The sequence below is a fragment of the Balaenoptera musculus genome, chromosome 1 (genome assembly GCF_009873245.2).
Source record: "Balaenoptera musculus isolate JJ_BM4_2016_0621 chromosome 1, mBalMus1.pri.v3, whole genome shotgun sequence".
In the NCBI taxonomy this organism is placed as follows: Eukaryota; Metazoa; Chordata; class Mammalia; order Artiodactyla; family Balaenopteridae; genus Balaenoptera; species Balaenoptera musculus.
This window is the reverse complement of record NC_045785.1, coordinates 115,686,818-115,758,906: the sequence shown is the minus strand read 5'-3', so window position 1 is coordinate 115,758,906 and position 72,089 is coordinate 115,686,818. Positions and strand designations below refer to the sequence as shown.

Below are 72,089 nucleotides of genomic sequence, written 5' to 3'. Positions count from 1 at the left end.
GTATATGTGTTGCCAAAATGAGTATCTCTTGTACTGATATTATGTTTCAAACCCCATAGCAGCTGCTTTCTTGTAAGTCTCATGTTGTCTCACCCACATCCATACAACCAAGGACTCAGACAATGAATGCATCACCTCTGTATACCTTCCTTCTCTCCAGAACCTCAGAGAAGTGGAGCTCTGGGTATGTTGGCTCCATTTATTCCTCTCTAGCCTCATTTTTCTGCACACTTCTCTACCTACCAAAATTTAATTTGTACAGAGCTCATTAGGCTGTTTCACACTTTTGAGTATTTACATGTGATATTTCCTCTTTGTAGAGTCTCTCAATTTCTTTATTTTGCTAAGAATAATACTGTCTACCATAGATTGACTTCTCAAAATGTTCCAGAACTGTAATAAGTAATGTATATGCATTATCTCATTTAACTCTCAAATAATCTCTATGAAGTAGACAGTTCCCCTATTTTAGAGAGATCCTTTTAAACTATTTCCTCAATATCATGTGACTAGTGAGCAAAAGCCGAGAATCAAACCAGGTCTGATTTACTCCATGTCCTCACTTTTGAACACTAGGTGACATCACTTCCTTGTCATGCTAATTTCTACAAATCTTTTCTCATTTAACAAAGGTTTAATATCCTTTAAAGCTTATATGAATGTGATTTTCTTAATTTATTTTAAAAAAATCTCCCACTGGGACTTCCTTAGTGGTCCAGTGGTTAAGACTCTGTGCAGGGTACATGGGTTCAATCCCTGGTCAGGGAACTAAGATCCCACATGCTATGCTGCATGGCCAAAATTTTTTTAAAAATCCCACTTAAAACATGAGTACTATAGAATTGTTTAAATTCTTATGCTTCCTGGTGTATGATGTATGTGTAAAACAGGAATCTAGTTTCCCAATGTCTAAACCAAATTATTTGCCTTTCTGAAAAGCTAACCTATCTAAAGTAAACTGTCTATCCATTTTCTACCTCAGTGAAATTATAAAATTTCAGGTATCAGCTTTGACCTCTGGTCTGTTGTTCTCAGTTGAACCAGGGAAACAAAATTCATCTCCTTCCACACTATATTTATGTTTTGTATATTATCCTTAATGATATGATATTGTGTCATTTTCCATTCCACACTAGATTTATGTTTTGTATATTATCCTTAATTTCAGAGATTGTGGCCTTCCTATTCATTGTTTCTGCAACAGAAGACCCACATACATTTTTACATATTTTGAGAAAATAATAACTACCTCTTATAAGGAAAGATGCTTGTTAAAGTATAAATAGAAGATATAGGACAACAATTACAGGTACAGATATACATGTATCTTAGGCTAACTCTTCTTACAGAGCCCTCCTTTCAGGAAACCATATTTAAGCTTCTCTTGTACTAGGTAGTTCTTTGCTTGACATTTCTGGAGCAATGAGATATGTTCCTGTTTCCTCCTGCTTCCACCCCCAGGGCAGCTGAGCTTGTTAGAGTACTTGGATACAAAGATATCAAATGTCTTGGAAGGGATTTATGTCAGAAAGAGTTGATATCTGCTACAACTATTCATTCAATAAACTATGAAAAATCTGTGTAACATGCATGCTTCTAGTAACCAACTAATTTTTCATTCTATCTCAATGTATGGAGTCTTCCCCAATATCTGTTTCTTTCCTGGACTCTGGTTTGCCAGCTAAAATTCTTCAGTTTTCTTTGCAAAGCAAGGCTATCTCTCATCAGTTCTACAATTGAATTTGTAAATAAAGCTTCTCAAAGAGAGTGTAGGAACGTAATAGAGATAAAATTAAGGGGCTATCCTAGAAGACAAATATAATGGAGTTACAAAGTTTTGGTCATATAAGAAGTTACTTGAGTTCATAGCAACATGTAGATGGTGTAATGGAGTTAAAAACCTTGTTCTAACTAACAAAAGTAGATAGAAATAATGTTTAAACCATATGCATAACTTTTGAATGTATTTCTATCCCAGCAAATAGCAACCAATCAATTTCTTACTCTGATGATGTCCTAACCATAACCCAAGCATGGATGGGAATTCATTATTCAAATGAGAATAAAGTAATTGGGATTTTATGCTTCTGCTTCTGCATGTAAGGAGCTTGAAAGTCACCACTCCATCCTAACAACAAGTAAAAGGCTGAACAGACTGAAAATCAACAACTCTTCTAGGATCCCTAAGAGATGAGGATACAGGGCAAACTATTGCCCCCAAGACTGGAGAGACAGAAATACAAAATACAGGGAGTCACAGCTTGCTGCATGGCAAGTAAGGCTCCCAGGGGTGGCAACTGTTATAAGAACCAGTGCTTGGGTAGAAAAGCCTGAACTATAATTGACCAATTTCTGGATGCTCAGTGTGGACAAATCTGAGAGTTAAAATATCCAGGGGGACCTGGAGGTATTATGTGCCCTGACTTCAGATTATACTGCAAAGCTACACTAATCAAAACAGTATGGTACTGGCACAAACAGAGACACATAGATCAACGAAACAGAATAGAGAGCCAAGAAATAAATCCACACTTATATGGTCATTTAATCTGTGACAAAGGAGGCAAGAATGTACAATGGTGAAAAGATAGCCACTTTAACAAGTGGTGTTGGGAAAACTGGACAGCTACATGCAAAAGAATCAAACTGGACTATTTTCTCACACTATATACAAAAATCAACTCAATATGGATTAAAGACTTAAGTGTAAGATCTGAAACCATAAAAATCCTAGAAGAAAACATAGGAAGTAACCTCATTGACATTGGTCTTAGCAATGTTTTTATGCATCTGACTGGAAAGGCAAGGGAAATAAAAGCAAAAATAAACAAATGGGACAACACAACACTAAAATGTTTCTGCACAGTGAAAGAAATCATCATCACAAAAAAAAGGCCACATACTGAGTGGGAGAAGATATTTATAAATCATATAACCAATAAGCAGTTAATATCCCAAATATTTAATGAACTCATACAGCTCAACAACAAAAAAGCAAACAACTTGATTAAAGAACAGGCAAAGAATCTGAATGGACATTTTTCAAAAGAAGACATACAGATGGCCATCAGGCATGTGAAAAGATGTTCCACATTGCTAATTATAAGAGAAATGCAAATCAAAACCACAATAACCTATCACTTGACAGTTATTTGTTAGAATAACTATTATCAAAAAGATGAGTTAAATAATATTGGAGAGTGTGGGGAGAAAAGAGAATCCTAATACACTGTTGTTGGGTCTGTAAATGGTGCATATACTATGGAAAACATTGTGAAAATTCCTCAAAATATAAGAACAGAGCAACCACATGACCCAGGTATTCCACTTCTTGGTATAATCCAAAGGACAATCAAAAAGCTAATTTGAAAAGATATATGCAATCCTATGTTCACTGCAGCATTATTTACAAAAGCCAAGATATGAAACAATTTAGGTTTCTAATGATGTGTGGATAAAAATAAAAAGATGTGTTATATATACACAGTGGAATTCTACTCAGCCATAAAAACAATAGAATCTTGCCATTTGCAACAACAAGGATGAATCTTGAAGGTATTATTCTAAGTGAATTACATCAGACTGAAAAAGAAAAATATTGTATGATTTCACTCATATGTGAAATTTAAACAAACAAACAAACAAAAAAAACAAACATATAAATAAGGAGAAGAGTTTAGTGGTTACCAGAGGGAAAATGGATTGTGGGGTGGGTAAAATTGGGAGTCAACTGTATTGTGATGACGGTAAGTAGATCTGTGGCTGTGATTACTTTGTGGTGGATATAAATTTTGAATTACAATCTGTACAACTGAAACATATAATAAAAAAGTCAACGACAAAGAGAATCTTGATAGCAGCAAGCAAAAAGCAACTTATCACTTACAGAGAGCTTAAATAAAATTATCAGCAGATTTCTCAGCACAAGCCTTGCAGGCCAGATGGTAGTGGGATGATATATTTAAAGTGCTGAAGGAAAAATCTGTCACTCAAGAATACTATGTCTTACAAGTTGGTCCTTCATAAATGATGGAGAAATTAAGGCATATCCAGATAAATGTAAGCTGAAGGAATTCATTACCACTAGATCTGCCTCACAAAAATATGCAAAAGGGAGTTCTTCAAATTGAAACATAGGGTGCTACACAGTTACTCAAACCCATACAAAAATATAAAGTTCTCTGCTGAAGGTAACTATATGGACAAATATAAAAACTTGTGTTATAACAATTTAAGTCTATAACTCTATATTTTATTATTTTTAGGATTTAAAAGATAGAAGCATAAAAATTGCAAATTTGTATTAATATGTATATGGTAGATAAAGATGTAATTTGTGACATCAATTACATAAATATATGAGTGAGGTGGAGCTCTAAAAGTGCAGAGATTTTGTATGTGATTGAAGGTAAGATGTTATCAGTTAAAAATATATTGTTATAACTTTGGGGTTGTTTTATGTAATCCACATGATGACCATAAAGAAGATAACTATTGAATATACACAAAAGGAAATGAGAAAGAATCAAAATATGTCACTATGAAAAATCATCTAAACACAAAGGAAAGTGACAAAAGAGTACTAAATGAGGTTCAAAGAAATTTTAAGACATACAGAAAGCAAATAACAAAATGACAATTTTAAGTCCTTCTTTATAAATGATTACTTTAAATATAAATAGATTAAACTAATGGATTAAATTAAATTCTTTAAATAATTAAAACGCATTATTGGCAGAATTAATTTTTATAAATGAGGATTCAACTATGCAGTCTACAAGAGATCCAATTTAGATCTGAGGGCATGCATAGGTCAAAATTGAAAGGATGGAAAAAGATATTCCATGCAATAATAAGCAAAAAAGAGAAGAGCTATATTAATATCAGAAAAGATAAAGTTTAAGAAAAAAACTGTTACAAGAGATAAAAAGACATTGTATAGTGATAAATGGGTCAATTCACCAAGAAGATGTAACAATTATAAAATGTATGCTCCAAACATCAGAATTCTTAAACATAGGGAGCAAACATTGACAGAATGGAAGAGAGCAATAGACTGCTCTACAATAATAGTACCAGATTTTAATACCCCACTTTCAATAATTAATTACACCACCAGACAGAAGATAATTAAGGAAATAGAGATCTTGAACAACACTATAGACAAATTAGACCTAAGAAATATACACAAAACACTCCTCCCAACAACAGCAGAATAAACATTTTTCTCAAGTATACATAGAACACTGTCCAGAATATACCATATATTAGACCACAAAATAAGTATTAATAAACTTGAAAAGTTTGAAGTCATATAAAGTATAGTTTCCAATCAAAAGGGAATAAAACTAGAATTCAGTAGCAGAAAGAAAACTGGAAGATCCATGACTATGTAGAATTAAAGAGCATGCTTTCAAACAAGCAATCGGTCAGAAAAGAAATCACCAGAAAAATTATAAAATATTTAGAGAAATGAAATGAAAGCACAAAATATAATTTCACTGGATGCAATGAAAGCAGTTCTAAGAGAAAAATTTATATCTGTAAACCCTTACCATTTAGAAATAAGAAACCTCTCAAATCAACAACCTAACTTTACACCTCAAGGAACTAGAAAAAGAAGAATAAACTATCCAAAATCCAAAGCTAACAGAAGGGAAAAAAAATGATTAAGATAAATAAAATAGATATTAGAAAACAATAGACAAAATTAATGAAAATAAGTTATATTTCTGAAAAGATAAAATCTACAAAACTTTAGCTAGACTAAGAAAAAATGAGAGAAGACACAAATAAATAAAACTATTAATGAAAAAGGGACATTACAACCAATGTCACAGAAATAAAAAGGATTATGAGACTAATATAAACAATTGTACACCAACAAATTGGATAACATAGGTGAAAGGATAAATTCCTAGAAGTATATAACCATCCTAGACTGAATCATGAAAAATTAGAAAATCTGAACAGATCAATGACAGATAAGGAGATTGAATCAAAAATAAAAATCTCTTAATAAAGAAAGCCCAGGGCCAGTTGTTTTTACTAGTGAAATCCACCAGACATTTAAAGAATTAACAACAATCCATTTCCAAAGAATTGAAGAGGAGAGAATACTTCCAAATTCTTTAGGAATTTGGAGGCCAGTATTACCCTGATACAAAAGCCAGACAGAGACACTACCAGAAAAGAAAACAACACATCAATATCTCTGATAAATATTGATGCAAAAATCCTCAATAATATAGTAAACAGAATACAATAGCACATTGAAAGTATCATACACCATGACTAAGTGGGATTTATGCCAAGAGTGCAAGGAAGTTTTACCATATGAAAATCAATAAATGTGATAACCTGCATTAACAGAAAAAAGGACAAAAATCATATCATCATCTCAATAGATGCAGAAAAGCATTTGATAAAATTAAACACCCTTCATGAACTCTCAACAAATTGGGTATGGAAGAAAACTACTTCAATATAATAAAGGCATATATTACCATCCCACAGCTAATGTCATACTCAATGTTCAAAAGCTGAAAGCATGTCTATAAGTTCAGGAACAAGAGAAGGCTGACCATTCTTACCATTTCCCTTCAATATATTTTTGGAAGTCCTAGCCAGAAAGAGAAATAGAAGAAATGCATATCGAAAAGGAAGACAGAAAATTACTTGTGTTTTCAGATGACATGATCCTATACATAGGAAACTTAAAGACTCCACCAAAACTTAGCACTAATAAACAAATTCAGTAAAGTTGAAGGATACAAAATTGACATACAAATATTAGTTGCTTTTTTATACACTAACAATGAACCATCCCAAAAGGAAATTAAGAAAACAATCTCAGTACAATAGCATCAAAAAGAATAAAATACTTAGGAATAAACTTAATCAAGTATACAAAAGACTTGTACACGAAAAACTGCAAAACATTGAAGAAAGAAATTAAAGGAGAAACAGTGGGAAAGATATACTGTGTTCATGGATTGAAATATTTAATACTGTTAAAATGTCCATACTACTCAAAATTACCTACAGATTCAATGACATCTACATCAAAATCTCAATGGCATCTTTTACAAAAATTGAAAAAAAAATCCTAAAATGTATATGAATCTCAAAAGACCCAGAGATAGTTTTGAAAAAACAAACAAACAAACAAACAAAAAAAAACCTATAGTTTTTAAAAAAATATTTTGAAAAAGAAGAATAAAGCTGGAAGCATCACTCTGTCAGATTTCAAAATATATTACAAAGTTATACTAATTAAAACAGTATGGTACTGGCATAAAACAGACATAAAGAACAATGGAACAGAATAGAGAACACAGAAATAAACCCATGAATATACAGTCAACTGACTTTTGACAAGAGTGCCAAGAATAAGCACTGGGCAAAGCATAGACTCTTTAACAAATTGTGTTGGGGATTCTACACACCCACATGCAAAAAAATGAAAGTGGACACTACCTTACACCATACACAAAAATCAACTCAAAGCAATATGATCTTATATGCAGAAAACCCTAAAGATATTCCTGTTAGAATTAATCAATGAATTCAGCAAATTTGCAGGACAAAAAGTCAACACACATGACTCAGTTATGTTTTATACACTAACAATCTGAAAAGTAAATTCAGAAACAATTCAATTTATGATGGCTTAAAAAATAACGACATACTTAGAAATAAACTTAGCCTAGAAGGCAAAAGACTTATATAATGATAGCTACAAAATATTTCTGAAAGGAATCAAAGACACAAATACATGGAAAGACATCATGTATTCATTGATTGGAAGACTTCATATTGTTAACATGTCAATACTACCCAAAGTGATCTACAGAGTCAGTGTAATCCCTATCAAAATCCCAATGCCATTTTTTTTTTTTTTTGCAGATACAGAAATATTCGTCCTAAGATTTATATGAAATATCAACAGACTCCAAGTAGCCAAGACAATTTTGGAAAGGAATAACAAATTTGGAGGTCTCAAACTTCCTGATTTCAATCAAAACAGTGTGGTACTGGCATAAAGACAGACAGGGAATAGGCCAATGGAATAGAATAGAGGGCACAAAAATAAAATCCTCACATATATGGTCAAATTATTTTTGACACAGGTATCAAGACCATTGAATTAAGAAAGGATAGTTTTTTAAAATGGTGTTGAGTAATAAGGATATTCACATGCAAAAGAATTAAATTGAACCCTGACCTGCATCATATACAAAAATTAACTCAAACTGATCAAAGATCTAAACATATGAGCTAAATCTATAAAACTCTCAGAAGAAAACATCAGGGGAAACTTCATGACATTGGATTTGGCAATGGTTTCTTTGATGTGACATCCAATGTATAGTCAACAACAACAAAATAGATAAATCGGAGGACAACAAAATTAATAACTTCTATGTTTCAAAGTAAGCAATCAACAGAGTGAAAAGGAAACATATGGATGAAGAAATCATTTGCAAATTATATATCTGCAAAGGGATTAATATCCATGATATGTAAAAATTTCTACAACCCAATGAAAAACAAAATCAAACAACTTGATTAGAAAATGTATGAAAAATTTGAAGTAGACATTTCTCCAAAGTTGATATATGAATGATCAATAAGCACATGAGAAAGTATTTAATATCCATAATCATTATGGAAATGCAAATAAAACACAATGAAATACCACATTACATCCATTAGGTTGGCTATTATATATATATAAATAAATGAAACAGAAGATAACAAGTTTGGTGAGGATGTGGAAAGATTGGAACACTTGTGCACTGTCAGTGGGAATGTAGAAATGTACAGTTGTTATGGAAAACAATATAGGGATTCCTCAAAAAAATTAAAAATAATATTATGATCCAGTAATTCCACTTCTAGGTATATATCCCAAAAAGTAAAAACAGGGTCTTAAAGAAATATTTACACACCCACATTCATTGATGTATTATTCACAATAACCAAAAGATTAAAGCAATAAAGTGTCCATCGATAGATGAATTAATAAACAAAATGTGGTATACACATACAATGGAAAATTATTTTACTTTAAAAAGAAAGGAAATTCTGACACACGCTACAGCATGGATGAACTTTGAAAGCATTATGTTAAGTGATATGTCAGTCACAAAAAGACAAATACTGTATGATTATACTTATATGAGGTACTTAGAGTATTCAAATTCATAGAGACAGAAAGTAGTGTTTCTGGTGTTTGCCAGAAGATGGGGGGAGGGAGAATGGCGAAATTGTTGTTTAATGGGTATAGTATTTAATGGGTATTAATTTCAGTTTTGCAAGATGAAAAGAGTTCTGGAGATTGGCTGTACAACATTGTAAATGTACTTAACACTGTTGAATTATGTACAGGCGTACCCCAAAGATATTGTGTGTTTGGTTTCAGACCACTGCGAGCAAATATTGCAATAAAGCAAGTCACATGATTTTTTTTGGTTTCCCAGTGCATATAAGAGTTATGTTTACTATACTGTAGTCTATTGTATACAATAGCATTATATCTTAAAAAAAAACAGTGTACATACATTAATTTAAATATAATGTTATTGAGAAATGGTGCTGATTAGACTTGCTGGATACGGGGTCACCACAAACCTGCAATTTGTAAAAACACAATATCTTCCAAGTGCAATAAAGTGAAACACAATAAAATGAGATATGCCTGTATTTAAAAATGGTTAAAATGGTAAATTTTATAGTATATGTATTTTAACACAATTAAACAAAGCAAAACTGTTCTCATATTCAAAGCTTCACAAGTTTTGCAACACAAAGACCCTCATCAACAACTCTTTGGGAAGAACTATTCAATAAGAAAAGAAATGTTGGCGGCCAAAAGAAAAGTAAGGATAAGCAAATGTCTTCATTAGATGTCTTACAAATAAGTAAAGCCAGAACAAAAGAGAAGAAAACAGGAAGTATGTCAACATGGTAGGTTTGGAGGTTGGGGGACCAGAAGATATGAGAATTCTCTAAGACACTTGTCCTTAAAAAGAAGATAAACACTTTTAAAGAAACTTGACAAGAAAGGAGAAGAAAAAAGCATAGAATAAGTGTTACAAATTTTAATAAACTCTGATGGAAGAATTAAGATAAAATATATACATAAAGTAGATACAGAAATGGACAAGAGACAAATTTTTTCAATTTGGATTAAAAATAAATCTAGCTATATGTTGTTGACAAAATAAACATAAAGCACAGTCACTTAAAAGTTGAATAACTAGATATAATAGTGTAGCTTTAAATAGATTTTTAGAAAAAAATATCAGTACAGATAGAATTTCACTACATAATGACAACATATTCAACCCCTGAGAAAATATAATTTATGTATTTACATTATATATATATGTGTATATATATATATATACACACATATACAAAACTTGTTATTACTTTACATTGCTCAATATGGCAACATATAGTAATTTTTCTTTCCCTTTATTTACATAGTATATATACTTGTATTTACAGGTATCCTCTGCTTTCCAAAAGTTCACATTATGCCACTTCACTTTTACCAAAGACCTACATTAGTGTGGTAACGGCTTTTTTTGTAAAAGTGAAAATCCTCTTTGGATTTTTTTCAGTTAGCAAAAAGGTACTAATATAGGTCTTTGGTAAAAGTGCAGTGGTGAAAGGCAAACTTTTGGAAAGTGGGGGACGGTCTTTGCTTTACGCCATTTTGGCTTATGAAAGGTTTCATAGCAATACTCTCAGAGAGTGGGGGAAACCTGTATATATGTAAACTATATAAAAATATATGGAAGAATTCAAAAGAACTACAATGAGAAATTGACAAAACTACCATTACAGCTGGAGATTTCATCATATCTCTCTCAATTGTTGAAACAACAAGGCTAAAAAAAATAGTTATGATTAAGATTCAGAAGATTGACTAACACAGTTAACAACTTAAGAAACTTTATTTGACTTATGATGTTTTGAATCCAACATTTATAAACTCTTCTCAAGCGCAACTTAAATAATTAGAAAATATTTATCATGTAAAAATTGTCAGTTTTACTAGTACCTACACATAGTCAGTAAGTGTCTAGCACATAGTAGGTGCTCAATAAATACTGGATGAATGAACTAATGAATGAATCAGTGATCTCCTGTTATTCAGGAGTAGGAAATACTGGGAAATAATTTGAAAGGGAGAGAGGCAACTTGTATATGGTGCAGGGATTCTGGTATCCAGCAGACAACTTCTAATCAAATTCATCCTAAACAATTCTACTTATTCATAGAAAGATTCCTTTTCCATCTCTCCCGCCATCATGTTTACAACCACATTCTGGTCTGCTTGCCCTTTATTAGAAGAAGAGTTCAAATCCTCAAAGATAACTAAGTCTGAGTAAGTGTCTGAAGTGGTTCTGACCACTTTTAAGCAGCTTGGTCTATGAGTGGTTGCAGGGCTTTTGAAGGGACACTGTGACTACAGAACTAAGACTGAGATTTCAGCTCTTTGTTGAATTCCTCTTGTGGATTTAGGAGTCATGTCCTTGGTTCTATTAGGTATTAGACATGTAACTATAATGCTAATAATAATAGCAATCAACAAAGTTAGATTTTATTCTTGTAGCACTTAACTGGTGCCTCATTTCTGCTCCTTCCAGGGGGGTGTTGAAAGTCAGCAGCTGAAGCAGCACATGGTTTAATCCTTACAGAGGTAGGTGGCAAGTGCCAATGGCAAGTGTCAATTTGTAGTTGACAATTCCAACATAAATTATCTTAATTCTCCAACAACCTAAAAGATAGGTGCTATTAACAATTTCAGTTTTGCAAATGAGGCAAAAAGGGGTTATCTAAATTGCACTACATTTTACAACCACCGATTTGTGATTGTGATTTTACAACTGCTGATTCAAACCCAGGGATTTCTTACTGCATGTTCTTTATATTATTACCAACACTGAAAATTGCACTTGTGGTTCTGATTTTCTGGTACTGTCTGAGAGTCATAGTGCCGTATATGTGTCTATAGGTATGTAGACAAGCAGAGAAGTGCAGACAGGAAGATGGTTAGAACTGCTTTATTTTTTTCTAAAAGAAAATGATAGGATTTTTTTTTCCCAAAAAGGAAATGAGAGTTTAAAAAATATTCTGAAAGTGCAAGGAAGTGTGGTAACACCTTCCTTTGTCTGAACCTAGACGGTATACACCCCTCTTTTGTTGGGGCGTGGTGTCTCTTGGGGCATATATTTATCTTACTCTCATATTCCTTACTTCTCCCTTTACCTCCTTTACACCCAATAAACTTTTTTTTTTTAGCAGAAGTGAGGCTACTACACTCTTGTTTCTTGATGCTGTTACCGGGGCTATCAGAACGAAACCCACATCACAGCTCAAAGAAACCATGTTTCTTTAATTCATGAAGTCCAATCTCCATATTTTATATATTAAAAGTAGTACAGAAAAAAAAAAAAAAAGTAGTACAGATCAAAAAAAAAATAGTATATAGGTCAGGGAAGGTGTGTGACCCACTTTGAGTCAGAAGTAGTTTGTGGCAGAGCCTCGGTTAAAACTCAGGCCTCCTGACTTCCACTCTACCTCCACAGTGCCTCGTATGAATGTAGGGAACAGATGCCCTTCTGCATGGTTCAGGCAAAGCTGGGAGGCTGGTGTCTCCCGCAGGCCTGGGGAAAGGGCTCCTAGGAGGACCATATCTTAGAGCTGCTTTTTTTGACATCCTGCTCTGCATTCTCACGTTCCCAATTAGTAGTCATTGAGGGAGGCAAGAGGAGACAACTGAGGCCTCCCCAAAGCTCCCTGCTCCTTAACTCAGGCAGGGAGAGGCCTCTGCAGAGAAACTGCTGATTATCACTAAAGTTGAGGCTCTGCTTCATTAAGCAGGCGCATCCCCTCCTGGGAATAGTTCCCTGGCCTCACCCTCTGGCCTTCCCAGCTCCACTAAACAGCTTGTTTGCCTTCTCATTAGCAAACTTGTTAGCACGTGCTCTGTTCCCGAGTTGCTCAGAAGAAAAGTTTTGTGGGAAGATTTCCTTAGCTGGATAGCCTGCCTCTCATGTTTCCCTATGGGATACCTCCGTAACCAGGTCCTTCAAACAAGCTGTGTGTGGCAGTGATAATTCAGCGGTGCCCCCAAGGCTCCTCTGCTTGACCAAAGGGAAGTAGAAGGAAAAGCCTAGGCTGGCTAAGGGTATGGAAGTTCACTACAACCGCCTGAGATCTAACTGAGAAGGAAGGGAATAGCTGACTTGTGTTGGACACGCTGCTCAAAGATTTCCAGTCTCATCTTGTGTTGTTGGTCCTCTGAGCAGAGGTGCCCTGCTGTCTGGACTCCTCCGCACATACAGAATTCCTACAGACCCCACACATTGGTACAGCTCTTTCATATTCACCAAGCACTCTCACACTGCAGCAGTGCCTCCCCACTGAGGCAAGGAAGGACAGGATAAATGTTATTATTCTCCATTTTTTAAATAGGGGCCTGAGGCCTACCTTGTACAGAGACTGACCTCACTGTTTTGGTGGATTTCTAGCCCTTATTAGTTAAGATCAGGTGAAATGACATTCGAAATTGCTTAACATTTCAGCCCATTTAGACTAACCATCAGTAATTTAATTTGATACCTATATATTTACCACCAACAAATTAGTAGTAATAGCAGTAATACTATCTATTGAGTGTCCACAATAATGGGTATATAAACGTATACTGCATGAGGAAACTGAGGCTCAGAAAGGCTATGTGACTAGTTTAGGATCATAGCAAAAATGATGCATCTAGTGATCATGCCTAGGTGAGGGGAGGGGGAGGAGAAAATTTTATATAAACACTAGTATAGGACAGGTAGGGAGATGGGTTCAATAATTAGTAACAGATGGAAAGGAAGGCATACAAGGGGAATAAATTGGAGGTGCAATTAGAGATAGTAGATTCAGAAAATGTTACAGATCACCATTACCCTGATTTTACCTTCCCTGACCTGTGGCATCTGGATCTACCAAAAGACTCGTCCTTAGTCTCTTAAAGTACAGTACCCAGTTTCTGTCTGCAACAGCAGAAAGAGAAGATTCATTAGTATGTCAGGGATCTCAGATCCTCTTCCAATTTCCCCATTTGCTCTGCCCCTCACCATTGGTAGGAGTTTTTAGTTAAGTTATGCCATCATCCAGCCCTGGGTTCCTGGACCTTAATCTGTATGCTGAGGCGCTAGTGTTGTTGACTCTTTTGTTGAGTGCACAGATTTATACTACCTGTTCAGAATGCACCCTTGTCTATGTCTGCCACAGGTAGGCAAGTGTCCTGGAATGAGGAATACTCTTTCCTTCTTTACGTTAGTTCAGCAATTGCTGTGTAACCCTAGCATGAAGCAGATGCAGCATTCTTGAAATATCAAAGAAGACACCAGGAAATCATCTGATCTCATATTTTCAAACAAACATACAGCATTAGAACCATAATACATAAAATAGATGAGTACAAAGAAGAAAACAGATTGAAATAGAAAGTAGAAATGGGAACCCAAAGCCCTGGCCACTCCCTGTGCCCTCTTTTCTACCCTGGCTCCTCAACCAATTCCTCTACTGAGATGATTCAGTTTCGCCTTCTCACTTTTTCAGATGAGAGAACTGAGGGCCAAGGAGGTGACATGAACTACCAAAGATGCACAGCTTATTAGGGACTAAGACAAGACCAGAGTTTGGCAGAGACAGGTCACTGTATGGATCATGAATATTCTTTATGAGAATGTTTTTAATTGTTCTTATGCAAAAATGAAATTAGAAATGTTCCTGGACGTGGATTCAACCCCAGATCCACTCCAGTGGGCTGGGTGACCTTGGCAAGGCTTCCTCAGCCTCATTCTCTCTCTTTGCCAAATGAGAGTAAGAAGTGGGTGACTGAGCACATTCCTTTCTGCTTAGGGAGTTATTATTCCACAATTGCAACACTTGTAAAGAAAGCAAGATCCAAACTCCACCTGGAGGAGTAAGATATGAATAAACAGAATATAGAGGAAATAGTGTTGGTCCAAATCCCAGTTTTGTTGCTGTTTGGCTATATGATTCCAAATAAAAAAAAACTTAACCTCTGTCTGAGCAACCTCATATTTAAAAGTTTCCTCATATTTAAAAGCAAACTATTTATAATGATCTCTACCACACAGTCCTATAAAGATTAAAGGAAATGAAACATGTAAAGTGATCAATACTTAAATGTTCCTGAAGCTTGAGGTACTCCATAAATAATAAAATCTTTACTATTCTAGAGGAAGGGCTGTGTATTGGCCAGAGAAGGGATTTTGAAGACTGGTACCTGGATTCAATCATCATCTCTACCACTTTCTTTCTGCACAACCTTGAACAATTCACTTAATCTTCCTGTTTTCCATCTGTAAGATGTTCCTTCATCTGTAAAATGGGGACAGCAGTAAAACCTCATTCAAAGAATTCTTTTGAGGATTAAATTATTTTATACACATAAAACATATAGAATAATTAACACTACATATGAGATAGTCATTATTACTTCAAATTTGTCACATAAATTTTTTCAAGGAGAATTTCTTCCCTTAGGTATGCCTGATTTTACACATATCTCACACTTTTGTCACATCTGTGGGCCAGTAGAATTGATAATACTCCAAACTGAACATCTTCCTTGGGCTTAGGTGTTCAAAATCACCCTAGACATCCTGTGTGCTTCTCCTTGCCCTTGTGAAATTTATACTATCCCTTAATGCATGGCTTTGGGGCCCTTATCCTCTTCTTACTCTTTCTGTTCTCCTACACTGTGGTTATCTCAGCTTGTCTTTATTGGGGTGGTCATGGGGTTAGCAAATTACTATTCAGTCAGCACATTCCCAGGTGGCCGTCCAAAAGAATCACTGACAATTTCTTGGGTCACATTAATCAATACTGCGTAGTGAGCTTGAGGACTTACAATCCTATTGTGGAGACATCTTACAACTCAAGGTAGCATATATTTCACCAGTGATTTCTGGTATGGAGCCTGGTGTATTCTTTCATTTATGAATAAGTGAACAAAATAGTGAATGAAAGAATGGACTTCTAAGGATCAAATGAGATGACAGAGATTGTGTCCTTTCTATAACCCCACCAGGAGTCACTACTCTTTTTTAGATCAACTCAGTGCTTCAAACTCATCTTACTCTTTACTTCACAATCTTTTGTTCTCTAAACCTTCTGAGGTCCTTCCCTTCAGACCTTCCTTAGGGCAGAGCTTCCCAACAAACATGGGTATTAGGTGAGCTGAGTTGCCCATCTCCCTCTACCTTACCCTTTGAGTGATAAGATAGAGCCTGAGGAAATTACAGACTCTGGACAGTTTGCATTTAAGCAGACTTTATTAACACTTTTTAAAATTTGCTAAGATGTGAAAAGAAGTTGGAAGCAATGTATGAATGTGACACGCTGGGGTGGATCCCTCAGGGTCACCTTTTCCTTTTTCCATGTTGACAGCAGTTTATCACTCTAGAAGAAGTTATATATATAATATCAACTCTGATTGCAAATTCTGCAGTAGTATCAAAGTTAACATTCTATCACATAGGATGCATATTCAGTTTATCATCGAAGTAAAGCCCAAATGTTTTTAAGAATAAAGCAGGGCACTATTAATAATTATCCTGGGACAACAGGTATTAACTAGAACTCACTTGAGCAAACCAGGATGTATGATTACACTATGCCACTGTATTGACATATATTTTAAGAATAAACACATTGGTTTCAATAGATAATATACCTACATTATTAAAAAATCAAAATAATTCATAAAAAAGTATATGTAAAAAGTATTTCTCCAACCCAGGCCCACTGGTCCCGTGCCAGCCCTACTCTCCACAATAGGAAACAACTTTCATCAGTGTTTCCTACAACAGTGTGGTGTTTCTTTATGTAAAAACAAGTAGATATGAGTATTCTTATAAGCCCCATGGAGACCATTTCCTATCACTGTAGAAAGTGCTTTCTCATTTTGATAAACAGTTCCATGGTGTTCCATTGTCTGTTTAATTTAACCAGTCCCCTACTGAAAGTCTCATGTGTTGTTCCAGTCTCACTATTACAAACAGAACTATAATGAATAACCCTGTGTATACATCATTTCATATACATATCTTCAAGATGAATTCCTAGAAGTAGGATTGCTGGGCACAAGGGAATGTGTAGCTTGCATAAAGATTGCTCAACCTTCCTCCAAATTTATTTTGCTATTTTGTACTCCTATGAGCAATGTATGAAATTGTCTGTTTCCCTGCAGTTTTCCCAATAAAGCGTGTTTTTAAACTTCTGGATCTCTGTAAGTCTGAAGGCAATAAAAGTATTTCAATGCAGTTTAAAGTTGCATGTATCATTATTAGTTAAGATGAATATCTTTTCATGTATTTAAGTGCCCTTATTGTTTTATAAATGCCTATTTGGGAATTGATCACCCACACTCCAAATTAAGTATCTTGAGGAAAGGGATTATGATTTATGCATCTTATACTTTGCTCAGTAAGAGGTGTGTGAAATAGGAAGCATTTAATAAATATATTTCATGAATGAATAACAGAATCACTGGTTTCCCCTCTCCACACACTATTTAAGCTGCCTTTGGTAACACCTTTTCTAACCTTTGGATCATCACATTTTTTCTCTTGGAAAACAATATTCCATATAAATATATACATAATATAGAATATATAGATAAATAAAAATTCTAAATCACTTATAAAATTATTTTAAAACAACTATTCATCTATTCCTTTCTAATAATTTCCTGTAATATAGGCTTTTTTCAAATGTTAATAATCATTGTACAATGTTGACACTTGAGATAATGTTTTCTTAACACTCTAATAGACATTCTTTGTTGCCTCTTTTGCTAATCACGAATTTCTTAATGGAAGCATCAGACCTTGTTCTTTTCTTTTGCTCCATTTCTAATACAGAATAAGTGTTAATTGAGCATGTTTTGCTGGTGGGGGATGACATGAGAGGAAAATAAACAATTTGCTTAGCTAAGCAAGACCTAAACTTGAAATGCTTCAACTTTTATTTTCCCTCTTCATGCTACTTTTAGGTCAAACACCTCATTCCTTATTCATTTACAGTGCTAAATATTTTGAATATATATTTTGCATTGATTTTGGTTTGTGTTTGAGCTTCTTATAAACACATATTTGTGTTACATTGATTGCTTTCTGAAGGCAAATGCACAGCCATTATATACTCGTTTGGTGCAAGCCAGGATTATATACAATTGAACACTGAAAAGCATGGGTGAAGTCTGTCCCAGAATCTGCCTTATAGATCCATAAACAAGGCTACAAACTGGGGTGTTTTGGTATTCGGGAATGTGAGGGATGTAGCAGTTTCATCAAATGGTAGTTGCAACTATTTACCCTGGAGAACTGTCAGGCGTTTCACTTGAAGTGGAATCTATGCACAAGGCTAGAAAAGACTGAACAAGAACCTCTAAATGCCCAAGCATCTGAAAAAAATTTTACTCAAGGACAGATTCTTCCAATCTTGAGGTTACATTATTTTCTAAAGCAAAACTCTCAAAAACAAATATCACACTTTTCTGTTGTTAAAACAACTCCAGCTCTCACAGGAAGATTTTCCTGGTTGATTTGAGGAGATTTAATGGTTTCTCTTAGGTTTATGTGGTCTATCTGCAAATATTCCATGATTAATGTTCTGATAGCCAATTTAATTTTGTTATTATCTTGTCCTCTGCCTCTGATTCCTAAATGTGAAACCACATTTGCATCGGCCAATGGTGCAAATCTACTATTCTCCAGCGGATTAATTTTTTCAATCTGTTACTTATATGACCATTATATCCATGCAGTCCATGCTTATGTATAATGCCCAGTCAAGGTCAGAATTTGTATGCTGACTGCAGGACTTTTATCAAGATGATGCTGATGGCAATAAAAATGACAACGATGATGGAAAACTGAATAAGCGTTATGTAGACGTTCCATATAATTATAATGGCAGTGGTGGTATAAATGATGATAGCGAGTAGCAATACTGGTGGTTGTGTTGGTTTAGAATAGTATTTGGCACACGGTAAATATTCAATAATGATTGAATCAATGAATAAATGATAGTGGACATGGAGAAGGTAGTGGTGGTGATGATTGTCACAGGGATGAAGAGAGTCAAAGCAGAAGTGATGGTGCCGCTGATGTTTATAGTGTAGTAGGTTAGTAGTGGACAAATTGATGATTTACTCTTCCTAGGTCACCTAGCTCCTATTACTGGAGTTGAGTGGAAATGAAACTGATCAGTCTCCATGCAACGCAGTTTTCAAGAAGATGAAACTCACTTCTGGGGCACTCAGTGTGTTATTCTATTTGTGTACATAAGATTATGCAAGATGGGTTGTCTCTTTCTATAGAAAGCTATATGGAATTTTCACAAAGTTCTAGTGGCCTAGAAAGACAATGTCCCTGAGACTTGATCACAGAGCTCAAAAATCAAGGTTGCAGGGTTGAGAAAAGTCATTTAAGAAATAGAGCTACTCTGCTTCACTTTCCTGTGCCCAATATCCTGCCCCAGAGGAACCCCTACCGAGAGCTAGTTACACGCAGCAATACCATTGAACGCATGGTAAGCATCCCCTGGGAGACCAGCATCTCCAGGAACATGAGATATAAGTAGAGAAATGTTTTGGGGTGAAAGGATGCTGAGGAAGATATAACAAGTACTAATTTCATCCAAACAGGTAATGGTTTTGGATGGTGCATCAGAGATAAGAGATGCTGAAGAAGAGGAGTAGGGGAGCACTTTGACATTTCCTAGGTGAGGTCTGTTAGGCTATGAGAGGAAAATGCTAGGAACCATGGTGTTAATGTCCCCCACCGCCCAGAAACATTTTCAGTGATTTTCGGGAACTATAAATTATCTGTGTTGTAAGAGTTTTAGAAAACATCTATTCAAACATTTTCGTGTTAAGAGAAAAAGAAGTTGAGGTTATGCAAGAAGTTGCTTAGCCGACAGTGCACTGCCAGTTAGTGACAGAGCAAGTTCTCAAAGCCAAATCCCTGATTTAAAGGAAGACTTTTTCTTTTTTAAATACTATAGAACTTCTTGCTTGGGTGTTCTGACTTCATGGTTTTCCTCCTTGAGAATTCCCAGTGCATTTCTCCTTTGGAAGTCATCTTTCAAAGGAATGAAACTCTTAAGTGAGCTATCATCAGGCACCATGGACGTGAGACTTCAGGGACTGTTCTCAGAAATTCTGTGTTTCTTTTATTTCCCTTCTATTTTTTTTTTTTTTTCTACTCCTTAGAAAACTAGTCTATAAACTCTAGAGGGAATTCCTGAAAGAGGCCTCAGCAGTCAGTTTTAGGGGATAATTTTTCTCTCTTCTCCAAAGCCCTATATTGCTGTTTTTTAATCATTAAAAACTATAAGAAGGATAGAGGTAAGGATTTTCTTATCTCTTCAGTTTCCTTTATATATATGTACACAAAAAATTGAAGTATAGTTGATTTATGATATTGTGTTAGTTTCAGCACACAAAGTGTGTACTGTACAGCAAAGTGATTCAGTTATAGATACATATATATATTCAGTTTTAGATTTAAATATACCTTACATAAAGGTATATTTCTTAAAGTTTATAATCTTAAGGTACTAAGAGAATTGGCCCTCAGCTTTATGCATGCTTCTCTATATCTTCCTGTCTGCAGAACTTAATAAATGACAGTTTTGCTTTAAGTTTGGAGACTGTTGTCTATTTCCTCTACTCTCTCCACCATCCCTTGTTATAGCTATTTTCAACCGGTAGTTAGGTGTCTCTTGTTTCCTGATGGTGGAGTAGGGAAGAAAGTCAGTTTCTGGAGTAACTAGAGCACAGTATTATAGCATAGAAAAGGACTGAACTGGCCTCAGGAGCCTTGGTTTCTAGTTCCAACACTGTCAACAACAGTTCCAACCATGTGTACCTTCAGGACTGCAACTCCTCTATTGCAAAGTGAGGAACATTGCTTAGATAATATTAAGTTCCTTTCAGGTGCTCACATTCAGTGTTCTTGACCCTAGGAAAATTTTCTGTATAGAGGAAAAATCCTGATGTTGTTAATCTTCTGTCTTTACCCCTTGCTCCTAGGAATCATGGATCATGTCAATCACACATGGACCCAGAATTTTCTCCTTGCTGGTTTCACTACCACTGGAACCCTGTGACCTCTTGCTTTCTTGGGGACACTGTGCATCTATCTCCTCACCCTGGCAGGGAATTTGTTCATCATTGTCCTGATTCATTGTCCACATGTCCCATGTAGTTCTTCATCAGTGTCCGCTCCTTCTTGGAACTCTGATATGTCAGCACCACAGTTCCCATGCTGCTGCATACCTTGTTCCATGGGCATTCACCCATCTCATCAACTGTGTACTTTGTCCAGCTATAGGTCTTCCATTCCTTGGGCATGACTGAGTGCTAACTGTTGGGTGTCATGGCTCTGGACCGCTACCTTGCCATCTGTCGCCCACTCCACTAACATGCACTCATGAGCAGACAGGTACAGTTATGGCTAGCAGGGCCCACTTGGGTGGCTGGCTTCTCAGCTGCACTTGTGCCAGCCAGCCTCACAGCCACTCTGCCCTTCTGTTTAAAAGAGTTGGCTCATTACTTTTGTGACTTGGCACCACTAATGAAGTTGGCATGTGTGGACACAAGCTGGCATGTTAAAGTCCACATTGCAGTGATTGGCATTATCAATGCATGCAAACTTGTGTTCATTTTAGGACTGTATCCTTAGAGCTGTGCTGAAGCTGCCTTCAGCTGCCAGTCATGCCAAGGCCTTTTCCACCTGTTCCTCCCGTATAACTGCAGTAGCGCTATTCTTTGGCTCTGCCTTCATTGTCTATGTAGGGCCACCTGAGAGTCACCCTGAAGACACTGACAAGCTTATTGCCTTGGTGTACACTTTTCTTACTCCTTTTCTCAACCTCATTATTTATACTCTCAGCAACAAGGAAGTGAGGGAGGCTGTCAGGAGTGTCACCCAAAGGATTAGGGCTATGTTGAAGAGACTCTGAGGATCAATCCATAGGCCATTCATTTGGTAAGGGTAGGCTTTAGTTGCTTAGTCAATCAACTAATCAAATAATTTGTTAAATATAGTGCATATACCAATTTAAATGGATTGAGGTCTTAGATAGGGACAAATTGGTAAATTTGTAGAGGGTGGAGAAATACGGCCTCTGAACCCATACTTGTCTAATATGGGTGAAAGATCACATAGCTTAAAAAATAATCAAATAATAATGATGCAAGTGCAAATACCAAGGTAAACTTAGAACTTAGAGAGAGACATAACTGTGTTTAAAAGAATTTGGAAAAAACTGACTGTGAGACTTTGCTCAAGATAGAATTCCTGGAGAAGCATTGAGAAAGTAGTAAAGGAGCTAAGTAGAAGGAAAAGTAAAATAACTTCTTGGGTAAATGTTTAGATGTTGATTGGTGAACCATGGGAAGAGGGTTCATAAGAGCATGGAGTTCAGTGTTTCTGGGTGAAGCCACCATAAAAGAATGTTTAAAGCTGGATCTCAAAATTAACTTTCTAACTGGGAAGATCAGGGGGTTAGAAATGAGGGTCCTGGGTGTGCTGATGGTTAAATGTGAGTTATGGAAATATATTCTGCTCTTTGAATTTGAAATCATCAGTTAGTCAACAAGGCAACATTATTGATAGGGTTCTTTGAGTGCAAAACTAGGTCTGGGAACCAAGAAGAGATATAAAAAGGAGGCACAATTTGTTTTCAAAGAGCTTATAGTTTTGTTGTGAAGAGTCAATTGTCTTCTCTCTCTCAAACACACACACACACACACACACATGCTCTATACCCCAGCAGCAACATATTGATTAATATCAAGAGATAGACTTTTCTATTTTAATTTGTGTATATCTGTGATGGTAGAGGTCATGGAAAGTGGAGGGAAGGAGTGCACGGATTGGCAGAAAAGGAATGAGGAAAACAAAAGTTTCATAGAAGTTTATTCTGACATTTTCCTCAAATCTCAGATTTTGGGATCCTAAAACCCTAGGCACTGGGTTGGTACTTTTCTGAAAGTTCTCTTCAAATAAGACATGAAACTGTAGTATCCCCCTTGGAGATTCTTTGTATCAGGATAACATCGTCACAACTATACTGAAAATACAAAAGGAAAACTCATTTTAAAAATAATTCTCCTGGGCAGCATTTTTTGAAATGATTGAGTAAATGAGTTTAGGGTGTCCTGAACTAATGATGTTGAAATACTTTATTTCTATTGCAATGATAACTTGGTGTTTATTTTAATTTATATTACTGGGAGAAAATGTGTGTGGAGTGACATACAAACTATTCTTCCTATAGAATAACTCTCCTTCTTCTAGAGAACATGACTACCATGAGATTTAACAAGGATTTCTCTGGTGAGCCTTTCTGCTCTAGGCTTCTTGCCATCTCTCCTTTCCAAAAGTAGGAGTGGGTTCTCTGCTTCCCAGAACCATGATTTTACCATGCTCTTACTTATACTTGAATATTTTGTGTCCATTTTCTCATTAGATCTCCAATAGCAGGTAAATGGATGAATGTCTTTCCAAATTCAGTTAGTAGGTAAAGAATCTGAACTCAATTCAGAAAGTTTAACTTTACTGAGCAAGAAGAAAGAACAGCATTTTAAAAAACAGAGGGTCTGATTCTGCTGGCTGAGTCTTCACCCTCCCTACCATTCCTGTCAACTATGGATTTTTCAGTCTGTATGAACCCAGGAATCAGGTCACAGATGACTTTTTTACTTAAATGTAGGTTAGCTAGAGAAAATCCTTTAAAATATGATTTATATGAGCCTGCATAGTCAGTATTAGAAAGGTATTTTTTCCCTACAGTCATAGAGTTCTAAAAATAAGAAATTATAGGTAATTTCTTTAGTTCTTTGACTCAGTGAACAAATCATTAAACCTTTTTGAGCTTTCCCCAAACACAAGGTGATTTGAAGTAAGTTCAAGTCTGAGAGCCATTGATCTAATCTGGTGAAATTGGAAGAGGAACTGGGCAGGTGTAGCCCAGCCCTTTTCTCTGTTCCTATTCTTGGGAACCAGCCTGCCTAGTTTGTGTGTTATGCTCTCTGCCATGGAGTGGAAGGAACTTGTCCCCATGGAGGAGGGCTGTGGTTTTCAGTGCTTCTTGGTAATCAGGTGCGGGAACCATAAGGAAAGTTAACACACCCACTATCATAGTAAGATGTTTGAAAACCCTCTCCAGAGTAAATATATACCAGGCAGATATATATTCCATTGAAGGAACATAGAATACAGATTGACTTTAAGCTCATGTCGAATTAAACAAATGCTAAACTATAATATAAGGCTTACTGAAAATTTGTACCCTGGTGACCATAGTTAATGATACTGTATTGTGTGCTTGAAATTTGCTAAGAGGGCAGGGTAGATCTTAAGAATTCTTATAACAAAAAGAGAAAGAAAGGAAGGAAGGGAGGGAGGAAAGAAAAAAAGAGAGAAAGGGAGAAAAATCATACTGTGGGAGGTAATGGATATTTTAATTAGCTTGATTGTGGTGATCATTTCACAATGTATACCTATATTGAAACATCAAGTTGTATGCTTTAAAAATATACAATTTCTATTTGTCCATTATATGTCAATAAAACTAAAAAATAAATTAAAAGTCTCAACACAGTTAAGAGAATTAATACTATGTAGACTAGTTTCTAAACTGTAGACTAGTTTCATGATATAATTAAATTAGTAAATATCCTTATGTTTGACATTAAAAAAACACTTCTAAACAACTTATGAATCTAAGATGAAATTATAAGAGAAAGTAGAAAACATTTAGCCCTGAACAATAATAAAAATTATAATTTCAAAACTGATAGGATAAAGCTAAAGAGTTTCTTAGAGAGAAATTCATAGCCTTAAATATTTACATTATAAAAGAAAAAATGTGCAAAATTGATTAGTCAAGCAAACATCCAAATTAGGCACTTAGAAAAATATATTAGGGAGAAAAAACAAAGAAAGTAGAAGGAGGAAAAATATAAATATGGGAGCAGAAATTAATATAATAAAAATAAATATATAGCAAAGAGGATATATAAATCAAAAAGTTGGTTCTAGGAAAAAAAATTAAACCCCTGACAAGACTAACAAAGAATAAAAGGGGGAGAGGAGTAAAAATAGGAAATAATAAGAATAAAAAATTGATTTAACTACAGGTTTAAACTACAAAGTTTAAAGTGATAAGATGATAGTATTAACAATATATGTTAAGTAATTAAAAATTTAATTAGCTAGATTCATTTTCAGAAAATTGAAAATTACCAATATCAACTTCAGAAGCAGTAGAAAATCTTAGCAATATTGAATTAGAAGTTAAAAATATTACTAGAAAAAAACCATTGGGCCCAGATGGCTTAACAAGAGAGTTCTACCAAATATTGAAGAAAAAGGTAATTCCTATTTTTATAGAACTCATTAAGAGAACAAATATACTGGAAGTACAATTCAGCAAAGCATTTTATGAAGCTTGCTGGTTGCTGGCTCCAAAATAAATAAAACCAGCTTATGAAGAAAATAATCACAGGCCGGTCTCGCTCATTAACATCAATGCAAAATTCTCCCTCCAAATAATCCTAAACCAAATTCAATGATCTATATTAAGTGATGATAACTGAATTTGGTTTATCTCAGAAATGCAAGATTTACTTAACATTTGAAAAGTGAATAATATGATTTATAATATTAACAGATTAAAAAAGAAAAACCATGATGAATATCTCTTGATTCAAGAATAAAAAAACATTCAATAATAATTCATGATTAAAAAGTAAGAAACAATAATAAAATTACAAATGAAAAAAGACTTCCTTATCCTGATAAAGGGCACTTTCTAAAATCATACCGCATAACTAATAGTGATGTGTGAAAAGCATTTCTTTTAAGATCAAGAACAAAATGAGATTAATGGATAATACAACTTCTAGTCAACATTTTATAGGAGCTCCTGGCTATTGAAGCAAATAAGCAAAAAGAGTAAAGAAATTAAAAGTATAAATACTGGATAAAACTTTAATTATTTTTAGATGGTATTTATGTTGAAGCATAGATAACCATGGATAAATTATTAGCATCATTATGGTTGACCAGCTTGCTAGATACTACTCAATGAAAAAAAAACAAAAACAACTGTATTATTGTATAACAGCAACAATCATAAAATATAATGAAAGAGACAATTTATAATATATATATAGTACTTAAAAGATATTCAAACTCAGCCATAAAAAGGAACAAAATTTGGTCACTTGTAGAGACGTGGACGGATCTAGAGACTGTCATACAGAGTGAAGTGAGTCAGAAAGAGAAAAATAAATATCTTATATTAACGCATATATGTGGAACCTAGAAAAATGGTACAGATGAACCGGTTTGCAGGGCAGTAATTGAGACACAGATGTAGAGAACAAACGTATGGACACCAAGGGGGGAAAGCCGCGGAGGGTGGGGGTGGTGGTGTGATGAATTGGGAGATTGGGATTGACATGTATACACTGATGTGTATAAAATTGATGACTAATAAGAACCTGCTGTATACAAAAAAAAAAAAAAGATATTCAAAACTTTTTTGAAAACTCATAAATTTGTATTTAAAGTCATTATATAGCTCTTTTATATGTGATGATACAGAACACATTCATGGATGGGACATCAATATTAGAAAAATATTTCTTCTCCCTAAATTGGCTTATTAATGAAACAAAATCTCATATGAATTCCAAAAGCGGTGTGCATGGAATATGACAATTTTTCCCAAGGTCAAGAATAGTCATGACATTCAAGAAAAAGAAAGAGAATAGAAAAGGTGGCACATTAGCGTGATGGGGGTTTCCACCAGGCATCAAGTGAGTCAGATTTACAAGATAATTTAGTTATACTCAGTGGCCTATGAAGGTGACAGTATTAGAATAAATTATAATTTAAGCTTTGATTTATATGGTAAAGAATTCTTTTGAATGTGATGCTTTTCTCTAATGTTTCTTTTAGAAACAGAACTAAAATGGGCCATGTCGGAATGTATATTCCATATGAGAAGCTGAAAAATATTCAGAGACTGGAATCCTGAACAGTAGATTATAGGGTGCCTGTCACAAGTTTATAGAAAGTTCCACATAATGCTCAGTTTAAAACTTGCTAAAAGAATTAATTTTTTTAGATTCCTACAAACTCAAACAGAAGGGTGGAAGTTAATGTGATTATTGCTTTAGAAATTAAAAGCTGTTTTGAATTTTTATAATCTTTCTTCTTGAAAAAACAAAGGTTAAACTCTTTTTGTGTGTGGGGAAATCAGATACATCTGAAAGGACTAACTACAAAAACGAGTTATGACCATTCTTAATCTTTCATATTGGACATGCTTTATGACATCCTAAAATCTACCAAATAATATTTTATAGCTCATGAAAAAAATGAAAGCTTAAGTTTTATGTGCATAATAAAAATTAACAGCAATACAGTCCTGTTTCTTTCCCTGAATTCGTAAAAGCAAAACAGATGTGGTCTGTGCTTATGGTAGACTTCTAAGCAGAGTCAACATTAATCTTATTGAAGAACTTTGTGTCAATTTGATTAGTATGCACAATTGTCTAGTTTTGGGGGGCTTATATAACTGTATTCTTATGCTTCTCCTATTTACAATAATCAAGAGATTTAGAAAAGAGTTTCTAAACAAACTTTGAGGTCCAAGTGATGGCTTTAGAGTTTCCTTTCAATTATAGTTTATTTCCTTCTTATAGTTTATTTCTTTCCTTTCCTCCTTATAGTTTATTTCCTTCTGACTCACTTGATGTCTGGTGGAAACCCCCATCATCTTAATATGCCAGTTTTTCCTTCCTCTAAAGGGGGCTTAGATGACATTTCACTGTGATCACTGCTCCTACCAGGGTTTGCTGGTATTATCTCTGCCATCTATAAGTCATTTAAAGGGCACTGCCTTCCAGTTCTGAGAGACAGGGCGTGGCTCTCTAAAATTCTACATTTGTTAGTTGCATAGAAGCCTAAATAAGAAAAACTCGTAGAAGAATATCTATTTGCTCTACATTCACTTAAGACATTTTTGCAGAATGATTACTTTCTGAGTAGGGAAAGATATCTTTTCAGGGATCATGACAAATGGAAGCAGTCTCAAAACACTAGAGTCAGAGAAAAGTCATTCAACATAGTGTGTATGTTTGTGTGTGTGTGTGTGTGTGTGTGTGTGTGTGTACGTGCGTGCGCATAAAAAAGGTTCCCAAGCTACAGCCCTGGATCCAACTATGGCCCATGGACCAAATCAGGTATATAGCCTGTTTTTGGAAACAAACTTTGCTGGAACACAGCTACATACATTTATTTACATATTGTCCATGGCTACTTTTGTGCTGCAGCCACAGAGTTGAGTAGTTATGACAGAGACATAGGGCCTGAAAAGCGTAAAATATTTTCTATCTGGCTCTAATAAAGTTTGCCCACCCCTTCCCTACAGTATTTACATGTTATCCTATAATGTATAGACTGGTAAGCATTAAGTTGATTAAATTATAATCTTAGGACAAATTATATTCTCAGGACAAACTAATAAGTGGTCACTTACCATTTTCATGTTGGTTTTTAATTAGGCATCTCCCCACTGATGATTCTGATTCTGAGACAGTGTCCTTTGATGTTTTACACAATGCTTTTCTTAGCTCTACTCAATTATTATCAGGGCTTCTTACCTTCTATTTCCTTTTGCCTACAGGATCCCAATCCTATGAACATGCCCTGGATATACCTGGGGAGAAAAGGAAAAATGTGGGTTGGGTGAGAGTATTGTTAGGACAGCTTATAGGTAGAAAAATAACTTTTCCTAAAGAATGTTTATTTCAAAATGACTTTCAAAAAAAGGATCTAGGGGTCTGTCACAGTGGTCTCTACTCAATCAACAGTGGACCTAATAACCTGGAGGAGAACCTAAATAGTATACCTGTAAAATCTGTGGATAAAGTTGGGAGGAATACACAAAAGGGCAGAGGGCAGAATCAGAATCTAAAAGCATCAGAAAGCACTAGGAAAATAGATTGAATCTCACAAGATGCACTCTAATGGAGGTAAGAAAGGGTCTTGTGCTTGGGTTTCAAAACAAAAAGAGCAAGTTCAATAACCATAATAAAACCCTCCAGACAAGCATAGGCAGGAAAAAAAAATTTTATATCCATTTGAAAAACTGTACTGAATATCTTCTCTACTACAGGCATTGTATCAGGCAATAAAAATATAGCATGAATGGGAGTTCCCTGGTGACCTAGTGGTTAGGATTCCGGGCTTTCACTACCCTGGCCTGTGTTCAGTCCCTGGTCAGGAAGCTGAGATCCCACAAGCTGTGTGGTGTGGCCAATAAATAAATAAATAAATAGCGTTGAATAGACACACATAGAACAAACACAATCTCTGCCTTCATGAAGCTTAGGTTCAGTTTGTAAATAGAGGATAAGTTATTAGAAATGGGAGGAATTCAGAAATACGCAGTTCTCTGGAATCATGTAATAGGAGAATCTGGTCTATCCTGGTTGTAAATGTTGTGTATATTTATATGTGTGTGTGTGGGGGTGTGGGTTATCAGAAAAGCTTTTTCTTAATTAATTCTTTCAACAAATAATTCTTGAATATCTACTTTGTGCAAGGAAAAATATTAGGCACTGAATGACGGTATTAAACACACTTGCTCTCTGTCTTCACTGACTTTATCATATATTGATGAAAAGAGAGAAATAAATGTATGGATAAGTAATTAAAATTTGTGCTGTGAAAGGAATGGCCAGGATGCAATAAACAGAAAAAATGCTGGAAGACAGGGTATTTATATAGTATGGTCAGGTCAGACCTCTTTGAATAAGAGATGTTAAAGTGGAGACCATAAGAATGAGGAGGCATTACCTTGGTGAAAGGGTTCCAAGGTAGAGGGATACAGTAACAGGATTTTTTTTTCTGGGACTGTCTCAAGCAGAGGGAAGTGTGATTAAAAAACGTAATAGATTTAACTGATTTCTATTTTTGTATGAAATCTTCGTAACCTTGTTGCTCTTTTCAGGGAGTGAGACCATGACAAACCAAAGCCAATCTAAGAAGGAGTGACCAGTATGTTGAGGAACTTTAACATACATGTAGATCAGCTGAAGTCTCTTCAGCTGCAAGAAAAGATAAACAAGGCAGGACATAAAGCCTGTGTTCTAGTATTTGTGGAACTTAGTGATATGTTGGATCCAGAAGATCGCCTCAGGACCAATGCATGGAAGTGACAAGGAGATGGATTTCCATTCATGAAAACTAAATTTTAAACAATCCAGAGTTGTACTTACTTTGGTTATTTTGTAATATAGTGAACTCCTTAATAGGGAAATTAAAAATTAATGTTGGAGACACTAAAAGGGAAATGATGTAATGGTTGGGAGGGAAAGAAAAAGGTTATGGGTTGTCTAGTCTGTACTAGACTTTGTAGTTTGCCCTTTATGTATTTTATCTGAGAAAGAGAAAGACAGTCAAATCTAGCCCGTGGTGTTCTCACAGAAAACCAACATCAGACAAGGTCACTGTCTGACCATGATGAAGAGGTGGGGAAAAAAGAAGACAGCTTGATAATCATGTATAAGCACATACAAAAACAAGATCACCATACAAATCAGAAAAAAAATTTCCCTTTCTTAGCTAATATGAGTGACTGCTGTTTCTTTATCAATTGCAAGTTTAGTCTACCTTCTGAATAAAATTCATTAAGATACCCAATCATAGAATTATCTCTAGTAACTGACAGGATCCAATCCAGACCAATTCCTGCTTCCTTGAACCTTCCCCTAAATCACCTAACACGAGCCCACATCCTCTAATAATTCTTTTCTAATGACCCCTTACTGAAATGCTCCATGGTCCACATGATGTGTGATCTCCCTCACTGCAATAAACCCAATTTTGTTAAACTCTAGGTGTGTTCCTGTTCTTCGCCTGGAGGCATTGTCATGTCTCTGATTCTCAAAGCAACCCAAATATGCCATCTTTAAAGGTGAAGAAAATAAGGCTGTGAGATATTACGTAACAAATGTCTGCCCAGAGTTATCTGGAGGAATTTAATGAACAAACATCTACTCTACACCTACTAAGTGAAACAGGAATGTGTGTAGACACATTTTAGAACTAATACAGTTATTTTTTGTGTTTATTTTCACATAACCCCCACAACATACATTTATACATGAGACTATATAGATTCAAAGAGATAAATGACTGCCTAAGGGCACATAGGTAATGAGTGGTGGTCAGGGTTACAGGTCTTGAGATGGGCACCATTTGTGGCTATGTGCCCTTGGTTATGTTCTTTCAACCGCTGTCAACAATTCTGAAGGCAGCGGAGCTTAGAAGTGATGAGCACAAGTTCTGGGGTCAGAGTTCATAATCCTGACAAGGGTACTTACTAGCTGTGTGACCCTGGACATATTTTTAAACTCTCTGTGCCTAAGTCTCCTCAAACGTAAAATGGAAATAAGAATTGTACCAACCTCATAGAGTAATTATGAGGATCATATCAGTTAATACATGCAGTGTGCTTAGAACGATATGTTACCTAGCAAAGGATCAGTAAATGGTTATTTTATGAGTGCCGGATTGAAATTAAGATTTCTGAGGCTCTAAAACCCATTTTTTTTTTTTTTTTCAGAACAAGCAGCTCCTATCAGAGGGGCTTCTCAAAGGAAGAACAATGTTGGGCTGGATCAGGCACATGATCAGGAAAAGTCATTGTTTGAAAAGATGAGGAAATATACAAAGTCTCTTTGGACTTGTGAGGTGAGACAAGGAACTGTGAGTGCATGTGTTTATGGAAAGAGTTGTAGGAGGGTTGGGGGTCATTTCTGCAGAGTCCAAGAGTCTGTGTTGAGAAGTCACTGGAGATGGGGAGAGGGGAAGTGTTGAAAAAGGGGAGATAAGATAGCAAGCATTTGAGGAAAGGCTTCTCTGAGCCCACCTGGTGGAAAACAGACATGGCCTCTCTCCACGTGCCCTCCCCGGAGCCTCTCCTGAGCCTGATTCTCATCTGCCTCTGGGGCCGGAGGTCTCTCCCTTGCCTGTGCCCCTCGTGGCCTGAGACAGTCAGGGTTAGCTCTGGGGACTCTGCCCCATGGGGATAGAACTTGCTGAAGAAGAGGAAAGGTTCCTGGATATAGTCTCCATCTCCCACATGTATCTGAGTAAAGCAAGGCAAAGGCAGATACTGAATGAAGTTCAGTGGCTGGTAGGTGATCTGGGGATCTGAAAGGTGGGACTTATAATAAAGTATCTGAAAACATAATATTTTGAAGTTAGAGAGTTGGGTTAGTGGAAAGATGACTTAAATAACTGGGACTTGGCATGTCCAATTCTGAGAATCAGAGAGTATCAGATTTAGAAGAAATTTTAAAGGTTATCTTGTCTACTGTCCTCCTGTTTGATACTTAATTTACACTGTACAACCAAGAGATTGGCTAATGGCTATTTTGAGAGACAGGAAGTTTCCCTATGTACTGCCATAGACTGGTTACATCTGGCATGGATGGCAGAGAGTAGAGGTTTCTTAGAGTATCATTCATGACATAGGAACTGAACTAAGAAGGTCTAATGAGATATTATATCATCTCAGGAGCAGCTGTATTTGAAAAGGTTTCACCTAGAGAGGGCTGTACACAGGCTCTCTAACTGTGGGGTGGAGGAGCAGGGGTTAAAGACACTTGGTGATGTAACAGTGTAAGATCTAGAGGTCTTCAAAATGCTCCTGAAATTATTCCATGTTTGTAAGAATTTACTCAACCTACACATACAGTTAGCTTCAAAAAAGCTAATTTGTAGAAAGATAAAACATCATCAATAAACTTACTATACCCAAAAGATGATCGAAATATTTCTTGGATTTAATTTTTCTGGGTGGGTGAGAGTAATGATGACTTTTTCAACAGGATTAGGGGAAGGGAGGCAAGACAAAATTTGAGATGCTAAGTTTAGATGTATTAAGCCTGAGATGCCTAGAGGACAAGAAGGATGTGTTCAGATGTAATTGAAAAACATAAATTTAGTCTACAAAAATTTAAGTATATTCAAGAAACATTGAGTTCACAATTCTATGCTCATTTTTCTAGGCATTGGTGGGGGATATACAAGAATTAATAATGTACTACATGTACTCTCAAAGATCTTACCAATTTATGGGGAATACAGATTCATTATAGAGGTAATATTGTTACAATATGTTAAGTGGACACTGTAAACAATATGAGGACATAGAAGAAGGAATAAGTAACATTTTCTGGGGGATTCAGGAGAGGCTTCACTAAAGAGCTAACATTTGACCTCATTTTGAAGGATGAGAAGCAGTTACCAGATGGAGAAAAGAGGATGAGAGGTAAACTAGAAGCAAATGGTTAGGAGGAGCAAAGGTGCCAGATTGTGATCAAGCAAACATTTCTGTTTTGGCGTATTTGTCCCCTGTTATTAGAGAGGTAAATATACAGTTCCTTTAGCATAGGAGAGATTCAAGTAGAATGCCTTAAACACTAATTGCTTTGAATTAGTTTAGCATTTAAAAATATCAAGTCCAGAAGTTAATTTCCACTGCAGGACACTTGGGTTTGGGAGCAATGTTTTGATTTAGGTACCTGGTATGAGTTGAAGGGAAAGTATTGGGGGTGTCTACTAACTTTTAAGCAATTGTTAAATTAGTTTGATTAAACAATTAGTTTGCATTGAATACCTTTAATGTGTTAAGACAAATGTTAGGATTACCAAAAGAAGCAAGAGACTGCAGTTTGTCAGTTTGGTGGCTAGAATTTAGACAGCCCTCACCAAATGCAGTGTGATCTACGTAGGATATGGTGTGACTGACATTGGTTACCATTTTTATGCATTTAAAGTCACATTGTGTTCTTTTAGTTGTGACGGTTTCTTTTCCTTTTTCTTTCTTTTCTTTTTGCACCTGCTTCACTCTGTGCTTGAGAACAGTTAGAATGTCTAATACTTTTTCCTATGAAATATCACCAAGCCAGCTATGTATTTCTCACCTATAGTTGTTTTTCTGAAAATGCAGGATTTATGCTAATTGCCACTTTATTGTGTTCATTTTTTAGTCTGCATTCTCTCACCCTATGTGTTAACACCCTACTCATCTTTCCATCAGCAATAACGACAAGGCAAATTCACACCTTCATCTCTGAGCTTGAGGTTAGAATAGTTAAATATCAGTGAAGTTTTAAAAATCTACATATGATTACATCATTCATCTGCCTAACGTTCTTTAGTGGTTCCCCCCACCTTTTGGGGTAAGGCCCCAAATGATTGGGTGAGCTTTCCCAGTTGCCTTACCGTAAGGGGAGCATACATTTCCTTAACTAAGGCTGCTTCCCGCTCAGTGCCTGCACATGTGCTTTTTGTCTAAAATGGTTCTTTTCCCCTTTCATGTAACTCTTACTCTTACTGAAAATTCTGCTCAAATCCTTCCTCCTCTGAGAAGCCTTTCTCAGTCATCCTCATCTGAGAAATGGGCCCCTCCATTAGCACTCTGTAGTGCTCTGTACTTCACAGGCTATATCAAGATGACAGCTTTGTCGGCTTCCCCAGGAGGGTGCAAGTGTCTGGTCGCAGAGATTATACCTTGTTTAATTCTGTACTCCTTATGCCTGACATACGTGTATCCAATAAGGTTTAGAGAAGTGAACTGAACAATTAGAAAAGCCTTGCCACTGCATTAGTCTCATGGACAAAATTCATCCTTTGAGACCTGACTGAAGGAAAAACTATGAATAGAATGTTAGGGGAGGGTCACATAGTATAGAGGTAAATACCATGGAATTAGAGTGCATAAAGTCAACTTCCGTTTCTGTGACCTGGTATCTATATGAAACCTCACTATTCTCTCTATTCCTAAATTTTATCATCTGCAAAATAAGTATAACAATGGTACTTATCTCATTGGATGTGTGAAAATTAAGTAAATATTGAATGCAAAACACTTGTAAAATGCTCGATGCACGGTGAGGGCTAATAAGAGTTAGCGATTACTATTTTTTAGGGTAGTATAAATAGTAGTAGCTGTGGTAGTAGTAATTAAATTTCTCCTTTAAATAAAAAAAACAAAACAGTAAAGAGAAAGTTCTGAGTTGGATTTTGCAGTCACCTCAGTCTAGCTTTTTCTCCTTTCCTTCCCCACCTCAGCCTCCCATGGAGCCACACAGCCATTCAAGCCTGGCTGAACTTGTGCTCCTTGGTTTCCCCAAAGTGACACATGTCAGGGGCTGGCTTTTTGTCCTGCTGCTATTGGCATACCTGTTCACTGTCAGTGGCAACATGGCCATCTTTTTAGTCATACGATTGGATGCAGCCTTATACACACACCTATGTACCACTTTGTCAGTGTTCTCTCCTTCTTGGAGCTATGGTATACAGTCACCACCATCCTCAAGATGCTAGCTAATCTTCTCAGTGATAAGAAGACCATTTCTTTTTCAGGATACCTACTTCAGACTTACTTCTTCCACTCCCCAGGGGCCTCTGAATGCTACCTTCTTACAGCAGTGGCCTATGACCGATCCCCGGCCATCTGCTGGCCCCTCCACTATCCTGCAATTATGACCCCCACACTCTGTGCCAAGATGACTGCTGGTTGTTGGGCTTGTGGCTTTCTGTGTCCCAATTCTGAAGTCATCCTGGTCTCCCAGTTCCATTTCTGTGGCTACAGTGAAATCCAACACTTCTTCTGTGACTTTCCACCTCTTCTGAGCCTGGCCTGTGAGGACACATCCAATAATGTCCTGGTGGATTTGCCATCAATGCCTTCATCATCCTTATCACTTTCCTCTTTATTATGGTGTCTAATGGAAGAATCATTGGGGCTATATTGAAGACAAAAACAACAGCAGGAAGAAAGAAGTCCTTTTCTACATGTGCCTCACATCTTATTGTGGTCCTCATATTCTTTGGGATCATCATCTTCATGTATATGCGACTAAAGAAGAGCTAGTCACTGACCCTTGATTGGACACTTGCTGTAATCTACTCTGTACTAACATCACTGGTCAACCCAATTATCTACAGTCTTCGTAACAAGGGACTCATTAAGGCCATTAAGAGAACCATCTTCTGGAAGGGAGAGATAGTTAGTCCCACCCACCATTGACTTTTGACCAAGGTCCTTCCTCCATTTCACTGTTGATATCATAAAAGTTCTATGTACCTTTGTCCTGACCTTGAATAATCTTCTCATCATCACACATGCAATGAATCCCATCTCCTCTTACCTTCTCAAAGGCTTTATTTCTTTATGTTTTCTTCTATTTCCTACATCTTTATGCTTTTATTTTTTTACTTGAACAGTGCATTCTGAATTTAAGAATACTTTAGTATCTCCATTCTTAAAATTAAGCATACACATTTCCTTGGTCACACATTTCCAGCTAGCTAGCAGTCTATTTCTCTGTTATCTTTTCCAGTCAAACTTCAACATGATTAATGGTGCAATCTATCTCCTGTTCTTCACTTCCTATTCAGTTTTCAACCCATTTCAATCTGGCTTTGGCTTCGACCTTTCAACCAATATTTTGCCAAGGTCATTAATGACCTCCACACTGCCAAATACATTAGACCCTTCTTGTCTTTCCTCTTTCTTGAACTCTTGATACACTTAACCAACTCCTCTTAAAAAAAAGTTTGTCTCTTAGATTCTATGTTATCAGTGTCTGTTAATTTTCTCCTTATCTCTCTAATTGGTCTTTATCAGTCTTCTTTGTCTTGTAGCACTGTCTTCCTAGATGCTCAGAGTTATTCCTATGGATTTAAATTTCATCCCTACCTATGCCAACAACTCTTGAATTTATATCTCCAAATCAGAACTCTCTTCTGAGCTTTAGACTTATACATCCAAGTGCCTCTTAACAACTCTAGCTGGATGTATTTCAAGAATTTAAAAATTAACTGGTCAAAAATGAAGATTTCTTTTCTTCCTAGGCTCTTCAAGAGTTCTTATAAGATTATAATTTTTCATTCTTTGAATGTTTGATGAAACTCACAGGTAAATTTTCAATTTTCCAGTCCTGAAAGCTTGATGCTTTTGTTTCTCTGTGCTTGGGTCAGAAAATTTCAAATAATTTATTTCAATTCTTCTTCTTCTACCCCTGCATTATTAACACATGCCAATCCTTCTTCAAAATATACCCTCAAATCTGTTTTTTTTCCTCTTTCCCTTTAGTGTTAATATCCTGGTGTAAATCTCCAGTATCTCTCTACTGGATTAATACAATAATATTCTACACACTCTCCTTGCTCCTACTCTTGTTCTATTCTAATATATTTTCCATATAAAACTAAAGTGACATATTTTAAAACTGAATTGGATATGCCATTCTCTAAAACCGTGAAAGATTACCAATTGCACTTTGGATAAAATCCAAAGCCTCATCAAACTTTATAAGATTCAACAAAATTCTCCCATTCCTTCTTCTCCAACATTGACTCCCACCTCTTCTCCATCAGTTCGCTCTTACCCAGCCACATTGTCACTCTGAGTTCTTCAAATAAATTAAGATCTGTACGGCTTCAGAAACTTGACACTGCCCCCACCCCCAACCCCAGCAACACTTCAATTGGCTCACTCCTCTTTGCATGAGTTTCTGTTCAAATGTCACTTTTAAATGACATTATTTTTTCAAGGACTTCTGCACACTCATCTTAATTTATGCTACTTATTTTTCTTTTGAAGAATTTTTTTTTCCTTCAAAATATGTATCAAAATTTAAATGTGTATGCACATTTGTGTATATGTAGATATAGTTAGATATAGATATAATTTTTCAGTTTTTCCTACAAGTCTATAAAATATATTTAGTCTAAAATCATGTCAGTTTGATACAGAGTGAGGTAAGTCAGAAAGAGAAAAACAAATACCGTATGCTAACACATATATATGGAATCTTAAAAAAAGAAAAAAATGTTCTGAAGAACCTAGGGGCAGGACAGAAATAAAGACACAGATGTAGAGAATGGACTTGAGGACACAGGGAGGGAGAAGGGTAAGCTGGGACGAAGTGAGAGAGTGATATGGACTTATATATACACTACCATATGTAAAATAGATAGCTAGTGGGAAGCAGCCGCATAACACAGGGAGATCAGCTCGGTGCTTTGTGACCACCTAGAGGGGTGGGATAGGGAGGGTGGGAAGGAGAAGCAAGAGGGAGGATATATGGGGATATATGTATATGTATAGCTGATTCACTTTGTTATACAGCAGAAACTAACCCACCATTGTAAAGCAATTATACTCCAATAAAGATGTTAAAAAAAAACCAAATAAACAAAACAAAACAAAAAACCCTGATGTTGATATCCTCTTCAAAAAAACAAAAACAAAAACAAACAAGCAAACAAAAACTTCCTATGAAGTAGGTATCCTTTGTATTGCAGATGAAGAAACCAAAGGTTAAAATAATCACTCAAGGATTCACAGCTAATAAAAGATTGAACAGAAATAAAATAAAAAAATAAAATCATGTGAGTTTGGTATCTTGATCTATCTATCTATCTATCTATCTATCTATCTACATATATATATATATATATATATATATCCAGAGTGTGGATATATATATCCAGCAAGTGTCTAAACATGGTGAGCATTCAATAAAAATGTAATAAATGGAAAATGTAATGAATCTTACCCACTCTTGTCACTGACTTATTTTGATCTTTAGTGATTCTGTCCTGATTCCAGTCACTACTGGAGCCCACTCCCTTCCTATTTACGAATGAAAGGTAGTATCATTCGTCTTTCTTACAAATCCTCCACACCTAGTTCTAATGTATTTAATGTAAATTTACATGGGAAACAGAAAGCAAAAGGAGTCAGAAATTATAGAAGGAAAGACTCAACATTCTTTGGGCCTGATTCCTAGTTTGTTTTACTCCCTCTATTTGATGTGGTAAGAATTTGACTACACTCCGAGTAAATGATGTACTCTATGCCAACTCCTGTTCTTGGCCCCACAACCCTTTTATTATGCAGAACTTAAAACTAGGCAAAGGGATGCAGAATATACAAGTTAGATGGTAGACTACCAATTAAAAACATTACTGAAGTAGGACAAACATGCAGAGAACTGTACAAAACATAAATATGCAACACAATGAGGTGTTCACACACTGAACTCTTTTATGTAATGAGCATTCTGAACAGAACACTGGAAATATCTCCAACATTTTCTCCATGCTCCTTTACATTAAACACACTCCTTCTTTCCCTCCCATAAGTATAACCAATAACCTGACATCCAACACTGTAGACTGATTTTGCCTGTTTTGGTATTTTACATAGGTTGATTCTTACAGTACACATTCTTTTGTGCCTGATTTCTTTCACTCAGCATTATGTTTATGAGATTCACCTCTACTATCTTATTTAGTTGTAGTTTTTTCATTCCTGAGAGGTGATTGTTAAATTGTCAGGGATTTTGTGAGCAGGTAGCTTGAAATCAGGCATGGTGGGAATATTTACACTATGCAAATCAACAAATACTACAAATGAGGGCTTTTTTTCAAGGTGAGGGGTGTCAAAGATAAACAAAGCTGGACACTAGTTATAGTAGTAAGGACAGATTTTAATCAGTAATATACTATTGCAATAGGGTAGAAGGTCCAGTGTGAACTGAATTCAACTTCAATTTGTACAGAGGTGACAGGGGTTTTAAAGAAGAATGAGGGAGTGGAGAAGGGATTGAGAATGCACTCAGTAGAGTCAGGGAAGTAAAAAATTTTAAAGGGTTGGTCCGTGTAAATGCAATTAGGCCAGCTGTGTCTGGTATCTGGCAATGATCTAACTTAAGATTCTACTCTCCTACAGAGACCGGGTGACAGAGGCCTTATCTTTCCCGATGATTATACTTTAAAGGAATGGCTTTCAGGTCCTTTGAGAAAGACACTCCTGAGTTAGATCCATATACATCTCAAAGGGATAAGGGAAGGAGTCACAGTTGTAAACCCTTTTTAGTAAAAGCTCTAAGAAAGGGTCATCAAGGGCCTATTGGTGTCAGCTAGAATAAATAGTAAGTTCTTCTGACAGCTTTGAACTTTCTCAGGCAGCAACTTTATTAAGGTGGTGGCTAGGATCATCCTTGGGATGCAGCACTGAGCTGTTAGAAACTATGTGAGTGTTTGTTCAAGATTTTTAATGTGTATGCATTTGGTGGTGGGGGTAGCCAAACCTTTTGTACTGAAGGTCTATAGTTCTTATAGGACAGGTTTGAGGCTTAGTTAAGGACAAGGTTCAGAGGAACTGGGCTAGAGTTTGGTCAAGGAGAGAATCTTTGTCAGGGAAAAGCCAGGTGCATAATTTATCCACACACCAGCAAAGATAGGCTATCAGTTGGAGGGGAGGTAGCAGAATTAGTGATCTTTCAAGGATAGCTCATATTCTAGTTCACAAAAAGAAGTGAATGAAAATGAAATAGAGAAGGGTGGAAATTTTAATTAAAAAGATAGTTGTTATTTATCCATAGTTGGCATATGGAGATTTAGAAACCAGAATAAATCAATAGTCATTAATTAAATAAAATTATTAGTTAAAAATCTATTCATAACAATCAAGGAATAAAATAACACTTTGGCTCAAAATTGAAATGATTAGTTAAAGTACACACACAAAAAAAACAAACAAAAAAAATAACCCTCACAACTCAGTTTGAAAAAAGTAAAATCCTCAAGGCATAGATTAGGATGTAGAGAAGGAAAAATTTGTATGAACTACATTGAAGGTATGAATGGGACTGGGAAAGTGAAAAATTTATTTAAAACCTTTTGCAGAATATATTATAATTTATAAATACATTTTTACATTCATTATCACATTTGATCATTATTACTTTCATATGAGGAAAGTAGTATCTTACTCATATGAAATATGGAGTATCAAACACTTGGTTAGGTGGCCAATATCACATAAATGGCTGGAAGAACAACTGGGGTTGAAATCTAAGATCCTGAGGCAGGGCTCTTTTCAGAGCAAGATAACAGCAAAGAGGAAGCTCCTGTGTGTAAGAGAAATAAAACTGCTATAGATACAAGCAACAGGCAGGATTAGGTGTCTGCCTTGATCGTGTTTATGTCCTCAGTCTGTCTCCATCCTTATTCTCTCAGGGTCCAATAAAACCAGTCACATTTTAGAAAGATCCTGTCATAATTGGAAGGTATATGCTTTCTTTCAGGTCACACGACACAGGAACCCATTTGAACATAGAGCTCCCACACGAATTATTGTTTTTACTGAAGAAAATCTTTGCCCTGAGAGATATTGATCTCAACTTGGAATGGTGGTTATTATTATTGTAGTGAACTACTCGATTATGAAGTACCACTGGCTAATGAACTTCTTGTATGACAGTTTCCCTTCCTGAGGGAGCACTTTAGCAACCTCAGGAGGTTTGCGCAGAGACCCAGGGGTTTCTGCCTCTATAAGGACCCTATTGAGAATATAGGTCATGGGAGAGGAACCTTTCATGGTTTGACTTACTCCCATAGGTTCCATCGAAGCATTAAACTCCAACTCTTCCAGGCCTCAAGAGTATGTGACTGTAACACTGTAAATAAGAGATTGGAAGTGAGCAGAGAGTCTTTTTCCCCAACTCCAGACTCTGAGCGGTGGCTGGGCTGCCAAAGTCAAGAGCCCTCCCACTGTCAAGCTCTGGGTAAGAATTTTGTCAGTCAGGCATTTCTGTCATCATGTTATTTTCTAGTCTGAGCACTAGGAAGAAACTTAGAGCATTCAGAAATAAGGAGAGGAGGAGAATAATTAGGGATCACAGGACATATCATTCAGAACACAAAAACTATTGACACACACACACACACACACACACACACACACAGATATTCTGCTTTCCAAATGTTTGAGAGTCTGGGCTCAGAATTAGCAAATTGTCTATGTTTTAATTAGTGTGACCTTGAGAAAGTCATCTCTCCTTTCTGGATTCCAGTTTCCTCTTTTGCAAAATGAAGACATAGAACAAGATGATCTCTAAAATGCAACCCCCTTCTAACTCCCAGCTCTTTGGTCCTATGCTTCAATAATTTGGGCCTATGGATAATGTAACTGTAGGGACTAGAAAATAGAATGCAAGGACTTTGTTCAAAAAGCTTTTTTGGAGTAAGGGGAATAAAATACGATTGCAAAGGACTGAAGTAAGAAAAATGCTAATTTACACATGCGGTAGATTTTATAAGAGCTCTGACTCCAATATCAGGAGACCAATGGGAGAGGATGAGTAACTGGTGAGTTAAGGAGCTGTGCAAGTCGTCTTAATTATCATAATTTTTTCATTAGCCACAGTGGCTGCAATGTATCAAGTATTGTGCTAAGCATCTGGAAGATGGGGCATAATATGAGATTTATTTAATTTCAGAAATCTCACAGAGAGTTGCTTTGGGACAATAAGATATATGCATGAAAAATAATTGTAGTACATGACAGGATATAATTGGAGGAAAAGTGAGGAAGTGTTACTGGAAATTTAGAGGCAGGACAGGTCAGTGTTCACCTTGGATGGTCAAGGGAAAATGTGAGGGAACTTGAGCCAGAAAATGGCTTACGTGTCTACGGACTGACTTTGGATAAAGTGTATTCTAGTGAGGGTACACTGTAAACAAAAGAGGCAATACCAAATATAGGGACCCATTTGGCAAACAGTGAAATCCCTATGATGTTGAAAACAATGTTTAAAATTATGGATCTGTACTAGAACAATGGGTTTTTTCCACAGAGAAAAACTAAGAATGGTGGGTGAAACTCAGATTTCAGGTCAATAGAAGGAAGAAGTTTATCAAACTGAAGCATTTCAACAATGGGAAAGAACTGTTTAATGGGGTAAGGACCTTCTGGCCCTGTCAGTCCCAGCAAAGCTTTGATGCCCATTTGTGGATTTGATGCCCATAACATGGATTCCTTCATGAGTAAGAAGATCTGAGTCTTCACTGCTTTGAATAAAAATGAAAAACATAAGGACATTATAAAGTTTGGTGCAGACTGTTTCTTTTTATTCTGTTATTTCAGCTTTTCTTCTTTTTCTGGGTGATATTAAAAGATCTTTTATTTTTATAAATTGGTGGAATCTCTTATACACTTAAAATATTCTTATTGATCCAAGGAAATCCAAAATTATGGAGGTTACTAGAGTGAGTGATAGTTCCTAATGTTCTTCTAACACTGACTCGAAGTCTCTTGTGTTGGAAACTGAATTACAGTAGTATTTAAAAATTATAAAAGAAAATGAAATAAAACAACAATGCAAGGGGAAAAGTATGAGTATTTTTTGCCATATTGAGTGGGGTGTGAGGGGATTAGTCAAAATCTCTGAGAGTTGTGAACTGGGGAGTTGAAAGAGTACAGAGGTTCCCGTTTTCAGTGGGAAATAATGCTTGACCTGGTCATAGTGACTTTGATTTCCCAGGCAGAGTATTCAGGGAGTGAATGACAGCAGGTCATCAGTGAGCAATGAAGCAATGTATAGCTTGAGAATAAGTCTTTGGAGTCAAGTGGAAACTTTACCTCTTGAGAAAGGAAAGAACAAGATATTGGCTTCCAAAATTCAACCTTGAAGCCAACCCCCATGTATATCTGAAAGTTGAGTTGAAGTCCCTAAATAACTCATCTACGAGTGGGGTTGGGGAGACCAGATATGGAGGATAGTTCCAGGAATGGTGCTTTATATTTAAATTTAGAGGGAAGGAATGTAAAACATCTAGGAAAAAAAGGATCTGAGTTGGATAAAAATTGGAGAACTTTATTTTATTTTTAAGCTTTTAACAATTTTATTTTCAAGTAAATATTAAAAGGATGAGCTTCAGGCATTGTTAGGGAGATTCAGTTAAAACAGGTGAACCCAAATGTATACAGCATTCAATAACTTGGTGTTAAATAGGACAGATTAGGAAGTACATCACTGATCCAGCATAACCACTCTTGGGCATATATCCAAAGAAAAATATGGTTTGGAAAGATACATGCACCTCAAAGTTCATTGCAGCACTGTTTACAGTAGCCAAGACATGGAAGCAACCTAAATGTCCATCGACAGATGAGTGGATAAAGAAGATGTGGAAAATATATACAATAGAATATTACTCAGCCTTTAAAAAGAATGAAATAATCCCATATGCAGCAACATGGATGGACCTGGAGATTATCACACTAAGTGAAGTAAGTCAGACAGAGAAAGACAAATATCACATGATATCGCTTATATGCGGAATCTAAAAAAAAAAAAACAAAAATGATACAAATGAACTTATTTACAAAACAGAAGCAGACTCACAGACTTAGAGAATGAACTTATGGTTACCAGAGGGGAAGGGTGAGGGGGAAGGATAGATTGGGAGTTTGGGATTGACATGTACACATTGCTATATTTAAAACAGAAGACCAACAAGGACTTACTGTAAAAAAAAAAAAAAAAAATCTGCCACAGAAGAGGCATATTCCATCTCCATTTCACATTTTATTGGCCAGATGAATCCATGAATCTATGCCAAGCTTAACCAGAGTCAGGGAAGTACAATCTTAACATGTACCTGAAAGTATAGAAATACTTAGTAAGCTGCACTAATAACTTCTACACTACCTATGCCTGTTCTTCCTACCAATGAACTTCCTCCTTCATTACAAGTATATTTAATTTATATCTTTTTTTGGTATCTGTGTGATTAAAAAGAAGCTCATGGTTCTCTCTCTAAAAGAGGAATTTCAGAATTTGATAGATAGCTAAATAAGCAACTTGGCCTTGGCTATGACTTAAAAGTAGTAAGACTGACCTACGACATATGATGGCTGGACAGCAGAAAAAGAATCCAGTACAAGCAGAGGGAACATAATACAAGGAACAAAAACTAGAGGAGGATACAGTCAGTGTAACAGTTGGGATAATATTTTAGAGGAGGCGTACCTGCATCCAAGATTTGAAGGAGGTAGAAGGCAGAATTGGGAAGTAGACAGATATGAGTTCAAAGTGAGGAAAACTAAAGCAAAAGGGGAATCTCTGATCTTAAAATGATTCTGCTGAAGCAAGATCACCCATAGAAGAATTCTGTCCAGAAGCAGTCCTCTGGCATCTTAGTAGAGAAACATCATATGTTAATATTGGAATGAGAAAGGTTTTGGTATAAGAGGTAGTCATGTTGCCTGGGTTTAGAAGAAAGTGTAGCCAGAAAAAAGCAAAGTAAATAATATTCGTTTGGCTGGGATTAGAGGGGCCTGGAGAGGGAAGAAGTGGTAAGAATCTTGGAGGGCAGAAAGAGGAGACTGGATGCCTTTTATAACACTTCGCCTTTACACAAGTATTCCTTTGTGCCTAGAATACTTTTTAAAAAAATTTTCCATCTGGGAACTTCTGACACTTTTTTTTTCATTTCAAATGAAAATTATGTCTTCTGTGAGGTCTTTATGATCTCCACTTCCCACCCAGGGCTCACTTACTGCTCTTCCAACCCTTACCGTATATGCAAATTAGCATTTATCTTAAAGAATTTGCTTATTCATTTAACAAGTATTTATTGAATTGCCATCATGTTCCAGACAAAACTCTAGGCACTTGAAGTACATCAGTGGACCAAACAAACAAAAAATTCCCTGCTCTCAAAGAGCTTACATTCTTATGGAGGAGAGAAACAATAAATAATTGGGATAATAAAAAAAATACTTTTTATATTATGTTAAAAGATAATAAGTACCATGGAAAAAATTAGAAGTAGAGTAGGGGAAGGTGATATCAGTACAGGACATGGATGTAGAAAAGGAGGTAGACTGCAGTTTTATTTAGGGTGGTCCAGGTAAAGTTGGTTGAGAGAGCAAGATTTGACCAAAGGCTTGGAATAAATGAAAAAGATATCCAAGTAGATATTCAGTGGAAAAAATTTTTAGGAAGAGGAAACAGCTACAACAAAGACTGTAAAATGTCAAGTCACTGAGGAGATTTAAGCAGTGGAAAAGAAAGGACCTGATTTAATAATTTAAAAGGATATTTCTGATTGCTGAATCAAGATTAGGCTATTGATGGACAAATGCAGGTAAGAAGATCCATTAGGAGTCAATTACAGTAACAGAGGTTCACCATGACAGTGGCTTGATCCAAGTGAAATATAGATCCTGGATGTGCGAGAGAAAGATAGAAACAAGGATGACTGCAAGAATTTTGGCCCATTAGGCAAAAGATGGTAATTGCCATCATTTGAGATGGGGAAGACTATGAATAGTGCCCACAGGAGTTCAGTTTGAGATAGCTACTAGATGCCCAATAGGAGATGCATGTAGGCAGAAGAATATATGAGTCTGGAGTAAGGGAAAGAATTGTTGGTTGGGGAATTCATTTAGAAGTCAACGCATATATGGTGTTCTAAGCCACGACATTGGATGATATTAACAAAGCACTGAGTTTACAAAGAAAGAAAAAAGAAGAATTAATCCTGACCTCTGCAAACTGTGATATTAAAAAGGTAGGGCAAAGAGAAGAAAAATATCACTAAGGTAGAAAGAAACCTAAAGTATAGCATCCCGAGGACCAAGTGATGAAAGTGTGTCAAGAGGCAGGATAGATCAGGTCTGTCAAGAACGGCTGAGAGTCCAAGTAAGCAAAGGAATAAGAGATGCCAATTGCATTTAGCAAATCTTAGATAATTGTTAACTCTGAGGAGGGAAGTTTTGATGGAGAGGATGTGATGAAGTTCTAATTAGGAAACAGGGAAAGAGGAATTAGAGGCAATGAGTATAGGCAACTCCTGGAAGGAGTTTTTTTTCTTTTTTTGTGTGTGATGTTTATTTACGTTTTTTAAAAAACATCTTTACTGGAGTATCACTGTTTTACAATGGTGTGTTAATTTCTGCTTTATAACAAAGTGAATCCGCTATAAATATAGATATATCCCCATATCTCCTCCCTCTTGCATCTCCCTTCCACCCTCCCTATCCCACCCCTCTAGGTGGTCACAAAGCACCGAGCTGATCTCCCTGTGCTATGTGGCTGCTTTCCACTAGCTATCTATTTTACATTTGGTAGTATGTATAAGTCCATGCCACTCTCTCACTTCATCTCAGCTTACCCTTCCCCCTCTGGGAGGAGTTTTATTGCAGGGACAGGGAAGCAAATAGAGCAGTGGCTGTGGGACAAGTGAATCAAAAGAAAGAATTTGGGGGCTTGTTTTGTGTTCCAAAATTTGTGAGAATAGTAGCATATTTCTATGGTGATGGAATTTTCCAATAAATAGTTGTAAAGAAATCAGTTTCTTCTCTGTTTTCTCTATTAGAATATTAGTTTCTCACCTTCAGGTGCCATATTTTATTTATCGGTTAAGCCCCTGTCCTAGGTATAATGCTTACAACACAGAAAATGTTCAGTTAACTTCTGCTATATTGACCTCAACACAGTGGAATATAAATATTTACCATTTGTGAAGCAATAAGTCAGAAAAGTGGATTTGAGATTGGTGGAGGGGGAAAGTGGTAGGTAGGAAGGATTGATAAAGTGGCCACAGTTTGGAGTAGAAATGGAGAGAGATAGATTTGCCTCCTGGTTTTCTGTGCCTCTTTTATTTACTTAAACCCCCTTATCCTTGACTGGGATTCTCACCAGCATCCAAAAGAGGTGAAACTCTGATCTACATGACCATGAAAGATGCTCTTAGATCTGTGTATCCAGAAGGAAATGGGAGGGAGCTGGGGGTGAAAAGGTTAATTCTTTGGTATCCAGAAAGTTGAAGAAGACAATAAATTAAAATTAGAAATAAAAATATATAGTTAAAATGATGGAATCTTGGTCCAGTACACTACCAATACTTTATCAGTATAAATGATAATTTATACCTTAGACTAGAACTATGTATAAATGATAATATAAACCTTGGATGAGGAATACTTAAATTTCTAAAACCTATATAGATTCCATTAAGCAAGATAAATTGGTTATAGAATGGATTACAGGGGCCCAAAATGGGCTGTATAATCAGAGAAGATGTTTTAAGTCTGATTATAAGATTGGATACTCCGAAGGAGGCTATTGACAGTGGCTGGGGGGAGGGATAGAAACTCTGGCCTCTTAGAGCAGGTACTGAATGTGCTTTACTCTGGAGGTGCAGAGGGAGAAGAAAAGTATTTTGAGCCTTCTTCTTGGGACTTCTTTGGTTCAACATTCTTTCTCATCCTTCCATAGTTTACATTCCAGAGATACGAATGGTGAGCAATGAAGCCCAGGAATTGGAGCCAGGTAACAGAGTTCATCATCTTGGGCTTTCCCCATCTTCAGGGTGTTCAGGCTTATCTCTTTCTTTTGTTATTCCTAATCTACCTCACTTCTATACTGGGCAACCTGGTGATATTCCTGGTGGTCTGCCTGGACTCCCGGCTCCACACACCCATGTACAACTTTGTCAGCATTCTCTCCTTACTGGAGCTTGGCTACACAGTTGCCACCAACCCCAAGATGCTGTTGAACTTGCTCAGTGAGAAGACCATTTCTTTCTCTGGGTGCCTTCTGTAAATCTATTTCTTCCACTCTCTTGGGGCTACTGAGTGCTATCTCCTCACAGCTATGGCTTATGACAGGTACTTAGCCATCTGTCAGCCTCTCCACTACCCTACCAGCATGATCCCAGCACTCTGTGTCAAGATTGCTGTTGGCTGTTGGTTAGGAGGCTTGGCTGGGCCACTGGCTGAAATTTCCTTGGTCTCCCACCTCCCTTTTTGTGCCCCCAATCACATTCAGCACATCTTTTGTGATTTCCCACCTGTGCTGAGCTTGGCTTGTACGGACACATCGATCAATGTCCTAGTGTACTTTGTTATCAACTCCTGCAAGATCCTGGCTGCCTTTCTGTTGATCCTCAGCTCCTATGTGCCGATCATCTGCACTGTGCTCAGAATTCCTCCAGCTGCAAGTAAGAGGAAGGCCTTCTTCACATGTGCCTCCCACCTCACTGTGGTCCTCCGTCTACGGAAGAATCCTCTTCATGTATGTGTGACTGAAGAAGAGCTACTTGCTGGACTATGACCAGGCTCTGTAGGTGTTCTATTCGGTGCTCACACACTTCCTCAACCCCTTTATCTACAGCTTCACAACAAGGAGATCAAGGAGGCTGCGAGGAGGCAGTTAAAGAGGACAGGGATGCTGGAGTGAAGGTGGAGGAGGCAGGCCAAGTGTGTGGAGCTGAGGATATGGTGACATTGGGTATCCTCAGTAGCCATAGATGAAATATCAAGTGCTCAGGGATTTTCTACATGGGATACTGAACTGCTGCCTAGTTTTCAGTGTTAATGCAGCCATTATGCTATTTGCTGCAGCCACATGTGACTTGAGACCAGAGATTGGAAATTCTCTCTAGTAATATGATGCACTGCAGTGTTTTTCAAATCCCAGACATTTGTACACCATACTTAGGATTTTGGTCAAATCGGTGTCTTACCTACAATATGTAAGTTTTTCAAATTTACTTGATTTAATGTAAATACATTGTCATGTGATAAATGACAATATTTGCTAAATAAATTTTAGAACAAAAAATGGTTTTTCATGTACCATTTATAATCATTTCATGTATATCAATCATTTATGTATTAAAATGGAAAACACTGGTATAGTAGAGAAAAGCATGTTTTAGAGATCACATATATCTGGGTTTAAATCCTAGTTCATTTAGTCACTTATTAATTACATGATCTCTGTAAAGTAACTCAAACTTTCTTAATTGAAGAGTCAATTTCATCATTTATTAAAAATATGCTCTTGATGGTTGTTTTGAGAATTAGTAATAAGGTTTGTAAACCACAGTACAAAAAGTCCAGCATATAACTGATAGTAAAAAAAAAAAAAGTTACATTTATTTTTATTTCCTTTACTCTGCCCAGAACTCTCATCATTACTCTGAGTGTTAGAACAATATCAAGGAAAATATAATTAAGCAAAAATACTTCTCAGATACTTTTCTTAAAAGGAAAAAAGAAGTAAATTAGCCAGAGGGAGAATCTGTGAGATGTGTTGGTCTCAGTGGTCTTAATATCTATTCCCAGTATAAAGTATGAAAGTGAAGGAGTAGAGTCCATGGCAGGAAATAGGATTACTTTTTATGTTGGACTACTTCTTTTTTTCATTTTAAACTAATTATTACCTTTAATGTATGAAAAATAGCCCTATAGCTTAACATACAAGAAATACGAAGATTTAATTATTAGTTGGTATTAGGGATTATTTATGCATTGGATATCTACTGTTAGTAGACAATCAAATGTTGACTATACGAAAATCTTTAATTCTATGTAGAATTACATAGATCTACATAATAAAGATCCCAAAGTATTTGTATTTCTACCATCTTAAAGATATCCATCTATCCATTCGGTCAAGTCAGCACATATTTATTTAGTTCTTACTGTATAGCAGATGATGTGCTAAGCTTTACATAAAATGATGAACAAAACAGATGCTACCCTGTTTTGTTTTTTTTTTTTAAGTTCCTGTGCTTAAGGTGTTTAAAAAGATTTGAAGATTCTAGACATTAAGATGGCAATTAATTTATAATTAATTACAATTAATTAATTTAAATTGTGGTAATTAGTAATAAAATACACAGGCACTCTCTCCTTGAGTAAGTTACATTTAAACTGAAAAGTAAAGGATAAATCATAATTAGCCGTATTTATGAAAGCAATAATTATTTCTATTTTACAGAATTGGAAATTTAGACTTAGATATGACACTTGCCAAAACTTCAGAGCAAATCAGAATCAGGGACTCTGCATGTGAAAACAAGTTCTTGTAAATAAATTCTATTTCAAAATATAGATATTTTACTGACTATTTTCTCTGAACATAGTGATTTTAAATGGACGAAGGGGATGGGTTGGGAAGAGATTATTGAAAGGAGAGATATGTATCAAAAATAAATGTTATCTCCTTGATTTTGGTACTTTACCCTGAGTGGGAGTTGATAAATCCAAAGATATAAGATATATGAAAGTTGATCTAGCATAGCAAAATAAACAATAAAACATTTAATTTTTAAAGGAAAATAAGTATTTAATTTAGGGATATCACTGGCTAAATGACCCAAACCAGGGTTTTGCATAGCCAACATATGTACTTTATGCAGACCTGGTGCTTTGTTCCCTGGGGTTTCAATCCCTGCCGGAGGGAAATGAAATTTAAATGGAGAGAACGAGGGCCTCCAATCCCAGTTTTAGAGAAGCAGTGTTTAATCCTATGGTCTGAGAGTACTGACTCTTTTGCTAAAGGGTTTAGTTATAACTCACTGTTTTTTTAGTTTTAAAACATAAAGAACTGTGTCTTCTGAAAGACAGTAAATTTCCAACATGGGGAGACATTGTTGCATCTTAACCAAGACTCTGTTATTTATGTGTGCAAGGGCAAGGTGTTCTTTTGTTTGAGCCAAAAGTTCATACCACAGTTTCAGTTCTTGGCCCTGTGTAATTTATGTTGTGAAATTTGGGTAACCCAGCATTTGCTACTGGGATTCCAGAAAGCAAAAACTAAAGATTGAATGACATCCCCTGGAGTTGTACAAGATTAGGGGTCTGGAAGTGATTTTCAGCTCAGAAAAATAATAAAAGTAACAGAAGCATTGGTTAATAATAACTGATATTTGATAAGCATTATAGAAATACTGTGTTCAGCATTTTATACACATTATAGCATTTAGTCTTCAAAATCCTTGAAGATCCCATATTACAGACAGGGATACAGAGGCTCAGGACAGCTGTGCTAGTTCCCCATGGTTGTACAGCTGGAAAGTGGAAAAGCCAAGGTTCATGTTCAAACAGTATGATCTCAAATCCTTAGTCTTAGTGACCACTTAAGTTTACTCTAATAAGGAGAAGCTATCTGAAAATTAGAACTACCTAACATTGTAGGAGACTACCTTGGTTAAGTGTTCAAGCAGAAGCTAAATTACCTTTGTTCAGATATGCTAAAGAGTGATTCCTCACAGGTGTAGAGACAACTTTATGTCTCCAAAGGTAACTTCAAGTTCAGAACAAACGGGGAAAATAGCTACTCTCTCATGCTGATGATCTTAAGCAGAAAGCAAAGGCACTATTATACATAGGAGATACTCCTGTACTGAAATAGGGCTGGGCCTAGGAAGAGGTCAAGGGAGTGAAGCAATGAAGAATATGGATGGAATTATCATCTTAGTCTCGTTCCTCTGAATTCTGCCTCCACCTGTATGACAGATCCTCCCTCCTTCCTTCTTTATTCCTTCTCCTTTTGCTACTGTAACCTGATATGGGCTTGTCATTGGTGTCACCAATAATTTCTTTTTTATTATTAATTTTTATGGAGTACAGTTGCTTTACAATATTGTGCTGTGTCGTGTGTGCAATGTTTCTGCTGTACAGCAAAGTGAATCAGTTAAACGTACACATCTATCCCCTTTTTTTAAGATTTCCTTCCCATTTAGGTCACCACAGAGCACTGAGTAGAGTTCCCTGTGCTATACAGTAGGTTCTCATTAGTTATCTATTTTATACATGGTAGTGTATATATGTCAATCCCAATCTCCCAGTTCACCTCACCCCCGCTCTTCCCCCCTTGGCATCCATAAGTTTGTTCTCTACATCTGTGTCTCTATTTCTGCTTTGCAAATAAGATCATCTGTACCATTTTTCTAGATTCCACATATAAGCGATAATACATGTTACTTGTTTTTCTCTTTCTGACTTACTTCATTCTGTATGAAAGTCTCTAGGTCTAGCCATGTCTCTGAAAATGGCACTATTTTGTTCCTTTTTGTGGCTGAGTAATATTCCATTGTATATATGTACCACATCTTCTTTATCCACTCCTCTGTTGATGGACATTTAGGTTGCTTGCATGTCTTGGCTATTGTAAACAGTGCTGCAATGAACATTGGGGTGCATGTATCTTTTTGAATTATGGTTTTCCCCAGGTATATGCCCAAGAGTGGCATTGCTGTGTCATATGGTAGTTCTATTTTTAGTTTTTTGAGGAACCTCCATACTGTTCTCCATAGTGGCTATGCCAATTTACATTCCCACCAACAGTGTAGGAGAGCTTCCATTCCAAAGGTTAAGGTTATCCTTGTGAAAAGAATCAATGTGCAGGATTGAAAGAGAGGGAAGGACAAAAAATGGTACATATTCAAAGCAACCTGAAGCACAAATACTAAACTTTGGAAAGTTTAGAGGAAATAAAATAGCCTAATGGCTGGGAACAATGAGGCTATAGGAACCATTATATTTCATGCCAAGAAAAATGGTGAATTCAATGAATAATGACACATTAATAGCAGTGATACTTTGAGGGTTGATTTTTTTTTCTTTTCTTTTTTGTACATTTTTAATTGCAGTTTTAAAGTGAATTGTAAGAGAACCTCAGCATTGTGCATGATAAGAGAATGTCAGTATTTCAGGGTTCTACATTTTATCTGTAAAATGTGACTTTTTTTTTAATCACAACAAAAGTAAAATGTTGCTTTGTACCTGGTGTCTTTTATTAAGAATTTACTCCCCTCATTTCTCAGAGATAACAGTCGGGAGTTATTGTCACAATATAATAGAAATGTTAGCAACCAGATTCATGTAAGGACTAAGTGGTCCTCATGAATTGCGTAAGACTCTGTACTGCTCGTATTACACTCCATCCTCTCTGCAGTTTGCTGAGTAGTGGAGGGGTAAGCTAAATAGTAGTTTTTGACAGTAACTGGGAAGGCTCCTTCTTTTTAAATAACAATGCAATTGGCATATTTGGGAATGAAGATAAAATTTGGAACTAAGATAGAGAAGATAGAGTGTATGTAGAAGGGCTGTTAAAATTGTAAAACTTGGTTGCATTATTTGTGGAGGCTCGAACTTGTGAAGGTTAAATACCATAATATTTCCATTTGTTCTGCATTTTGATTCGGAAAAGAAAGCTGGCTTTGCCCAGTTCTTATTAAAAAAACTTGTTGTAAAAAAAATAGTAGTGATAATGATTCATTAGACTCCAAAGGCCACTAAGTGAACCCTCTGTACTTAACAGAGCATCTAACATAAAATTGCTATTCAAACTTTTTTTTAAATAAATAAATTTTGAAATCTGGAGGAATAAACCCTTTTACCACTTTCTGTTTAATTAGTCATCACATTTACTCACTGAATACCATATTTCCTTTGGAACTCTTCTTAGGTTTAGTAATTGGTCTAGGATCAAAGCTATGTAAAATGGGCATAAGATCATGGCATATAAAGACCTGTCTCTGGGATCAGATAGACTTGAGTATCTGCCTTGGATTCCTAACAATTTATTCTGCGTACTTGGACTAGTTATTGAAACTCTGTGTTTCATGTTTCTCATTTGGAAAAAAAAAAGAAGGTTTAATATTTATTTCACAGGATTTTTGTGAGGATAAATAGGTCAATACATGTAAGGCCCTTACCATAAACTCAGACAGTTTAAAAAAAATCTTATCTCTTATGCATATCAAAGAGCCCTAGAGCTAGGAATGATCTTAGTAATTATCTAATCCAGCCATTCCCACATCTGACTCATCATCAGAATATTCTTGGGAACTTTTTTCTCAATCATAGGTTCTGATGATCAGTTTGGGAATCATCAGTTTGGGAAACCACTGACATAATCCAAACATGTAATTTTACAGACAAGGAAAAGGCAAAACTTAGTGGCAGAAAAAGGTATAAAATCTTGTCCTTGAACCCCATAGTCCAATAGTCTTTCCATGATGCCACAATCACCTGAGGACTGAGAAATTCACAGAGGAAAGAACACACGACTCCTAGTACTCATCGAAGACTGGTAAGATATCATGAAACTTTGGGGGAAAAATTTGTATAATTTCTTTTCTTGAACACTGAACAGATTAAATGAAAATATGTATTTACTGGGGACAGAGAATGAAGTAGAGTTCTTAGGTTAAGTCCCAGCTCTGTCACCAACGACCTATATGACTTTAGGCAAGTCATTAAACTTCTTCAAGCTTTTGTTCCAACACTTAAATAATGGTGGTATCTGACCTAATTACTTTAGTTCTTTTTAAAACATGGAGAGGATTCATATATGTAAAAATATTTTAAATGGTAAATTACTAGAGACATATAGTAGACTATTACCGTTATTAATTTTGATGTCACTCCAATGGCCTAAAATTCTACAACACATGGTGTACATGATCAGAACATGGCTGTTAATTAACTTTGTGGATTAAATAAGCTAAAAGTGGAGAAGCCTTCTCTCTAGTGTCAGGAAATTGTTTATTGATGTGGACTGCTGAACAACATGGGGTTCATTACTGGAAAGAGGATTGGGGGAAAGTTAACAGCAACATCAAGAACCATGGTGTCTTTCATGTCTCTTCTGTCCTGCTCTCTGGCCTCACCAGCACGTGGGACCACAGAAGAGAAGGTCAGGAGTCTAGCTGATAGAGTGTAAGGAAGAACCTAGCCTGCACTATAAAGCGGGAAAACCCACGTGTACTGTTTTCAGCTACCACAACCACGTTAAAGGCGTCGATGTAAACATGCTATACGATTGCTACCAATGACTTGGACACAGCAGTTTTTCATTCTTGCTTATAATAATAGAACAAGTAGCTGTGACAATAGAAAGAGAAGCATAATCATGAACAAGACAAGGAACAGCGCAATGCTGAACTTCCCAGGAGTTTTTTCAGACTCTCTAGGATCTCAATCTAGCTCCCAACCCCACCAGCCCTCTTCTGGCAGCAGAAAAGCCTCCCAATTTCATCTTTCATATCTTTATTTCTCAGGCTATAGAAAATGGGGTTGAGGAAGGGAGCAAGGATAACAAAAGGGACTGCAATTGTTGTGTCCCATAACACTGAGTAGGTGGCTGAGAATCGCAAGTACATGACAGCCACACTGCCAAAAATACAAGAATACAGCAAGGTGGGCAGCACAGGTAGAAAAGGCTTTGTGACGGCCTTCAGCCGAGGCCATCCCCAGAATCACCACAATGATCTGGTTGTAGGATAGGGCGATGACCAGGAAGGAGGCCAGGATCTCCACTGCACGGATGGCATCCACAATGACCACCAGGGATGTATCTGTGCAGGCCAAGCTCAGCACAGGTGTGGAGTCACAGAAGATCTGCTGGGTCTGATTGGAGTCACAGAAAGGCAGGGTGGTAATCCATGAAATCTCAGGAAGCACAGGAGGAAGCCACAGAGACAGGATCCAGCTGTCAGATGGATACAAAGTTTGGGAGTCATGATGGTTGGGTAATGGAGAGGATTGCAGATAGCTATGTACCTGTCAATGGCCATTGCTGTCAGGACACAGTCTTCTGCGAGACCAAGTCAGTAGAAGAAGTACATCTGCCTGAGGCAACCAGCAAGATAGGTGGTCTTCTGCTCACTGACTAAGCAGGAGAGCATCTTGGGGATGGTGGTCATGGTATACCAGATCTCCAGGAAAGAGAGGACACTGATGAAGAAATACATGGGAGGTGTTCAAGATCAACTTTTTTCTGATGAAGAAATACATGGGAGGTGTTCAAGATCATGTCCAGCTGGATGATAATGAATATCATTAGGTTTCCTGTTATGATCAATCCATAGATGAGAAGCAAGGGAATAAAGAGTAAGAGGGCACATTCATGCAGGTGTGGGAACACAGAGAAGAGGAACTCAGTCACCCTTTTCTGATTTCCACTGGTCATCACCTGTGTCATCTGGGAAAGTAAGAAAGGAGACAAAGAAATTCCTGGAATTGGGATGGAGATTACCCATTGAAAATTGCTTCACTCTTTTATGTAATCAGTTACTTAAGCTGACACTGGGGCCCTACACAGGCCAGTTAGAAATATCTCTCAGCTGCACCTCTATGCCAGAAACATCTGAAATATTTGCTTTTGGACCCCTAAATGAATCTTTTTGTAAACATCTTCAAATGATACAAAGAAAACACAAAGCAGCACACAAATTTAATTTTCTGGAAATATTTTCTGGAGGTTCAGTCACTTTAATTTCTGAGTTTTTCTCCCCACTCTCTGCCCTTCTGTGTTTAGTTTTAAAACACATGCCTTTCTTTCTAACTATTCTCAACTCCTGTTCTTTAGAAAAGCAATTTAAAAATAGAAAATACTATCAGCATCCCTTCTGTCAATAAGTCTTCATGTTGCTCTCCCATCTTTTCTAGCTCTGATATCTAATCTTAGTCTGGCTAAAGTATTCAGCTTTATCTCTCTGCCTCTTTTCTGTTGGTTTCATAGTAACAAGTCTATTTTCCATCTAGATAGTAAGTACCCAGATATCAGGACTATCCCTCCTCTCCTCTGTTTTCTCTGTAAGTTCCTTCCCTTCTCCTCTCTCAGTTGTTGATATTGATAATTGCTCAGGCCAAGAGTCTCACCAGAACCACCTTGTACCTCAGTAGTGGCCATTGAATTTTGAGCAAACATGTAACTTCACCCCTACACATCCCATCCCTCCTAGAAAGGCCACATATAAGAGCCAAAGGGAGAAAATCATCCTGAATTTAAAACAAAACAAAACAAACAAACAAAAAACCTCCTCTAATAACTACGACAATCTTGTGAAGAAAGTGTCACAAAAATCAGCTGCAAAAGAAATCAGGCCAGCATCTAGTTGTTGGGGAGAAAGGACAACTAAATTTTTTGCAAGGCTAATTAAACTCAGTGATAGCAGTATGCTTATCTCTTACCTTGACTATTTTAACATCTTTTTCACTGGTCTTCTTACCTCCATCAAGTCATTCTACAGATGAACATTTCCAAGCATGGCTTTTACTGTCCCTCGTCTTTCCAAAAACGTTCAAGGATAAAACCCAAAGATCTTAGCCTGATATTTATTGCCTTTTCTCATCAGGTTCCTGTCAATTTTTTTTTCCTTTTACCTTTTATAGATTTCAATTTATTTTTTTTTAATTTTTAAAAATTTTTTCTTGGTGTGTACTTGATTTACAATGTTGTGTTAGTTTCAGATATACAGCAAAGTGAATCAGTTATATATATATATATATCTCCACTCTTTTTTTAGACTCTTTTCCCATATAGGCCATTACAGAGTATGAATAGAGTTCCCTGTGCTGTACAGTAGGTCCTTATTAGTTATCTATTTTATATATAGTAGTGTGTACATGTCAATTCCAATCTCCCAGTTTATCCCTCCCCCCCTTGGTAACCATAAATTTGTTTTCTACATCTGTGACTCTATTTCTGTTTTGTAAATAAGTTCATTTGTACCATTTTTTTAGATTCCACATATAAGCGATATCATATGACATTTGTCTTTCTCTATTTGCCAGTCAAATTGTTAAGCCAAATATTTTTCTACATACCCATCAGCTCTGCCATATAGGACAAATTTCCTGCATTTTTATTTTTATGTCATTTCTCCTTTCTGTTTTCTTGATCTCTTCCTGTTGGAATCCAAGTTGCCAATGTCCGGTAAATGTTCCCATTATCATAGAAGAGTTATTGATCCTCACTGCCAGAAGTAAACCCTCTCATAGAATTACCATATGGCCCAGCAATATACTGGGCATATACCCAGAGAAAACCATAATTCAAAAAGACACATGCACCCCAATGTTCATTACAGCACTATTTACAATAGCCAGGTCATGGAAACAACCTAAATGTCCATTGACAGATGAATGGATAAAGAAGATGTTGTACATATATACAGTGGAATATTACTCAGCCATAAAAAGGAATGAAATTGGGTCATTTGTAGAGACGTGGATAGACCTAGAGGCTGTCATACAGAGTGAGGTAAGTCAGAAAGAGAAAAACAAATATCGTATAGTAACGCATATATGTGGAATCTAGAAAAATGGTATAGATGAACTGGTTTGCAAGGCAGAAATAGAGACACAGATGTAGAGAACAAACCTATGGACACCAAAGGAAGGGAAGGTGGGATGTATTGGGAGACTGGGATTGACATATATACACTACTATGTATAAAATAGATAACTAATGAGAACCTGCTGTATAGCGCAGGGAACGCCACTTCTCTGTACAGTAGAAACTAACACATCATTGTAAAACAACTATACCCCAATTAAAAAAAACAAAAAAACAAAAAACTAATAGAAAGGCTGGGACCAAACTTATGTATTTATGGAGTTGGTAAATTCATCTAGGCATTTTCAGTGCCTTGCTTTAGATTTTAAGCTACGTTAACAAGCTGTTTTTACACAGTGAAGTAACATGTATATAGTTGTTTTATGTGGTTTATGTTAGATTTAGTGTTAAAATTTTGATAAAAAATGCTTGATAGATCTAGGGAGATGTCTATCTATATAAATGGTAAATATCTAAGTAGTTTATTGGTATGATTAGGGTTTATTCTCTAGGTCTATCTAATTTTGAGCATTAAGTTGTTCATGTTTATTGGGTAGATAGCTAAATTCTATGTATTTGTATGTTTTGCCTTGTTTTGGGGGTTTGGCAGGGCCTTACAGGCATGTAGAGCATGGGGTTTATTGGGGGTAACAGGGGTTTGTTAAACAGGTCATTTACCTGTTCAATGCATATGCATATATGCCTACTTATATAAGTATGTATACGTGTATGTGTACACACACGCATATGCATGTACGTGTACATATGTGCATGTGTGTCTGCAGTTCCCTCATGTCCTGTAACCATTGACTGAATAGCAACTTATGGTTGATGATGTTGGTAAATAATATTCAATTAAAGTCCAGCTACAATTTATTTGGCTATGTTAAGGCTTCAGATGGCCATAGCTGAGTTACAGCATCCCTTTAAAAATTAAAAAATACCAAATGCATGAAACCACAGTTATGTGTGAGCATGGGCTGAGTAGTCACTAGTCCATCAGGATGTCTTATTTAAAGGGAAAGAGTGGGCGATTTTAGGTGGGGTGGTCCTGAAGTAAGAACCAGATGTCTGATAAAGCTCATTAATAGAAACCCCCAAAGGTTATGGTACCAGAGAGAGAAGAGGGACACATGCCAAGCAGGTTGATGGTTTCATGTGGCTTGCTGATTAAGCTCATGATCTATTGGATATGATACACATGTTGACTAGAATTGATTTGACTTAATGTGCTATATATGACTAATAATAATATGAACTATGTAATATCAAATATATGACTTGCAAGGTTTTTTTTCAAAAAAAAAGTATATTTTCCTCTTTCATCATGTCTAACAGTATTTTTGCATTTTAAATATCTGAATATCAGCATTATCTCCCTCAGGTAGACAAAAAGCTCCTCAGAGGGAATCATAAAGGATAAACAAAATAGTGTTATTGAAGAGTTCCCATGTGGTGGTCACGATATTAGGCACCTTACATATTTTATCTCATTTATTTCTACTTATGGTAGAGAGATGATTATGATTGTTTTACAGGTAGAGAAATTGAGAGCCAGAGGGGAAAAATAACTTGCCCAAATTCACATAGCTAGGATCCAAAGCAATAACTGGAAGCCTGGTTTGTAGGTCTTAGAAGCCACTACTATTATTCATACCACGGTGGGAAATTTAGATCAGGATTCATCAGTCATTCTGTTTCTTACTCTGAGTACCACTATATATTTAAGACTGTACTAGGTGTGAGATGAGAGAGCTAATGTGTTTTTTTATTTTCAGGTCATACACAGATTAAAATAAATGCATTGAAGGCTAGGAAAATTAACTTATAGAGGATGCCTCTTGCCTTATGTCTCAAGCCTTGGGAAAGAAAGGTAGGAGAGACAGACTTTAGAAGGGAACAGGCACCAGTGAAGCAGAAGGGCAGAGGGCCTGCATGGGGAAATATGTGAGAGTTCTGAGTGTTCTCTGATGGAAGTAGCCACTTCTCTGTCTTTTTTGTGTTATCATTTCTCAGCCTAAAGTACCAGAAAATGGCCAGGCTGAGTAGTCATTATGGAGAGCACAGATGGATAAAGCAAGAAGAGACTATGGGGCTATGAAAAAGTAAGTTCAGAGTTAAGTGGCTCATAAAAGGCAAATAGAGTGACTACTTTGTTGCTTTGAGTGAGGCTTTTCTCAGTAGTAAGTTTGCATTGTTATTAATCATCTATACATTTATTCAATTAACATAATTATTTATTGATCCTCTGCTATGTGTCAGTCACTGCCATAGGTTCAGGGGCTAATAAAGTTGAACAAAACATTATTTTTGCTCCTGAGACACATAAAGTACATTTTAAAAAATCCTGGAATGAAGATAATCATCAGTGCCCAAGGCGCTCAGCCTACAAATATTCCTTGTAGAGTAAAAAGAAACTTGCATTAGATTTTAATCCCGGAAAAAAGCAGTAAATTCCTCTGAAAGTTCCCAGGAATCCAGAATTCTTTGAACTTCAACATTTTAGTGTTGGAAACACCTTAGATATTATCAGTATCTTTAGCTGTTAGCTGAACTATATTCTTCCTAATGTCGCTTCTAGATTTCTTATCTCATTATTCTAATTTCTTTACTTACATGATAAAGTCCTAAAAATATGAAGTTTTACTCCATATATTGAAAAAATTTTACCCTGAAAGGCCAGGACAATTTGGGTACAGAAGATCTAAGGGTATAGGGAAATTATTGGGCAGGCACAATAACAGTAAAAGGCAGGTTAGCAGTCTTAACTAGATAATGTCCTTTTAATAGTCTTTAGCATGTACCTTGCCTGAGACCACAAGAATTCTCCTCAGAATCTCTGCAACAACCTGCCCCCTCTGCTAGTTTGTCAATAAGGATATAGATGTTTCTGAATGCTCTTTAGGGAATATCTAGAATGCAAAGATTGTCTTTCCTGGGAGTTTCTCTTTAAATAACGCAGGATCTAAAAAATGTGGTGCATCTCATTCTCCCCTCTAAGGGACATATTAGGGGAAAAGTGTCACATAGGAATTAGGCATTCCTCAGGGTCAGGACTCAAAATCTTTCCTGTGGCTAAATAACCTTATCTCTCATAACGGAGTATAGATCTGGGCTCTGGGGCCCAGAATAGCTATGGGAGTCAAAATAGACTTCACTCAGGATCATGCTTCTCTGGAATAGACCATCAGTAAACACTATTCTCTTCTCAGCTTTTCACTCATTTTTCACTATGTTTTTCATTTCTTCTGCTGAGATAATAATAATATTTTTGAAGTTTTAAATACACATCTCATTTAATTCTTTAAAAATATCTATCTGTATGCTTAAAAATGTTTACTCTGGTAAATTTTATGTTACATGCTTTTTACCACAATTAAAAATAAACAGTTATTTGTATGAGGAAGCCAAGACAAGAGTTATTCCCATTTTGCAGATGGAACAATTCATAGCAGCTAAAGGCTTGCTCCAGTTCACATAGGCAATACAAGGCAGGGAAGAAATTGAACCTTGAGCCTCTGAGCTCAAATCTAGCTAAACATTAACTTTTCCCTTCAATTACAACTCTACTAATTATCCCCAAATATATATTCCCTATCATGATTTTTCACTTAACTTGCAGTATCATTTAATAGGACTTGGTTTATCTAAGAAGAAGGAAGACAGAGAAAATAAAGGACATTCCTGAGCTTTTGCTTACACATCTCTATAGCCCCATTTCCCACTCTATTCCCTGCCTTACACTGTAAGTCCCAGCAACCAAACTCTTTGTAGCTATACTCTCACAATGCTATGTTGATCCATTGTGCTTTGGTTTTTTTCCTGTTCTTCCCTCTTCCTGAAATTTCAACCCTGCCTTTCTTCTCCCTACCCAAAACATGTGCACACACTTCACCTCTGTAATTCTTACCAACTTTTCAAGATCAGCACATTATCCACTCCTCCAGGAAGTCTTTCTTTATTCCCAGGCTGGTTTGGGGGCCTTCTTTTGTGTTACTAAAGCATCTAATGCATACATATGTTGTTGAAATTATCTAGATATGTGCCTAAATTTGATGATTATCTATAATTATTTATTCATATTTGAACTTCTAGTGTACAGCCCAGGGACTCAATTAACATATGCTTAATGAAGAGGATTAGCTAAGGTCTAGAAGTGAAAATACAAGAACTATGTTTGTAGGATATTAAATATATTTGATTTGAAATAGAGGGCTTGTAGAGTGAATTAGTGGAGAAACAGCATTGGAGGGTCAGGTTAGGTGGATTTTGGAGGCCTTTGAATGCCTAGATTTGGGATTTTTAAAATATATTTTACAAGAAATATGAAGTCATTAAGTAATTTTTGAGTGAACATTAATGAACAAAATTGCACCTTGATAATGTGTAGAATGCAGAGAAATTATGGAAGTAGGAAATATCATTAATTCATGTAACTAGCATTTATTCATCACCATTCAGGCATCAGACTCTTTTCTGCAATAGTCTGGGGTAATGGGCTAAATAAGACAGTAATAATGAAGATAAAAAGATAAGAATATATATGAATAATCAATAGGATTTGACAACTGAAAGATGACCATTAAAGAGACAGATTTTAAGTTTGAGTTAGTTTTCAGGCACCATTACTGACAGATCAAGCAACAGCTAAAGCAAAAGCTAGTAAGGGAGTGGGATGATTATAAGATGAGTTATAGATATGTTATTTATTTTGAGATGTGAAAGAACTTCTAAGTAGAAATTTCTGATTGCCATTAAGGATGAAGAACTGAACTTCAGAAGAGATGACAAGCCTATGAACACAGATATAAGTGTTATTTAAGTAGAGATTATAAATGAACTATGAGGATGCACCAGATACTAGAAAAAAAGTGTAGGGAACGACAAGAGAGACAAAGAATATAATTGGTAGGTGGAGGAAAATGGGTTTAATAATAATTAATAATAATATATAGTATTTACTAAGTATGTGCCAAAAATATGTTAAGGCATTTATGTATTTCATCTCATTTCATCTTTTTCAGTATTCTTGTAAATTAGGCATTATTCTCAACCACTTTAAAGGTGAGGAAACTAAAGTTGAAATGAGTTATGCATCATCCCTCATTGCCATGTAGCTAAGTAGGTGACAGAGTCAGAATTTGAACCTAAGTCTATTATACGATCTTCTTCCAAAGTGTTCAGGGAACTAACAGAGAACAAGGACATGACTGTATCATGAAAATCAAGAAAGAGAATTACAAGAACAAATAAATGATCAATGGGTGAAATTTGGAAATGATCTAGCTTTATTATTATCATTATTCCCCGTTTTTAATGTCTTGAAACCGCTTTAGATATATTTGCTGAGTGAATATTGTCAGGGAAAATGAAAACTGAAAAAATGGCAATAAAATTTTGTGGTTAGAGGATCATTGGCAAATGTGGAATTAATGCAATTTTAGCCGTATGGCTTCTGCATAGTCTGTGGAGGATGAATAAATAAATTGATACAAAATGAACTAGTCAATGTGGATGACGTTTGAGAAGTTTGCTAATGAAAAGATGAAAAAACTGGAGTTGGCAATGTAATCAAGGTTAACTTTCTCTGAGGTATAGTAGATATACTGTGTCTTAGATACTATGATACAGTAATAAAATGTGCATGTTTGAAAGAGAGGGGAAGGAGTCAGTAGTAAAAGAGAAACTAAAGATATCAAAGATAAAAGAGGTAATAAGTAGAGCCAGTGGTAGGAAACTAGACCAAAATAGTTTAAATGTAAGCTTTATCAAACAGTCAAGGAGTGTGAAATCCTCACTCCAGCTCCTTGGGGCTCTCTGCCTCTGGGTTCACTAGACCCGTGAAATCTCATGCATGTGAGCCCCTCCTTCCTGCCACGACTGATAATGGTCCTTTGATATCCTGGATCCTTCTGAAGAAGTTCTGCGGAGCTGTACTGTGCAGTTGCTGACAGAATCTTCTATAGTATACTTCAGAGATGTGCTGTGCTATCTCTGAACTGCCCTGAATCTCCTTCAGTGAAGAATGGAGAAAATCCTTCTGCCTTTGAACCACATTTTGTTAGCTTGACTCCTTTGGTCCTTACCCTTCCTCTGTTTCAGCAGACACTTTTTATATAAACAATTCTTTCACCCCTTAGACAGAAAAGAAACTAAGTATCTCTTTCCTTCTGATTTCTAGCCTGACTCAAAGACCTAGCTTCCCATAGGTATTGCAACCTCCTGAATGGGAGCATGGCAGCAAGTGTTCCTCTAATTAACCACATGGGACATGGAGTTGCTTTCCTCTAGGCATTAGGGGAGAACCCTTCAGAAGAAAGCCTTTCTCCCACTGGGCTATTCTCTGAGAAGCTAGATTTGTGGTTGTGGTTATAACCTGATTTGCTGGACTGCAGAACAATGAAGATGAAGATATTTGGGAAACAGGAGGCAGCCTTCAGTTTCTGAAAGAGGTCGGTACAGGATGAGGGGTGGGCTCTGTACTTTGGCATATGGGTGAATGGTTTTGTTTGCTATACATTGGTGAAGAATACGGGGAACCAGATTTTTTTTTTTCCATTGGTTTTAAATGAAGAAAGATTGTGGAAACTTTGCTGACATTTTGTAGACATGTGAGGTAGGGGGAAAGACAGTAAGTAGTTCAGGGATGAGGGATTTTGGAGAATCTGTGTTGTAGTACTAGAGGTGGTCATAAGGTAACCTATTAAATTTTGTCTAGGACATTAGCCCTGGAGAAATCATCTATTAAATTTTGTCTGGGCCACTAGAACTATGACTCTTCACCTCTGCTGATTAATCTGTTTCTTTATTTAAATTTTAAAAATTGAGATATAATTGACATATAACATTGTGTTAGTTTAAGGTGTAACTGTTCATTTGATGCATTTATACATTACAGTCTGATTACCATCATAGTGCTCCTTAATACCTCTATCATGTCACAAAATTATAGAATTTCCATCTCCAATAGCTAAACTATCAGTTTAATGCAATGAAGGCAGGTCTCAGAATTCTGCCATGTGCACAAACATTTATTAGCTAGGAGGCACAAAAACCACTATCAAACTTGTTTTTGGAAGCCCATGGAAGTCCCAACTCTATTCCTTAGGCTCTCTGATTAGAAGAATGAATGAAAGATTCTATCAAAGACAAAATGTAACAAAATTCTCACTGGTAGAAAAGCTAACCTGGTGAGATCAGGTGATGGATTCTATGTTAAGGGAGGAGCACAGAAATGAATGAATCATGGACCTATTCACCCTTCCACACTGTATAAGCTGCTTGACAAGCTCACATTCTAATATCACTTCAAGAAATAGTTTAGGTTTATTTCTAGCCAGTCCACACATTCAGTCACTTGGCTTCTAACCAGAAAAAGAAATCTAAAGTTCTGTATGCCGCTGGTTTTCAACTGGGGCAATTTTACTCCCACCCGTCCCCTGCAAAAATATTTGGCAATTTCTAGAGACCTTTTGTTTATCATGGCTGAAGAAAGGGTCGGTGCTATTGATATCTAACATGTAGAGGCCAGGGTCGCTGCCAAACATCCTACAATGCATGGGAAGCCCCTCACTTCCCAACCCCTAGCAAAAAATTATCTGGTGCATAATGTTAATAGTGCTGAACTTGAGGAGACCTGCTCTACGCTAATTAATGAGCCCTATGATGAAGATGCAGTTCTGGATACTTGAAGCTACCTGCCTCTGGCTGTAGACCACTAACTAAAGTCTTTGAAATGTTACCAAACCACTCCTAGAGTGTGATTTCTAGATTAGAGTATTTCAACTATTAACTAACCCTCTTTACTGTTGACTATTAACTAACCCAGGTTAAGATTAACTTGCATGCACAGATATATCACACAGGTCTAAGGTGATGTGCTTTAAAGTAAATTGAATTCAGTATGATATTTGGCTCTTCCATTTACTCTATTTTGTTAATTATGAGGCCAGCAAGGGAAGACAGTACTGCACTTGGTTTTTAAGATACCTACTTAAAAATGGTCTTATTCATATCGACAGAGGGGATCATTTTGTCACAATTAATTTTGTGTCTCCAATATTTTGTGTCAAAAATAAAACTATCTACCTATCTATCTAGAGAGATAGATAAAAATATCTATAAATATTCCAGTGAATATCTTTGTACATATTTTAATATTTAAAATATTTTCCTTAGGCTATATGGTGAAAGGTAGGCTTTAAACAGTCTCAAGACTCTCAATAAAAATTGCCAAATTGACATTCAGGAGAGTTCGTACCCATTTATACGTCCAAATAGCAAACTTGTTTGGTTAGCCAACAGAAGAGTTGATAATACAAAGTATTATCATTACTAAAAAAGTATTTGCAAGTTAGACACGATCACTTTATAATTTGCAAAGTAGCTCACATAGTATATTTTATTTAATTTAATCAACCTCATTTCAAGGCTGTTGAGCTGTTTGAAAAGAAAGTTTCTATTGTTATTTGAATGCAGGTAGAGTTCTGACTCTATATTTGATTCCATCAGGCAACAAGTGAAACACCTGAAAATATGGATAGGGAGAATCAGACAATAGTGACTGAGTTTTATTTCTCTGATTTCCCTCATTTGAGAAAGGTAGTCTCTTATTCTTCATTCCTTTGCTCTTTATTTATGTGTTCATTATTGTTGGAAATTTCATGATCTTCTTTGCTGTCCAGCTGGATACACATCTTCACAATCCCATGTATAATTTCATCAGTGTCTTCTCCTTCCTGGAGATTTGGTATACCAGAGTGACCGTCCCAAAGATGCTCTCCAACCTTGTCAGTAAAGAGAAGACTATTTCTTTCATTAGCTGCCTCCTGCAGATGTAGTTTTTCCACTCACTTGGGGTCACAGAAGGCCTGTTCCTCGCAGTGATGGTCATTGACAGATATGTTGCCATCTGCCAGCCTCTCCACTATGCAGCCGTTATGACCCCTCAACTATGCATCCAGCTCTCCACTGGCGCTGGCATCTTTGGCTTTCTTGTGCTACTGCCAGAGATTGTGTGGGTTTCTACCCTTCCCTTCTGTGGTCTCAACCAAATCCATCAACTCTTCTGTGACTTTGAACCTGTGTTACGCTTGGCTTGTGCAGACACATCCATGATGTGTTGAAGATGTGATTCATGCTATTTCCATCCTGATTTCTGTCTGTATCATCACCCTTTCCTATTTAAGAATTATCACTGTGATCCTGAGGATTCCCTCAGGTAAGAGCCGTCAGAAGGCATTCTCCACTTGTGCGGCCCACATTACTATTTTCTTCCTGTTTTTTGGCAGCGTGACGCTCATGTACCTGCGTTTCTCTGTCACTTTCCCACCACTACTGGACAAGGACATTGCAGTGATGTTCGCTGTCCTTGCCCCACTTTTCAACCCAATAATCTACAGTTTGAGGAACAAAGACATGAAAGACGCCATCAAGAAAATCCTCTGTTCTCAAAAAATGTTCAGTGTCTCTGGAAGCCAATGAGAGTTCACACATATCTGTTCAAAGAACTATATCCATAAGTTTAAAATGCTAACAAATCAGTTTTTAAAACTACTGTGCATGCTTTATTTTTATGTAGCAGTTTGGGTATGACTTCCAATTTTCTAACATAAGAACTATTGTTTAATCTGACAGAGGAAGTCTTCTGTGATTTACCTATCTTTATAGCATTTACAGATTATAATGGAATATTTTTTACACTTTGTAACTCCAAATCAATGAGGATACTGGGCTAAACAATAATCATATTTATTTCTTCAATATCTAAAAAGTTCCCTTACCTACTCTTTCATTTTATATTCACAGTACTCATATCAGTTATTATTATTATTATTTAATTTTAAAAAAGATTAACAGGATGTGTAACAGTGAAGTGGTTTAAGCCTGAACAAGAAGTCTGGCTTCCTAACATTCATCTAAGAGACCTTTACCCCTCCATAGGTTGTCTTATGATAGATAACAATAATTGTGCAGCCCATATCGCCACTGACCTTGTGAAGTTTGTGTCATGCTGTTTTTATTAACTCCTTCATGTTTCACATAGTTTTGAAAATTCCAGACCAAGCACTCTTGAAAGCTTAAAAATTAAATAGGCAAGACATATAGGCTTGGGACTAAAAAAAAAACCCATAAATTATGTAAATATATATAGTTATACCTTGCTGTTATATACCTTGATGCTAATTTAAAAAATCAATATCACAATATAATGTTCTATGTTTTGTTATACTAAAATGCTGTGCCAGTCTCATGCCTCAGTGCCTTTGTTCTTATCACTTTTCTGTTCTGGAATATTCCTCCTTTTCCTCTTCTCTGTCCTGGAACTTATACTCACCATTTAAAAACTCACACACATTTTATTCTTTGGGATAAAGGTCCATGCCTTCCTCCTACAAAACTGCACTAGTGGTTTTAGGGGTTGAGTAAATTGTCTCTAGAAAAAGAAGTTCTTTCCCAGTGCTGTGGGAAGCAAACCAGTTGTCCGTGGTGTCACAGAAAGCAGGAAGCCAACCAGAAGGTGAGGGAGGAAAAGAGGTGTCAAAAACTGGAAATATCAGTAGTATAGAACACAAGAAAAAAGTTTCAATCAGCTTCAGTCAAGGAGCTAGATAAATCCTTAAACCCAGTTGGGAGTGTTAAGGTGGAAAAAAGTGCTAACTCTCAACTTTGGATCAGCTCCAGACCCATTTCCTCTCATGCCTCATGGAACCATCTCTATCCTTTATCCCCTCTCACTCCAGTAAATGCAAATCCTCGTCTATATTAATGTGAGCTTTTTGAAACCCATGAGAATTTTTGGGGGGGGTGGTGAAGAAAAATATATAGACTTTTTTTCAGTTATAAAATTAAAGTGAAATTTATTTGAGGTTAATGTTTAGAAACCTAGTTCTTCGATCTTTGAATTCCTGCTTTAAAATCTTAGTATTCCATTTATAAATCTAACAGATTTTATTATTCACTATTAAAGGTGTCTGACAAATATTTGGTCTGATTTATAAACTTGGCAATTAAATCATTTTAAATTACATTTAAATATGATATACACTATTTTGTTTTCAAGTACCTCAGTTTTCTGACTCAATAAACAAAGCCTCCACAGGTTTTAAAAATAACATTTATAATCTTAAAAATCCCTCCAAAACAAAAAACAAAATTATAAATATGGCTAATCCTAAATCCTTTTAAACATTTTAATACTGTGACAAATGTAGTAAGATTTCAATTTTAAATAAAAAGGCCTAATACCTTGACTTAATGTGTGCATTTTATGGACTATAAATTTTACCTCAGTAAGATTGATTTAAAAAAAGTATAAATTAATTGCTCAATTACAACTCTAAAATTAGAACTGCAAGGTAGATTTGGTATTCTAATAGGCCAAATTATCTTAAATAATGCAAATACATAAAATACTAAATATATACAAATTCCTTAGTGCAAAATATAAATAATAGGTTTTGAGTCTATTAAACATTTCTATAGTTAGCTCTAAAATCTTGCTGAGTTTAAAAGATGCTAACCCACTAAGGAAATAATTATGTGACCCATTTCTTTATTCATACAGCAAATGTTTACTAAGCCCACTATGCCAGGCACTGTTTTAGGTGCTTGCGATAAGACCGAAAAAAATTCCCTGCCCTTATGTAGCTTACACTGTGATAGGGGAGATATTAAAATGTATATATATATATATGTAAAATAAGAAAAAAATTGCAAAATGAAAGGAAATCATATAGTCTGTATGAAATAGAAAAAAAAACTGTTGCAGGATAAAAGGATCTGGTGTGGGTAGGGAGATCATAATTTTAAATAAAGTGATCATAATTGGACGTCATTAGAAGGTTACATTTGAACAAAGATTTGAAGAAAATTGAGTTGTTCACATGGATATATGGAGGGAGAATAATGAATAATCCAGGCAGCAGTAAAAGCTAGTGAAAATGTGATTCAGAGGCATGATCAATAAGATAGAGCAAAGATCTGAACTTCAAGTGAACAAAATACATCAAGGAGAAAAAGGTGATTGGCTTTGTCAAATCCTGCAAATAGTCAAGTAAGATAAGGACTGGAAGTTGACTTTGAACTTAGACACTTGGAGGTAATTGTTAAACTTAATGAAAGAAGTGTACATGAAATAGTGGAAGTAAAAGCCTGAATTGATCAGTTGAATAGAAAAGAATTAAAGAAAAATTGGAAATTTCAAGTACAGACCACTCTTTCATGGAGTTTTACTACCACTGAAAGCAGAGAAATGAGGTAATAAGCAGCAAGTGGGATCACTAAAATACTGTGTTAAGTGATTCACAGTGTATTTTAAACCATAATATAGGACACACATATATGCATATATTTACATATTCATATCCATATTTATAACTAAAACAATATTTTTACAAAAGGCTATGCTTAGTCCATACAGTACTTCTTATCTTTTCTCTTCTTTTTTTCCCCCTATTCTATTTCATTAAAACCATTTTTAGAACTGATTTCACTTCTTAGTAATGGGTTGTGAGCCTAAGCTTGAAAGAAAACTGAATTTCGGTCTTTAACTTTGATTATCTTTGAATACATATTTAATAAGCTGTTTCTTTCTCTCTTTTTTTTTACAAGGAATAACTATGTTGTGCAAGATTGTACAGGTGAGGAATGTATTCTATAATTCTACTTTTTATCTATTTATTTAGTCAGACCTTTTTAAAAATTTAGATGGAATTGATATATAACATTATATTAGTTTCAGATGTACAGCATAATGATTCAATATTTGTATATATTGTGAAATGATCACCACAATAAGTCTGGTTAACATCTGTTACCAGACATAGTTAGAAAATTTTTTTCTTGTGATGAAAACTTTCAAATATACAATACAGTATTATTAACTATAGTCCTAATCTCCATGTTGTACGTTACATCCTTATGACTTATTTATCTTATAGCTGGGATTTGTGCCTTTTAACCCCCTTTACCCATTTTATCCTCACCTCTGCCAACCATCAGTCTGTCTGTGTATCTATGAGTTTGATGTTTTGTTTATTTGTTTTGTTTTGCTTCTTAGAGTCCACATATAAGTGAGATCATACAGTATTTGTCTTTCTCTGTCTGACTTATTTCACTTAGCATAATGCCCTCAAGG

General features: G+C 36.1%; 4 protein-coding genes across 4 annotated transcripts; 3 read left to right on the top strand and 1 right to left on the bottom strand.

Annotated features, from left to right (window-relative positions):
• Nucleotides 1-35,294: 35,294 nt before the first annotated feature.
• LOC118884845 (olfactory receptor 6N2) lies at nucleotides 35,295-36,249 on the top strand. The gene is given in 3 exon segments (XM_036832908.1): nucleotides 35,295-35,459; nucleotides 35,462-35,888; nucleotides 35,891-36,249. Coding segments are annotated over 3 exon segments (951 nt in total).
• Nucleotides 36,250-48,337: 12,088 nt separating this feature from the next.
• Nucleotides 48,338-49,270, top strand: LOC118904181 (olfactory receptor 6N1). The gene is given in 3 exon segments (XM_036870108.1): nucleotides 48,338-49,080; nucleotides 49,082-49,200; nucleotides 49,203-49,270. Coding segments are annotated over 3 exon segments (930 nt in total).
• A 6,541-nt stretch (nucleotides 49,271-55,811) lies between these two features.
• LOC118904118 (olfactory receptor 6K6) lies at nucleotides 55,812-56,800 on the bottom strand. The gene is given in 4 exon segments (XM_036869981.1): nucleotides 55,812-56,013; nucleotides 56,015-56,291; nucleotides 56,294-56,587; nucleotides 56,632-56,800. Coding segments are annotated over 4 exon segments (942 nt in total).
• Nucleotides 56,801-67,486: 10,686 nt separating this feature from the next.
• On the top strand, nucleotides 67,487-68,434 carry LOC118904078 (olfactory receptor 6K3-like). The gene is given in 3 exon segments (XM_036869846.1): nucleotides 67,487-67,538; nucleotides 67,541-68,069; nucleotides 68,071-68,434. Coding segments are annotated over 3 exon segments (945 nt in total).
• The last annotated feature ends 3,655 nt before the right edge of the window (nucleotides 68,435-72,089 follow it).